Genomic DNA, 72,089 nt, shown 5'->3' with positions numbered 1-72,089 from the left:
GATGTGGGTTCATGGTGAGGATGTGAGTCCGCGTTGTGACTTGACTCGTGTTGAGATCTGGGTGCCGTCACGCCCCCTCGACTCTTTGTGATCCTCGCCTTCGTCTCCTGCTCCGCATGCAGAGACCCGGACTGTGCGAGAGACGCTGCGAGTTCTGTGCACCCTGCTCTGCAAGTTGCCACCATGGAGGTACGTGTGGCTCCTCCACTCGTGTGGTGAAGTATGGATGGACGTGTGCTCTCCACTTTGCGTGTGGCTACCAGTCACCTATCCATATACCTGAGTGTGCATCTGCTTGCCTGCCTGAGTGTGTGTGCATCTATCAGAGTATCTCCCCCGAGATCCTATCTACCTGCCTGTCTACACGTGAATAATCTACAGTACTTTTATCTATCCACTACTGGATGAAGGCCTCCTTCCCTGAGACCCTGCTACCACCCCTCACGATCCTGCGATGGAATAATCCACCAGGCACCGATTTTGTCGCTTCATCTTTCTGCTGTCCTCTCAGACATGTTCCGATACTTGGCTGCAGCTCCGTTATTGTTCTTGATCATCGGCCATCGTTGTTGCTCCTGGCCGTGGCATGTCCTGGCCCAGCCCCTCTTCTCTTAACAGTTTGAAGGATGCCATTCACCTGCGTGTGTCCTCTAAATCCACACGTGTCTCATTGTAAATCCAAGTGTGACATCAGATATCGGCCAAATATCCCAACACTGAGAACTTACAACATCTTGGCAGGACCCTCCTGATTGCGGAGCCCAGGATCTCAGAGATCCTGGCTCAGTGCTCGCCTCCTGCGCTTTCCCCAACATCTTGCTAAAGCTTACGTGGTGGACCTTTGTCTTTGTGTGCGTGTAGATGAGCCGAGCTGGAGAGGCGAGGAGTAAGGGCGAATCTTGCACCACGTGGAGTGCGCTGTCCCCAGAGGGCACCGCCTCCGCCTGCAGCAAATCACCGCAAGGTAAGAACGGTAATGAGGGACGTCACAGAGGGCCATGGTGAATGCTGTAACATCACGATGGCCATGTTGTATGGTGGATGTCACAGTGGCCATGATGCAGTGGAGATTTCATAGCGGCCATGATGCATGGGTGATATCCAGGTGGCCAAGTTGCATGGGGGACGTCATGCTGGCCGTGTTGCATTGGGGACTTAATGGTAACCATGTTGCATGGGAGACGGCATCATGGTGGCCATGTTGCATGGGGATAATTATGTGTGCTCTGGCCTCAGCACATCACACGCTTTCAGATGCGCTTCCGATATTAGGAAGCCACTGTAGCTGTTCACTTTTAAATCATGTAGATTGAAAACTACTTTCTTTAGAACGTCTTTTCATGTGTAGTTTATTGTCCTTCCCCCGAGTATCCATTTGCCACCATTGGCTACGTACGGTGCAAAAGAAGTTCAACATACATACAGACATAACGGTATTGGCCAAAACATCCCAATCCTGAAATATTTTCCTACAAATTGCTCAAATTTGGGATCACACAGCTGTTGTTGTTATTCTCATGTCTGCAGAAATCATGGCTCTCTTTGGCCCTCACTTGACCAACCGTGAGAAGCTGGAACTCGCAGCCATGCAGGAAGTGTGGTACTTTGCACTCTACAACAAATCTGAGGGATGCAACAATGGTGGATACGACGACTACAAACGAAATTACATTCTGGTGAGGCTCGCCACGAAACGCCAACTGTGGGGGCAGTCACAGGGTCCATCAGTAGTGGGGTTTGCGGCTTCTTGTTATTGCACCTGAAGTACCAACCAGGGCTATCACACACACACACCAATGCACTTCAGAATCAGAATTTGTATTTCCGAGTATAGCCCATTGTGCCAAGAAGCTCTTTTTTTAAGGGTGACTGAGCCAGCAGACATCAGAATATTCCAAAATGACAGATTTTAATTAAACTTAATAATTACAGAAAATATTTTAGAAAATTACATTCTCACTTAAATCTTGACTTAAAGCTTTCATGACTAGCAGGAATTCGTATTATTTGGGTCTTTCAGTAAAGTCACGTAGATAGGTTCAAAGAAAATAACAAGAAACAAAAACTATGACGTTTCGATCACAGGAAAAGGGGGGTTAGCTTCCAAAGGCAAACTGTTTATGAGGGTTTAAAATGGGCGTAGCCCAAATGTCAGCAGCCAATATTAATTCAAGTGGTGGGCAGCCAACTCGGTAGGATCTGAAACACGGAATGGACCGATTCCTCGGCCGTGGCTGATCATTGTTTTAATGCGGTGGGCTCACACAAAATGTATTTCTCCAATACGAAGGTATTTTGCAAGCCCACTGGCTATCAACAAAGATTCGTTCATGAAGCCATCCATATACAGTATATAGACACAGACACAATTTCAACCGAGATGGATACAAACTGAGCAATCATTGGAATGATGTTATCAACCAGTTTAAGTCATAACTGGCTATGATCTTCCCATCCTACCACCTTCTGATGTTAGTTGTGCTTTATGCCCATTTCGAACTTGCGCTTTCACAGGATTCACAGGAACACAGCCACTTCGCGCGCCAACCCCTCGGTTGCGGCTCTGCAATCTTCAATTAACATGCTCATCTCTAATTAACATGCTAATCTCTCATTGACATGCTAATTTTCACCTGGCAGCCCTTTGATTTGTTTTAGTTTTTGTTATTTTCTTTGAATCTATCTACGTAACTTTACCAAAAGACCCAAATAATATACATTCTCACTTCTTAAACTTTGTGATTTGAATTATATTCACTTTAAATTATTGTACCTTTTGTGCAGTTCCAGCATGAGCACCTCCACTACCGCTATGAGGTGCTGAAGAAGATTGGAAAAGGAGGTCAAGGCCAGGTGATCCAGTGCCTTGATCACAAAAGGAACAACCTGGTGGCCATTAAGATCCTGGTGTCACCATCGAGGTAAGACTTCAGAGCCGCCCCGTCACGAGCCCGATGTTGTTGTTAAGTTCGTTGCCACGGGCAGCCGTGCGATGCAGTGGTGACACTTGTGCATCAAAGTGAGAAGGGGGGCCTGGGTTCGACTCCTGATTCGGGTGCCCTCCTGTATGGAGTTTGCATGTTCTACCCCTGTTCTGCATCAGTTCCTTCTGGGTTCTCAGATTTTTCCTCCCTAAAGCTTAAAATACACACACACAGTGTAAACTAATATTGGGGATAAAACATCCCATTGCTGAAGGATTACCTGCACATTATGGTAATTCCTCATTTAATGCTGTACATACATTCCTGAAAAGTTCCGCGTTCAGCAAAAAAGTATTGAGCGAAAATAATTTCCCCATATATAATGTAATAATAATGTTTGGCGAGATACAATGCACTCATACACCTTGAGATGACGAGACCAATAACTGAGGGTATACCGTCATGTTACTTTATCATTGCGAGTAATGTATCATTGCAGCTCAAGAAAGTAGTTCGTTGTCGACTACTCACAAATCGTGTTATAACGGGCGGGTTCCGTGCTTTAACAGGCATGTTCCACGTTTTAACAAGTGTGTTTTGTTTTAAAACGAAAAGCGTTCCGTTATGCAATGGGCGCGTTCGTGTTATTACGGGCACATTCTGCGTTGTGCGAAAAGTGTGCCCTAATGGAAGAGCCACATTGAAGCGAATATGCGTTGTGTTAACATGCGTTTGCATTTAGATTTCTCAAATGACCAATCCGATTTGAATGGCTCTTCACTTCCAAATCCTATCGGGTGCCCTACATCGGCTCCTGCTCCCTCTGTGGTAGCTCCTCACCAATGATTGTCGAGTGTACTACTGGAACTCATGGTGCTGTTAGACCTGGTGAATTCATATTTAATTAATTTATTCTGACTAGAATTTGGTTCTGGATATCCCTTAAGCAAATATAGGATCTTCATTTGTGGACTTCCTCTGTGCAGCTCCAAGGAAGAAACATACCAGAAGATGGAACTCCAGATAGCTCTGGAACTTCAAGGCAAGGGCAGTGATGAAGATTTCAACGTCATCAAAGTCCTGAATAAATTTTATTTCAGAGGACACCACTGTATTGTCCTGGAGCTGTTGAAGTATGTACTGCATGCCGCCCCCCCGCCTCCGCCAATAATGTGGTTAACTTACTTAACAAACTTTCGTTAGTTTTTTAGAAGCGACCTGACCTTAACAAAGTAACATTTATATTCTTGGTTCTTTCGGTAAAGTCACGTAGAAGGGAAACAATACAATAATATAAATATAAAACAATAAAATTCTCACGACGTTAAAAATAACCGCCACTTTTTTAAAATTTTCTTGTTGTGGTTTTCACACCTGATGATTGCTTGTGTTGCCGTCGAAACGTCGTGAGAATTTTATTGTTTTATATTTTTATTATTTTATTGTTTCCCTTCTACGTGACTTTACCGAAAGAACCAAGAATATGAATCCCTGCAATCACGAAAGCTTTAAATCAAAATTTTAAAAGTAGCATGTAGTTTCTAAATGTGGAGGGGAAAACCAGTGGACCCACAGAAAAATCCACATGCCCACGGGGAGAACATGCAAACTCCAAATGTACAGGCGTCACGGTGGGGATCAAACCTACAACCTCCTCTATACCAGGCGGGGGAGATGTCATCTCGCCACCGCGGCAAGCTGTTAATTTTGAGATTCCCACGCCACCCATGCATTGCAATACTGTGGAGCTGCCATGTGTCATGGGTGCATTGGAGGCCACTTCTCTTTTCTCCATTAGCCCTGCCACTTTTACCAAGCCACGCCTCCACTCAATCAGCAGGGTGGCTGGATGGCAGTGGTGATGCTTGTGTCTCTCGGCGAGAATCCGAGCTTCTTTTCTGTATGGAGTTTTTATCTTCTTCCAATAGATAGCCCTCCACCACCCGGCAACAAAGCCAATGATATAAAGTTGTCAAGTTGGCATATATGCCAATTTATTTGGTCTATTGGCAAACTGACGACCTCAACTCACACGGAACTATAACTCTTAATATTGGTCATGAACGTGCACATGAACGTACAATATTAACATGATTATCGTTATCAGAATCAGTGCAGCATTGTAGGGGATGGCACTGATGCTGTGTTTTTGTTGCTGCTTCTGCCTCTCTCGCAGGGAGAGCCTTCATGAAGTGATTAGAAAAGCGGGGCTCCGGCGGTTGGACATGGCGATGGTGAAAACCTACACCAGGGGCATCCTCAAGTTCTTGTGCCACATCAATTCCAGGAAAATCGTTCACGCGGACATCAAGCCAGTGAGTGGACACAGCGTTCAGCTTTCACTTTGGTGCAGAGGTGTATCTTTATTGGGGACTCGTTCCACAGAGAAAACCGGCCATGTTTTCACAAGGTTGATACGTTAGCTCTGTCCTTCTCACTGGAAGGAGGCAGGGTCATGCTACCTCTGGTGGAGATGATCTGGTATGAATTAAACTATAGTGTAGAGTCGTGTCGCTCTTGGGGACTCACCAGAGACAAAACCGGCAACGTTAATCAGCGTTGCCCCAAACCCTGGGAGACACAAAACGGAGTCAAAAAGAATAATTTTCAAGATGTGCGAAACTTACATTTTGGCCTGACAACTGCTCGTTATCGAATTCCCATCTGCAAATTGAAAACGTCCAAAGACAAAGGTGCAGTGGAAAGCATCACGGAATCCTTGCACTCTCTTGTGAGTGGCTTTTAGTCTGTAACTCGTTAATGGGCACTCATCCGGCTGTGAGCTCCATGCAGCTCTCCTGTTGGAGCAACGGCAATCGGTTGTAAATAGAGCCACCCCCTTTACTTTGATGGTGCCTGAGAGTGCTTTGAACGTGACACGCCTCTACTCACATCTCCAATTTTGACGCACTTGAAAGGGGCACACCGCCCAGTGACAGCTGTCAGAAAACAGCGAATATTGCACTTGACTGACGCTAGTCGACAGCGCTATGCCTCATCTAGTTCTCCTGTTTAGTGCGTGTCATGGTATGTGATTGATCCACTGCTGGCTGAATGATATCGGCATAACCTCTGAGTTTGAATTCATTCTACCCCTCCTCCAGCGAAATGTTCTCGTCAAAGACACCGTGACTGGCACCGTGAGGATCACGGACTTTGGCATGAGCTTTTTCGTGGAAAGTCAACGTGAGTGACCTCACCTGGGTGTGTGAGTGTCTGCGTGTGTGTGTCTGTATGGCTGTCTTTATGCATGGGTGTCTCTGCGTCCGGGTGAGTGTCTATATGTTAGTGTTTGTCTGAGTGTGTCTGTGTGTGAGTATCTGAGTGTCTGTACATGTGACTGTTTATGTGTATAATGATGATGCTGTTTAAGACACAGTGTGTACACACGCACCAATGTTTGTTGTTCTTGTGATTATTGTACAGCTAAGAATGTTGGTGGGACCCTAGGATACTTGGCTCCGGAGCTGTTGCTGGGTTATAGCTTGACATGTGCAGTGGATATGTGGGCGCTGGGCTGCACGGTGGCGGAGTTGGCGACGGGCAGGAAATTATTCCGGTCCAACAGCCACGAAGATCACCTCCCGCGCTGCATAGAGGTATTTCCCACACGGCGTCTGTCTGCTCGTGATCCCCCTCTCTTTCCGTGGAGTCGTGGGCTATGGGGGTGGCAGGAGGGGGGGTGGTCACTTGGTGATCTGTGAATAACGGCCGTCATATGTTGTGTGTACACGTGTGTGTCTTGTATGTGTAGGGGAGCGGTAGTGTAGCGGTCAGCCTGCTGTGCTAGAAACAGAGTTCGATTCCAGCTCATGGCCAACACCAGTGACGATTGTCTGAACTGTCCTGGGCCTCCTCTAGTTTGAGTCAGCCTCAACTGAGTACCTCGTGGAGTGTGTGAAGTACCTGGGTCAATGTGGCCCGCCACTCCTGTCTCTGTGCGCCACAGTGCTGGCCCTCAACAAACGCTGCTGCTTTTGCTACTCGATCTAACAGCACTTGCCCCTACAGTTTACGGGTGACCTTTGTCTTCATGTCAACCATGTGCAGATTCTGGGGATGCCTCCAAGGTACTTGGTGAATGCAGCACCCGACAGAATGCAGTTCTTTGGTGAGTTGAAGCGTGGGGTGAGTGACAGACCGGATTCAGTTTTAGGGAGTAGCCTCAGGCTGTTGTTATTTTGTTTTGGAGGGGGCGTTTTTGTATTTTTAATTCCTTGGGTGTGTGGGTGGGTAAATGGGTGTGTGGGCAAGTGGGTGGGTATGTGGGTAAGTAGGCGAGTAGATTGGTGGGTAATTGCGCGAATGGATGGGTGAGTGTGTGAGTGAGTGGGTCAGCGGGTCAGTGAGAGGGTGGGTGAGTGGGTGGGTAGATGAGTGGGTGAGCAATTGGGTAGGTGGAAGAGTATGCGTGGGTAGGTGGATGAGTGGGTTGATGGATCGGTCAGTAAGTGAGTAGGTGGGCGACGTGCTCGTTGGTGACTTCGTCTCTCCCGCTGTGCATGGCTCCTGCAGACCATCGGGGGAAGATGTTCTGCCCAGGCATGAAAAGGGTGCCTGGGAGCTTCCCACTGCACGAGGTGCTCAACAGCGACGACCCGGAGTTTGTCAAATTCATCAGCTGCTGTCTGCGGTAAGAACCACCCACCACTCCCCCCCCCCGCTCCCCACGAGGATCCCCCCCTCCAATTGATTGACGACCGCTCTGCACCGATCACCAGGAAGATGTGGAGCTGAGTGGACCTGCCAATAAGCGGTGCCACTGGCCCTCTGTGAAGTTAGCCCTCTGTGGAGGAGTGGGAGGTCTTTGCAAGCCACTGCTGGGTATCAGAGGGCTCCCACTGCTACTGCGGCTTCCGCTGCTGCTGTGCGTTCCTGGACCTCGTGGGAAAAGGAAGGAACATCAAAGCTCTCAGCATGCCTCTCTCACCACGTGGCCGCATGTGTCCCCCATGCATCTCTCAACAGATGGGATCCAAATCGTCGCATGACGCCAGCGCAGGCGCTGGCTCATAGCTGGCTCCGAACCGCAGCCACCAGCACCACCACGGCCAGCAAAGCCACCACCACCGCTGCTGCTCCTGGCAGTGTGAAGCGCTCTGGAGCTGCTAAGCGACGGTAAGCCACTATCTGCTAGTCCAGTGGTCAAGGCAGTCTATAGGAGGGTGCGGGGCCTGGGGCAAGTTACACCGTGTGGGCTTTCGAATCGCAGAGAAATCCTCCTCTTTCGGTCTTAAATAGAGGGATGAATGTAATGTCATCACTTGTGAGCCAATCCGGAGCGAGAGCCTATGTGTTAAACGGAAATATCATGTCTGACACCGTGACATCGTAGCGCAGGGCCCCCCAAAGTTCAGGGCCCGGGGTCGTCACCCCCATACACCGTACCCAGGGGACGGCTCTGGTCCTGTGTGTGTTTAATATCGATTTCTCTTCATTCTACTTTTACGCTTATTTAGCCAGCAATAGCCTCACTCAGTCTCAAGACTTTTTCAGGAGGGTCCTGCCAAGTTGTTTGCTGTACAGAACAAATCTACTGCTACTGCTGCTGTACGATCCCAATTGAGTGATTTGGAGGTGCAATTTACAACACTGGCAGAGATGTCCATCCAACACTGGTTGCACGGCGTGTTTCTGAGGGTTCAGTTGCCAAACCCAGAGGAATGGAAGTGAAATTTTAATGTGCAATTTTATTGAAGGATTGTCTTGGTGTGGTGTGAGGCTGTTTTTGTTGCTGTTGAAAAACGACAGGATTTTATTGACTTATGACATTTGTATTTATAGACTTTATTATTATTTTTAGTGACTCTTATAGACTTTGTACTCCTTTTGTTTTGTTTGTTGTTGTAACCTGCTGACTCTGTGCCATGATGGGACATCTGTGAAAGAAGAGCTTCATAGCTCATCAGACTCCTCTTCATCCAGTCTAAATAAAGATTCTGATTCTGGAAACCCATGCGGGGGGGGCAGTGTAGGGGGGTTGGTAGAACACACTCCACATTCCACACAGAGAATCAAACCCAGGTCCTCTCTGGCTGTGAGTTCCAGCCATAAAGAACGTGTAGATTCCATAATTGGTTTCTGGGTGAGGACAGATAATGAAGCGGCAATTTCTTTGCCATGTTGCCCTGCATCCACTGAGACACCGCCAGACTAATGCCCATTTTGTAACCAGACTCACGGTGGGCAAAGCTATGCTGCATTATTGCGGCACTGTTAATTATCTGGGTTAATCTTCTGTGGCACAGAGTTAGTCCACCCATGGACGATGGGGGGGAGAAGGGGGGGGGGGGGGACTGATCTCTGCTGGAGCAGGAAGTTGGAACGGTGTCGTACGCATCTCTTCACAGAGTGGAGCCGGCACAGCGCCCATCCTGCTGGCTCGCCCAGACCTCTAAAGCGAAGTTGAAGGTTGTGGAGGAAGAATGGACCCTGGTGGAGGAGCTGGTGGTGCAAGAGGAAGAGGAGACACTGGTGGAGGAACTGGTGGTACAGGAGGAGACCCTGGTGGAGGAGTTGGTGGTACAGGAGGAGACACTGGTGGAGGAGTTGGTGGTACAGGAGGAGACCCTGGTGGAGGAGTTGGTGGTACTTGAGGAGACTCTGGTGGAGGAGTTGGTGGTACAGGAGGAGACCCTTGTGGAGGAGTTGGTAGTACTTGAGGAGACCCTGGTGGAGGAGTTGGTGGTACAGGAGGAGACCCTAGTGGAGGACCTGGAGGTACTGGAGGAGACTCTGGTGGAGGAGTTGGTGGTACAGGAGGAGACCCTAGTGGAGGAGTTGGTGGTACTTGAGGAGACCCTTGTGGAGGAGTTGGTAGTACAGGAGGAGATCCTGGTGGAGGAGTTGGTGGTACAAGAGGAGAAGAGGAAGCAAGGGAGCCTGGCCCGCATAGGGAGAGCCATCCGCTCACTCCTCCGACGCGTGCTGCTTTGTGGTGGCCGGTCCACTTCACAGTATGCGTGGTGTGAACCATGACCACGTTCACCACACTCACCACACACACCCTGCACTCACCCACCCTGTGATACCCTCCACCCACCACCCACACCCTGCACCCACCACACACACCCTGCACCCACCCAGTCTTTGATACCCCGCATCCACCACATGCCACACACACCCTGCACCCACCACACACACCCTGCACCCACCACACACACCCTGCACCCACCACACACACCCTGCATCCTCCACACACACTCTGCACCCACCACACACACCCTGCACCCACCACACACACCCTGCACCCACCCACAGCGTGATATCGACTACTCAACATACTCCACACAGAGGGTTAGTGGTTTAAGAGGGTTAGTGGTTTAAGAGGGTTAGGGGTTTAAGAGGGTTAGCGGTTTAGGGGTATAGGGGTTTAGAGGGTTATGGGTTTAGAGGGTTGGAAGTTTAGATGGTTAGACATTTATTGGACTAAGAGTTTAGGGGTTTACAGGTTTAAAGGATGATGGGTTTAAGGGTTTAGAGGGAGGGGTTAAAAGGGTAAGGGGTTTAGAGGGTTAGGGTTTTAAGGGTAAAGAGGTTTTAGGGATTTAGAGGGTGAGCGTTTTCAAGCGTAAGGGGTTTAGAGGGTTAGGTGTTTAGATGGTTATTGTTTTCGGGGTTTCGGGATTTAAAGGGTTTGGGGTTCAGAGGGATAGGGTTTTAGAAGGTTAGGGTTTAGAATATTATGGGTTAAGAGAGTTAGGGATTTAGATAGTTAGGTGTTTAGAGGTTTAGAGGCTTTATGGGTTTTGATATGTAGAGGTTTAGGGGGTTAGAAGTTTAGTAGTTTATAAGGTTATAGGTTTTAGAGTTTTGGGGGTTTTTAGGGGTTTAGACGGTTAGGGGGTTAGAGGTTTAAGGTTTTATGGTATAGGTGCTTAGTGAGGGTTTTAGAGGGTTAGGGGTTCATTGGGTTAGGGTTTAGAAGTTTATGAGTTTAGAGAGTTAGGTGTTTAAGAAGTTTAGAGAGTTTATGGGTTTCGATTGTTAGATATTTATTGGTTTGGAGGGTTTGACATTTAGAAGGTTATAAGTTTAGGGGTTTAGATGTTTGGGGGATTAGAAGATTTGGGTTTTCAAAGTTTAGGGGTTTTGAGAATTAGAGTTTTATAGGGTGATGAGGTTTAGGGGTTGAAAGGGTTAGGGGTGTAGAGGATTTAAGACCTAGACTTTCACAACTAATATTATTCATAATAAAGGTTGTTTGGGTTAGTCTCCAACACACCAGTGTGCTAAAGGAGAAACTAATTGGCAGGTTTTGTTAATGTGATAAACTTTGTCTGTTTAGAAATAAAATAAAACAAATCACAACGTTTCGATCGCAACACAAGCGGTTGTCATCAGGCAGAGGAGTCAGCCTCTAAAGGCAAACTGTTTATAAGGGTTTGGGGATAGACGTAGCCCAAGTGTATCAACAGCACTAGGAGCATGGACGGTGCACGAGCGCCAATGCAGCAACAATGCCAATGCAGCAACAATGCCAATGCAGCAACAATGCCAATGTAGCAACAATGCCAATGCAGCAACAATGCCAATGTAGCACCAATGCCAATGTAGTGGGTGAGAGAGCTTCCGTGGCAAGAGGTTAGATAGGTAAGAAAGAGGAGAGGAGCAAGGGGGGAGAGAGGGAGGGGGGGAGTGGGGTAGGGGGATGGGGGGGCTGCGTGAGCGCTAAGGGGAGAGAGGACGTGAAGCTGGGGGGGAAGTGGGCGGGGCTGCAAGTGGGAGGCTGGGAACGTTGGGGATGCAGGCTGAAATTAACTCGGAAAAATAGACTAGTACCCGGCAGATATGATGGAACAACCATAAACAGTTAAGGTTTTACTTGGTTAATAACATCCTTCCAATGATTGCTCAAGTTGTATCCATCTTCTTGGTTGAAGTTATGTCTATGTTTATATATCTGGATGGCTTCATGAACAAACCTATGATAGCCCGAAGGTTTGCAGAGTACCTTGGTCTCGGAAAAAACAATATCATGCGAGCTCACAGCGTTATAGCCACGGCAGAGGAATTGGTTCTGCCGTGTTTCAGATCTGCCTTGTGTTCGCGAACACGGTCCGAGACGTGTCGTTTCATTTCCCCAATGTAATTGCTACCGCAGGTACAACTCAGTTTGTAGACTCCAGAAGGGATTAGATCACGGATTTTGTGTACTGTATTGAATCGGACCTGGATCTTGTGTTTGTTTACGATTTTGGACATCTTTTTGGTAACACCTTCTATGTATGGTAATGTAATGGTTTTGATTGGCTTCTCAGGGGGTTGTTTCTCCAATGGTTGGAGAAACAGCTTTGCGAATAATGCGGTCCGAGAAACCATTCATCTTGAGGGCCTGGTGTACGTGTTCCAGTTCACTTGCTCGATGGTGTTGGTCGGAAATGCAGTGGGTCCTATGGTGTAGTGTTTTGATGAGGGAATTCTTCTGTGGCGGATGGTGGTGGGAATTAGGTTTCAGATAGGAATCTGTATGGGTGGCTTTCCTGTAGACAGAGTATCCCAACGAGCCGGTCAGGTCTCTTCTCAAACAAAACATCCTGGAATGGTAGCTTACCATCCTTCTCCACTTCCATGGTGAATTTGATGGATGGGTGTATGTAATTTATGTGGTTGAGAAATTGGGTCAATGCTGGCAAGCCATGTGCCCAAATGGCGAAAGTGTCATCTACATATCTCTTCCACAAGGAAGGATCTAGGGTGGATGTCTGGATGCCATCTGTTTCACATTTCTCCATGAAAACATTCACTATCACTGGTGATGAGGGGGAACCAATGGGGGTACCTTCATTTTGTTTGTAGAAAGTACCATTCCAGGTTAAGTAAGTGTTGGTAAGGCAGTGCCTAACCAGAGTAGGTACATCAAGATTCAGTCCATGTTGGACTAAATCTTCAATTATTGCTAAGGTTTCAGGTACAGGAACCGTGGTGAACAGAGAAACTACATCAAAGCTGACTAGCAAATCATCTGGGGACAGTGAAATTCTCTTGATTAGAGAGGCCAAGTGAGCTGAGTTACGTACTGCTGAGGTAGTCTTGCCCGTGAATGGAAGCAAGTTATCAGACAGAAAACGGGCCAGTTTGTAGGTAGGTGAGTTGATAGTGGAAACAATTGGCCGAAGTGGAGTACCTTCTTAATCCGTGATCTAATCTCATCTGGAGTCTACAAACTGATTTGTGCCTGCGGTAGCAGCTACATTGAGGAAACAAAACGACATGTCTCGGACCGTGTTCGCGAACACAAGGGACATCTGAAACACGGCAGAAGCAGTACCTCTGCCGTGGCTGACCATTATTATAATGCTGTGGGCTCGCATGATATTGTTTTTTTCCGATACCAAGGTACTCTGCAAACCTTTGGGCTACCATCAAAGGTTTGTTCATGAAGCCATCCAGATTTATAAACAGACATAACTTCAACCGAGAAGATGGATACAAATTGAGCAATCATTGGAAGGATGTTATTAACCAAGTAAAACCTTAACTGTTGATGGTTGTTCCATCACATCTGCCGGGTACTAGTCTATTTATCAGAGTTAATTTCCCTCCGCATCCCCAGCGTTCCCAGCCTTCCACTTGCAGCCCCGCCCACTTCCCCCCCAGCTTCACGTCCTCTCTCCCCTTAGCGCTCACGCAGCCCCCCCCCCATCCCCCTACCCCACTCCCCCCCTCCCTCTCTCTGACCTCCTTGCTTCTTACCTATCTAACCTCTTGCCACGGCAGCTCTCTCACCCACTGCATTGGCATTGTTACTGCATTCGCATTGTTGCTACATTGGCATTGTTTCTGCATTGGCATTGTTGCTGCATTGGCATTGTTGCTGCATTGGCACTCGTGCACCGCCCATGCTCCTGGTGCTGTTGATACACTTGGGATATGCCCATCCCAAACCCTGATAAACAGTTTGCCTTTAGAGGCTGACTCCTTTGCCTGATGATGACAGCTTGTGTTGTGATCGAAACGTCATAATTTATTTTATTTCTAACTACTTGACTTTACCGAAAAAAACCAAAGAGTATGGATTCCTGCAGTCACGAAAGCTTCAAATCAAGATTTACTAATTGGCTGTCGCATGGTGGCGGGTTTAACGACACATTTATATTTACACAATCTAACCCAACAAACCGTTATTATGGTATGAGAGGGTTAGGGCTGTAAAGTGTTATGGTTTTATTGGTTTAGGGGTTTAGAGGGTGAGTGGTTTAGAGCAGCGGTCCCCAACCTTTTTGGCACCAGGGACTGGTTTCGTGGAAGACAATTTTTTCATGGACCAGAGGTGGGGGGGTTCATCATTGGGTCTTTCCCCTGTTTCAAAGAAACTCTCCAGCGATGTTTGTTTTTTACTTATTTTCGGCTAGGGTTAGCTTGTGGGCTTACCAAAACTGCGCAGTGCGGGAAAGAGGCGCGGACGGAAGTGGTAAATAAAATGGGCAGGCCACGCGCGGATTAAAATAAGTGTCGGATTCTGACTTTTCATAAGGAGTGCGCAACCTAGATCCCTCGCATGCGCAGTTTACAGTAGGGTTCGCGCTCCTATGATAATGTAATGCCACCGCTGATCTGACAGGAGGCGGAGCTCAGACAGTAATGCGAGCGATGAGGAGCGGCTCGCCCACCGCTCACCTCCTGCTGTGCGGCCCGGTTCCTAAAATGCCAGGGGTTTTGAGGGTTTAGAGGGTTGGTTTTTAAAGGTTTAAAAGGTTAGGGGTTGAAAGAGTTAGAGGTTTAAAGCGTTCGGGGTTTAGTGGGTTAGAGTTTCAAGGGTAAAGGGGTTTAGAGGGTTAGTGTTTTAGATGGTGAGCGGTTTATATGGTTAGGGTTTTAGTAAGTTAGGTGTTTAGAGGTGTAGAGGGTTTATGGATTTAGATTTTTAGTGGTTTAGAGGGTTAGGACTTTAGTCGTTTATAAGGTTATGGGTTTAGGAGTTTAGAGATTTCGGGGTGTTTAGGGAACTAGGGATTAGAAGGTTATGGGTTTGAGAATTTTCCAGGGTCTAAAGGATTAGAGGGCCAGGGATGAGAGGGTTTAACACCTACACTCAACAATATTATCTGTAATAAAGGTTTTTTTTGGGTTAGTCTCCCAACACACCGGTGTCCTAAAGTAGAAACAAATCGGCATTTTTTAGTTACGTGATAAAATTTATGAATTGGCTGTCGTGTTGTGGCGGGTGTAACGACACATTTATATGAACTTACCCCAAAAACCCTTTATTATGGGATTAGAGAGTTACATGTTGAGAGGGTTAGTATTTAGGGTTATAGAGGTTTAGAGAGTTAGGGGTTAAAAGGTTAGGTGTTTAAGAGGATTGGGGTTTAGATGGTTTGGGATTTAGAAGGTTAGGGATTGAGGGTTTTAGAAAGTTACGGTTTTGAGGATGAGAAGGTTAAGGGTAGAGTTTTAGGGTTTAGAAGGTTACAGGTTTCGAGGGTTATAGGTTTAGAGGGTTAGGTGTTTAGAGGTTTAGCGGGTTTATGGGTTTCGATTCTTAGAGGTTTAGAGGGTTAGTAATTAAGGAGTTTAGGTTTCTTTGAGTCTAAGGGGTCTGTGATAAGATAAAAAAAATTGTTTAGTTTCATTTGTATATTTGTAGATAATTTGTATACCTCTCCTGTCGTGTTTTGTATTCTATTTTTGTTGTCACATTTTGACCCCCCTGACTGGACATCTGTGAAAAATATCTTTATTGCTCGTTAGATTCCTGCAGTACAAATACATATTTTTTATTCTTATTGGCCTCGAGTCTATGGATTTCGGTATAAGTTTTTGGGTCTCTTTGAATGGATAGATCTCTGTGAGGCTATGGGTCTGTGTGTGAGTCTATAAGGTCGCTGTGTGAGTCTATAAGGTCGCTGTGAGTCTATAAGGTCGCTGTGTGAGTCTATGTGTGTGTGTATTGCAGTGTGTGGATGTCTGTTGGAATCTATGGGTCTCTGAGTATGGATGCTTTTGTGAGTCTTACATGTGTAATGAGCGATTTCCGCGACATGTCGTGTAGAGGGTATTTCTTTTATTCATATACGTTCACAACACCGTATCTCTTACTCTGAATACAACACTGGATGTTAGCATCTCTACGGGCTACACACACACATGGCCGATCACTCGGCGTGGTTCCACCATCCGCGCTCGGCCAGGCCGCTGGCTGGTGGCGTGCCGGGGAGGGTGATGGAAGACGCAGGAGATGTTCCACGTGGTCGGACGACAAAGAGAGATGACGGCGAGCAGCGACACAGTCCGGACCCAAGAGTCCTTCTCCGCCCCCGCTTATATCACCGCAAGCGCGGCTGGGCTCCGCCACTGGCCACGCCCTATCGTGAAACCTTCGAGTGGGTTCCCGGAGCATCCCGGCCAGCCCCACCCATTACCTTTGGCCCAGATGCCTCTCCCTTTCGGATTGGATGTTGTTTCAGCGGTGCCCGTACCCGTGCTTCCCTTTTTGTAACCAGCAGGTGTCATCATGTCATTGGACATGCACAAATTGAACTTAAAAAGGGCATTGAGGGGTGCGGAATCAGAATTGAATATTAACTTCCTGTAATGTTTTATAATAATATATTTACTCCAGGAAAGCCACACTGAGTCATAGTAAGGTCCTGAATTGAGTTTTCTTTTTAAGATATTTCGACCAATGAATGACGAGCGCTTACACAAGTGGGGGGAAACCGGAGCACCCAGAGAAACTCCACGGTTACGAGGGGGAAACACTGTAAACCGTGGAGGGGATCGTCGTGGCGGGAGCTGGGCGATTGACAGCCGCAGTCGATCGCGTGGTGGAAACCGCGCGATGAACAGTCTCCTGGGGTCATTACACATGGATGAGTGAGTTTCTTAGTGAGTGACAGAGTGAATTTGTGAGTGAGTCCGTGAGTGAGTGGGTGAGTGAGTAGTGAGTAAGTTTATAAGTGAGTGGGTGACCGAGTTTGTATATGAGTGAGTGGGTGAGGGAGTAGAGTGAATGAGTGGGTAGGTGAATGATTGAATAATTGAGTTTTTGAGTAAGAGGGTGGGTGGTTAACTGAGTTTGTGAGTGCATTTGTGAGTAAATCATTCTTTAATGATTGGCTGAGTTGCTGAATGATTGACGGAGGGAATAAATGGAAAAAAATATTGAGTGAGCGAGTGACTGCTTGAGCAAGTGGATGAGCGAGTTTGTGACTGAGAGGTTGAATTATTTTCTGAGTGAAGGAGCAGGTTATTGAGTGAGTGGGCGAGTAAAACGGTCCTTTTATGAGTAAGTGAGTGTCTGAGCGAGTTGGTAAGTGAGTTTCCGATTGAGTGGCTGAGAAAATGGGTGAGTAAGTGAGTACTTTAATGAGTGAGTGAGTTATTGGATGAGTGAGTGGGTGAATGGGTGGGTGAGTGAGAAGGTGAGTTTTTGAGTGAATGGGTCGGGGTTTGTAGGAGTTTCTGAGTGAGTGGATGAGTGAGTGAGTTGGCCAGTGAGTGGCAGAGTGAATGTATGAAGAAATAGGTCAGTGAGTGGGTGCGGATGAGTGAGGGAATTATTTGAGTCGGTGGTTTGGTGGTTGAGTTAGTTTCTGAATTAGTGGGTGAGTGAGCTTCTGAGCAAGAAGTGTGAGTGAGTGTCTGAAAGCGAGTGAGTCTGGGAGCGAGTGAGTCTGGGAGCGAATGAGACTGGGTGCGAGTGAGTCTGGGCACGTGTCGTTGAGCAAGTGGATGAGTGGGTAAATGTTTGGGTGAGCGAGCATTTGAGTGTGTGAGTGGGTGATTTTCTGAGATAGTCTATGAGTGAGTGAGTGGGTGAGTGAGTGGCTGAGTGGATGTGTGAGTCGGTGAGGAATCGAGTGAGCGAGTAAGCTTGTGAGGGAGTCGGTAAGTAAGTGGGTGGGTGCACAAGCAGTGAATAAGTGGGTGAGCGAGTGGATGCGTCTCTGTGTGAGTCTTTGGGTCTCTGTGTGAGTCTTTGGGTCTCTGTATGAGTTGATGGGTATCAGTGTGAGTCGATGTGTATGTCTATGGGTCTCTGTGTGAGTCTTTTCTCTGTGAGAGTCCATTGTCTGAGTCTGTTTGTGAGTCTATGTGTCTTTGTGTAAGTATATTGTCTCTGTGTTTCGATGGGTCTCGGTGTGAGGCTATATGTAAATATAGGGGTCTCCATGGTCCCAATGCCTCTGGGTCTTAGCGTGAGTGAGTTTGAGTGTGAGTCTATGTCTCTCTGTGTGAGACTTGTCAAGACTTTTGGGCGACCCTGTATAATAACCAATTGTCTTTTGACTTTTGGGCCACCCTGAACAATAAATCAATGTGTCCTGACTTTTAGGCCACCCTGTACAATAACCCTATGTGTCTTGGCTTTTGGGCCACACTGTACAACAATAACCCCGATGTGCCATGACGTTTTGGCCACCCTGGACAATCACTCAGTGTCCTGACTTTTGGGCCACCTTGTAAAAAAATTACCTTATGTGTCCTGACTTTTGGGCCACACTCTACAATAATAACCCAATGTGTCCTGACTTTTGGGCCACACCGTACAAAAAAATAATGCGGGAAGGAATCATCCTTAGGTAATAAAGAAGTTTAGACAGACTCAGCTTCTTAATCAGTCCGGAGCTCCGGACTTCAGGAAGCCTCCAGAGAAAGATGCTGAAGGAAAGCGCTGGCGAGTTCACGAAGGATCGCAGCTTCCCGGGTCCGCTTGCAGGCTCACCTTGTAGGGGAAGTGTGGCCACCGAATGGAGAACTTGGGAACTGGTGAGGAGAGGGCGAATTGTGGGAGCGGAGCGCAGGGAGGGGCATGGAGGTCAGACGATCCACGGGAGGAGGCGAGTCGCGTCCTAATGCCTACGGGATGGAGGAGAGCACCGGGCTCACTGAAACGGGGGCTTCCATACAAAAGAATCGACGAGAATAAAAAAAAAAACAAGGAAAGAATCGAGCATGTTGTGAGCATTGATAGACAGTGAAGTATCCAGAGGCGTGAGAAGGGAGGCTTGCTACAAGGGGTAGGAGCGGTCCCTTCATCGCTCCTTCTTCTCTCGTGATTAGACTGCTCTTTCTCTCCATCGCGCCGCTCAATGTTTACTTTCAGCCGGAACGGCTCCGGATCGCTGCACTGGGAATTATTTTGCCACGCCACATCAATCTCTCTTTATTTGGTCCTCATACTTTTGTATAAACCTGTTTATAGACTTATAAGATTATGAGGACGATAATGAAACATTATTATGGAAAGGCATACCTTACACTCTAGTGGTAGTGCCTTACGCCGATATTTCCCACTCCGAGCCAGCCTACAGTAGCATCCTGGGGGGAATGTAGAGCGAGGAATGTAAAGCCCTGCATCTACAAATGTGCAAAACGTCTCGAGGCTGTGAAATGGAGAATTGGGGGTGTGCCTGGCGCTGTTTAAAAGATACCACCCCGCCCCCATCAGAAACCTCTTCCCTGCAGCTGCCCCATGAGAGTGCTATGGTGAGCGAGTGGATGACTTGAGCACCTGCCAGCAAGGGGATCCAGAGAAGCGTCATAGCAATTGTAAGAAAGGAGGACATGCGAGTGTGCCAACACTTGTTTCGTACAGTACAGGAACATGGTGCAATACGTGCGTTTGGGAAGCGGTGATGCAGTGCTACGCGCATCACGCTACAAACCCGGCGACCCGAGTTCGATTCCCACCCACGGCACGCATCAGTGGCGAGCGACATCTGGACTGACCGGCACCCACGCTTTGCTAACTCGCACTCACCAGCGTGTGCTGAGAACGACTGGAATGGATTTTATTTTTGACCAATGTTGCAATATCATGTATTCGGGGAGTGGCGGTGCAGTGATTGGCGGTCTCAAGCTGCATTTCCAAGAGGGTCCTGAGGGCAAGGGCAGGAGCGGAATTGGTTGTCGTGTGTGGCAGCAAACTGGAGTGCCCGAACAAAGCCTACGTATATGGAGGGGATTACACTCAAGGAACTAATTTTATTTTTGTTCATCACGGACAGTCCCAAAGACCCAAGCACACAAAACAGCCAGCAAAAAACATGACCATTAAATGTGTCACCGATAAAAAGGTAATAAGTGTCTTGAATCAAGCACAGTTATAGGAATATTGGAAAGTACAGGGGGTACATTTTACGTGTGTCTGCGCGTATATTGTGTCATGTCGGATGTGAGGAAATTCCCCCTCAGCCTTTGCAGTCTGTCACGAGAATGATAAAATGCACCACGTGACACCCAAGTGTTCACCAAAAGCTGGTAACGAGACAACGACACGCACAAATCTGCAGCCTTCTCTCTCAAGTGATATAATTTTGCCGAGTTAATTCCGAGCCGACGTTGCTCCCCCATTGGTTGTGTAAACACGGCGGCGTCTCCCAAGAACTTGTAAACAACCCGCCGAGCCCTCCCAGCCACAGTCCTGTTACGAACGAGCCAGGCGGCACGCGGCTCGTCGACGCGAGCCTTCGATTGATAACGGGGCGCAGGAGCTCACTCAGCAGACTCCCTGGCGGCATCGCGGCGATGACTACAGCCTCAAGCTAAACAAGCGCAGAACCTGCAGATCGCTGTGACATGGAAAGCGCGGCTCATCATAAAGACGAAACCGTGGGAGCGCAGCGTGCGCTGTGCACATTTTACTCGGAGTAGCCCTCGTTTACAGGATAACATAACTACGTGTAATGCACGTACAGGAGAACATACGTCCGTGTCACTCGACCACTTCGAGCATGCCGATTAAGGAATTCCCCTCCTCAAGGTGTGTATTAATTTGTAAAAATGTCAGGATAGTTTTTCAACTGGTCTTGTGCATGATTGGTTTTAGTCAAATCCATTGGTGCTAAACTAGTTTTGCGCGGAGGGAGCCACGTGGTCCCCGACCCCGCCTGCAGATGGGCCACTGCCGGTAAGTGTGGCCCATCTACGGCACTACACAATTACCGTTACAAAAACACGTCCAAAGATTAATATCGTCAGTTTAACCTTTGAAAATAATCACAAAACCTTGCTATCCTAGTCTACTACTGTTTGTATGTACATGAATCTGTATTGCTGTGTATGTCCACTCGTGTGTTTATTTACACTCGTTTATGTGGATATGTACATGCGTGAATGTGTGTATAGGTATGTACAATCATTTGTTCGCACATTTGTTCGTGTAGTAGAACGCAATCCCTGTGTACGTACACTGCAGTGTATGTACACTCGTGTGTATGCGCACTCTTGTATGCATGTGCACCCGTGTGTGTATGTATGAAGCGGTGTGTATGTACATTCGTGTATGTTTTTACAGCGCTGTGTATGTCCACTCGTGTATGGGTGTACATGGGAGTGTATATGTGTACTCGTGTATGATTGTGAATTGGAACAAACAAATTATTTTTTATTGTGTCCTACAAAGAATTGAGGGGCAACGTGGTAATGAATGCGCCACCACGACAGGGAACTACAGGGATGAGACTCCCCGCTCGTGGTGCTAAATTAATGAAAACAGCGCCACTGAGCGGACAGAGCCCCGCCCCTACAGCTCGTGAGTGTGACGTAGTGAGTGTGACGTAATGAGTGTGACGTGGTGAGTGTGACCAGCGGACTGCCACGATGCTACCAGGTCAGGGTAAACTTGTGTGATGGAGATGCTTCACCTGAAACTCGCCTCCACACGTGTTCACTATGAACATTGTAGCAATAACGGACGATCAGTCATCTTTAACATAGCAGGTCTTTATTGTTCTGCAAGTATATTAACGTTATAACTCGTAGAAACACATGCACACTCGTGTGTGAATGCACACCGCTTTATAGACAGTCGTGTTTGGATGCACTCTCGTGTGTGTATGTCTACTCGTCCGTGTTTTTTTTAAGGAAGGATATGGTAGCAATAACGTACGATTAGTCATCGTTAAAAACAATTAAGGTCTTTATTAATATGCAAAAAAATTCACGTTAATACTCTATCGAAATATTTATTAATACGCATGCTCAAACAGGAAAGAACTAGGCAAATTATTTCCCAATAGGAATTGAACAGTTAAAACATAATCTCAAAATCAAAGACGTAAACGTCGATTTCCCCAATTGACATCCTTTTCGACTGAAGCCATTCGTCTAGAAGTCCAAGCCATCAAACACAGGAACAACGAACGTGCAATCCACGCACACTCTGAAACCTATTATTTGAAGTGATTTAATTCATTACACAATGATGAAAATTAAAGAACATGTTTAAAATATTGAGCAAAGTTGTAATCACAGACTTTCTCCAACTTTTGCTCAACAGGAATTGAACCACCTCACAACCACTGCGTATCACACCACATCAACAAGTAATCCGATAGGACTACAAATCACCACCTTAACGTGACGAAGTCTAGAATAAACTTCAACACTCACAAGACGGAATTCAACACAAACACCACCACAAAATGAATAACAGGAATGGACAAATCCTAAAACAAGACGGCCTTATTAATTGATCTAACATGCACATTCCAGGACTTTAACAGAAGTACTCAATACTTTGATTATCCAGCCACTCCAGCAGCCATTTCTCAGTATCAACCTGCATGGGGTCGAAAGAGGAATTGTCGTCAGGGCTCATTACATCCAGCCATCTCGCAGGATCCAACCGCATGGGGTCGAAAGAGGAATTGTCATCAGGGCTCATCACATCCACTACATCCACGCACCTCTCCGGATCCACCCGTATAGGGTCGAAAGATGATTTTGTTCCAGGACTCATTGCAGCACTTTGTATTTCACCTTTTGATTTCACTTCGCTATCATTGCGGATCTTCTCATGCTTGTTTCGGGGTGATGACCGTGAAAACGTCCTCTCCAACGGAGAACAATTCAACGGTTTCTCGCCCGTGTGAGTTTTCTGGTGACGATGAAGATGTGGTTTATGTGCAAATGCCTTCCCACACACAGCAATTGAACGGCTGCTTACGCGTGTGTGCGTGGCACTGTGGAGAGTTTATCTTTTCCATTGTTGATAATTAAAGGCAAACTCTAAGCAAATTCTAAATAACGTCTAACCGAGACAGAGTAACGTCTCGTAAGTCGAACTACACGCGATTACCAGATTATCCACTAACAAAGAAACTTACCTGTTGATGCACGGCGTATCGATATCCCTGATGAGATCGACACGACCTCTCCCGAAGCAAAGTCGCCAACAAGTCGCCACGCAATCGTGCTCAACACGCTGGGTCTCGCAGGAGAAGGGTAGTCTGCAGGGCGAGGAGTCGAGCGTCTATCCTCAGGAAAATTCCTCTCCAAATGATCTTGATGTGTAATTTTAAGCCCCTTATAACTCCCCTCTAGCATCCAAATTCTTTGTTCTCAACGTGGCCTATCATGGCCTTGGCATTCAATTGTTAATTTTTACATTTACAATCCGCATTCCTAGCAACATAGCTTCGCTAATTTGGCCATTGTCCTTCAACTATAATAAGTATGCACATCTCACTGAATAATTCTGTACTTCGTGTTAATTTGCTAATATTCACGCCCGCAATGTTCTGTAAACTTCTGCAGGTTTAGAGGATTTGATAGCGACATACAGTCTGAAGGATCAAAATGATGTCGAGTTCAATTTGGACTAAGAAGTGCAAGTTTATGCTGTGCTGACCGTGTTTTATAAATATATTTAAGGACACTCTTGTTCAGCAGGGTGCTTCGAGAAAACGAGGGTGGTTATGCTTCCAATTTCTGTCATAAACTTTGAATAATCATCTGCATGGTTTAGCTTGTAAGCATGGTTTATAATAACGTAACGCCAAAAAAACCAATCACCTTTAAGTCTGTAACATACGACATTCGGTGTGTGTGTATACACCAGTGTATGTATTCAATATTTAGCACGTTTAATATGTTGGACGTGTTTTCATGGTAATTACATTCAATATTGAGGGGTTTACCAGCCCCTTGCACCCGTCCAGAGGCCTCGTGGGCCGCTGTGGTGGGGGAAATTGCTCACATCCACCACAGCGTTACCGTCCGGCACCGTCAATGAAGGAAGAGGGTTGTTTTTGCAAAACTTTACTCGTGGCAGGGGAATGACAAACAACAGGGAGTGCCTCCTTCTGAGAAACAAAAAACGAATGAAGGGGGTGTGGGAGCGTGGCGTAAGGTGTAGAAAGCCGTAAGTCACAGGTATTATTAGAATTGAGACAATGACACCAGCACACAATGGTGGGGTCGTTTGGAATGATGTTGCAATGATGAAAGATGGAGTTCTCCACTTGGCATTTCATGAACTTTACATTCCATTGTTATTTTTTGAATTTACAATATGCATATCTAGCAACAGAGCTTCGCTAATCTGGCCATTGAGCTTAAGCCTGAATACGTATGTTCATCTCACCGCATTATTCGCGTTCATTTGCTAATATTCACCCTGCAATGTGCTGCAAACTGCTGCCAATTCAAAGGCGTTACCAGGGACATGCAGTATTCAAATTGTGATTTGGAATTTGAGGTGCAAGTTTATACCGTGCTGACCTTGTTTTATAAATATATTTATGGACACTCGTGTTGATAATTGTTTGTCAGAACAACCAAGGTGATTTGTCCACGAATTTTTTTTACAATTGCTGTAATACACTTTTAATGATCATCGAAATGGTATGGCTTGTAAGAGTGTATTTACACTGCTGTGTATGTACACTTGACTTTGACTCGTGTGTGTGTGTGTGTACAGGTGTTTGTTGTAAGCAGGAACAGGTTCGCAGATTTGCTGAGCATTTCTGTGAGGTCCTGGGGGAGGGAAAATCCCTCAGCCAGGAAAACATCGTGGCACAAAGTGAGGATGACCCTGCTGAGGCTGCGGTGCCTCAAATATTGGAAGAAGTCACCCCCTGTGAGTGGCTGGCTGAGGTGCCATCTGCTGAGGAAGTATTGAAGGCGATCCGGAGTCTGAGACCAGGAAAGGCAGCGGGCAGAGATGATCTCCCAAGCGAAATGCTGAGGGAGGGTGGCGTTTGTGCACAGACTGCCCTATATGACATCATAACAACAGTCTGGACGACTGGACGGGTTCCGCAGGATTGGAAGGATGCCCTGGTGGTCCCCCTTTTTAAGAAGGGGGACCGCACAGACTGTAACAACTACAGGGGCATCTCACTCCTCAGTGTGCCGGGAAAGGTCCTGGCAAGGATTATTCAGCATCGCCTTGCCAGGCACGCTGAGGAGAGGCTTGCGGAGCCCCAATGCGGTTTCAGGAAAGGGCGGTCCTGCACAGATGCCATATTTTCTGTCCGTCTGCTACAGCAGAGGTGTAGGGAATTCCAACAAGACCTACATCTCTGCTTTATTGACCTGGTCAAGGCCTATGATACCATCAGTAGGCCTGGGCTCTGGGTCGTTCTTCGTGCTTTTGGAGTACCTGACCCTCTGCTCACGATCATTAAGGACCTTCATGATGGTGAGCGGGCCCGGGTAAAACTACGTGGCCGGGAGTCAGAGCCATTCCCTGTACACCTTGGGGTGCGACAGGGATGTCCTCTGGCTCCCACATTATTTAACATCTATTTTGACCACGTAGTTCGTGAAGCCTTCAATAGCTGTACCGGGGGAATCTCCATATGGTACAGATATAATGGGAGGCTAATCGATGCCCGGGTGCGGTCAAGGGATGGCTCTCTATTGCTCAACCACGTTATGTATGCTGATGATTTGGTAATAGCTGCTCAGTCAGAGGAGGAGTTGGAGACGCTGCTGCTGAGACTGGAGCGTGCCACTAAGAGGTGGGGCCTTACCATCAGCCCACCAAAACTAAGCACCTGCCTGGGTATTTTGTACCATCGGACACTCCACCCCCACAACTCCCAATCGGTGATGGGGCAGTTGTGGAGAGAGTGGAGAGTTTCCCATACCTGGGCAGTGTGCTTATGACTGGCTCCAGTTTAACAGCAGAGGTCTCACTCCGAATCAGTCGAGCGGCAATATCTTTTCATCGGTTGCGTAACGCTGTGTGGAAGCTACCTGGTCTGTCGCTCCGCACTAAGCTTCAGGTCTTCTCGGCCACGGTCATTCCCTCCCTTCTCTACGCTTGCGAAACGTGGACCCCCCTAATGGAACATCTTCGCCGGTTAGAAACATTTAGGCTGGCCTGCCTACGATCCATCCTGGGTTTAACCAGACTGGATTGTGTGAGGAGCTCACAAATCCTTGAAAGATCTGGGCAGGGTCCCATCGGTGAGCTCCTCCGGCAGGCAAGGCTGCGATGGCTGGGTCATGTAGCCTGCATGCCCAGCCACCGCATGCCGAAACAGCTTTTGTTTGGCCGGATTGAGGGGGCTAAGCGGGCGCGGCACGGGCTAGAGAAGAGATGGAGTTTTGTGGTACAGGAGGACGTGGAGCTGAGTGGAGTTGCCGATGACTGGTAGCAGCGGTGTCAAGATCGGCCTCTGTGGAGGAGGCTCGTGAAGGATGCTACTGGGCAGTTGGAGGCAGTCGCCCTCCAACAACAACGGAGGGCGGAGGAGCGACGCTCACAACAACGAGCGGAACGCCGGGTGGCTAAAGCACAGCAGGTTGGCACAGTAGGGGGCACAGGTGGTGCATCAGCCAGTCATCTCAGTCAGTCGACCCGTGGCACCTGGGTCTGCCCAGTGACCTCCTGCCAGCGGGCGTTCGACACTTCACGTGGCCTCACGGTGCACATAGCCTGGCACAAGCGTCGTGGTGACGTCACCGCCACTTAGTGGCGAATGGCGGTTGTTGTTGTAAGCATTGTACAGTTAACGAACCATCAGAAAACTTTTAAAAATCTGATTTGTATTCATCTGCAAAAAAATATTAACGATAATATTGCTGTGCATGCACACTCGCGCGTGTGTACACTGCTGTGTATGTACACTCACGTGTGTATATATGTACTTCTGCGTGTATGTATAACAAACCATAATATAGGAAACACCACAAGACGAGCACTCGTCTGTGTATGTACACGTTTGTGTGCATATGTATGTAGGTACAATCGGTCGTGTTCGCAGTGGAACGCAATCCTTGTGTACATACACTGCTGTGTACACTGCTGTGCATGTACACTGCATTGTATCTCTGTATGTATGTACACCCCTGTATATGCACATTCGTAAGTGAATGCCCACCGCTGTATATATAGTCGTGTTTGGATACACACTCGTGTGCATGTCTACTCGTCCGTGTTTTTTTTAAGGAAGAATATGGTATCAATAATGTACGATCAGTCATCTTTAAAAAACAAATCAGGTCTTAATTCATCTGCAAGAATTTTAATGTTAAAACTCGCATCAAAATCTGTATTAATTAGCTTGGTCAAACAGTTAAGGAACTAGGAAAATTATTTCACTTTCAGGAATTCAACAGTTATAAAATATTCTCAAATCAAACACTTTAAAGTCGATTAATCATTTCCAATTGACGTCCTTTTCGATTTAAGCTATTCGTCAATAGGACCACAAAGGACTACAAAGCACCACCTTAACGTGACGAAGTCTAGAATAAACTTAAACACTCAAGAGACGGAACTCAACACAAAACACCACTACAAAATGAAAAACAAAAATGGGCCATTCCTAAAACAATACAGCACACATAGGCATAAGTATAATGACCACATTAGCTTAGGAGCGCTGATTAATATGCGGATTGTAAATTTACGAAATCAACAAGTGAATGCAACGTTCATGAAAGGCGACGTCTAGAACCGAAGATTTGCATCCCCAGGGGGGATTATGAGATATATTTTACAAATGCGCAGGATAATCTGACCCAGTACGTTGCGACAAAAGGCAAATAAATGGAAGTATGGACTTGAAAAAGACTTGACGCACATAAACAATATTATTTACTGAACCTGAGGCCAAGCTGAACAAGAGGCCAAATTTCTCAATCTCAGTAGTAATTGAATGCAGAATGCATTAGAATGGCGTGCATTTTTGTCATCGTCATGAAGTCCTTCAGTGTTCTTATGTTTAACCTGTGAAAATAATCACAAAACGCTGTTATCCTATTACACTGCTGTGCGTATGGACATGCGTAGTGTAGTGTACTGGTAGGGTAGTGGTAGTGTAGTGGTAGTGTAGTGGTAGCTTAGTGGTAGTGTAGTGGTAGTGTAGTGGTAGCTTAGTGGTAGTGTAGTGGTTAGCGCGCTGCTCAATTCTCTTTGGTTCTATTCGGTAAAGTCACGTAGGTAAAAAATTAAAACAACAAAAATCACGGCCTTCATCAGGTGAAGGGACCAACCTGTCCAGCGGACAGCGTTGGAGTGAAGAAAGCCAAGCGCTGGTCGCCTCCCTTTAAGCTGTGAGGGGGCAAACAGCAAACGCCCTGACAAAGAAAATTAGCATGAAACGCACCACTGACAAAGCTTGGAATTAGCACAAGATGATAATACACCACCCTGGGAGTTTGGAATAGCACTACTAGAATAAATATACTGTACCATTGAAATTTAGATTTGAAGCTTTCGTGCCTGCAAGGCTCCATACTCATTGGTTCTATTAGGTAACGTCACGTAGGTAAAAAATAAAACAAAAATCACGACCTTGGAAGTTTGGAGTGCCACTATTTGAAATAAATATACTGTACCATTGAAATTAGTTTAATGTTTGGTTCAATTTAGAACATCGTTCCAATGGTTGCTTAATTTGAAACCATCTTCTCGGTTGAAATTGTGTCTGTGTTTGTAAATCTGAATTGCCTCGTGAACAAATCTCTGATGATAACCTGTCGGTTTGCAAAGGACCTTGGTATCGGAGAAAATTATATCGTGATCACCCACAGCGTTGAAACAATTATCAGCTACGGCAGAATTCGTTCTGCCGTAGCAGAATTCGTTCTGCCGTGTTTCAAATCTGATTTGTGCTCGCGAATTCGGTCAGAGACATGTTGTTTCGTCTCCCCGATATAGCAATCACCACAAGTGCAGCTCAATTTGTAAACCCCGGAGTACTGTAAATCAAGAATGACATCCTTCACGGATGGGATCAGGTCACGGATTTTGTGTACTGTATTGAACCGGACCAGGATCTTGTGTTTGTTTAGAATTTTGGAGATCTTTTTAGTAACGCCTGCTATATATGGTAGTGTGATGGTTTTGACCGGAGTATCAAGTGGTTGTTTCTGTATGGAGGGAGAAACAGATTGGCGGAGGGAGAAACAGATTGGCGGATGGTATGGTCAGAGTATCCGTTTCTCTTGAGGGCCAGATGTACGTGTTTAAATTCACTGGCCAGGTGGTGTTGGTCCGAAATACAATGAGCCCTGTGGTATAACGTTTTGATGAGAGAATTCTTTTGAGTCGGGTGGTGGGAATCAGGTTTCAAGTAGGAATCTGTGTGGGTGGGTTTCCTGTAGACAGAATGTCCCAATGAGCAATCAGGTCTCCTCTCAAACAGAACATCCAAGAATGGCAACTTGCCATCTTTCTCCACTTCCATGGTGAATTTGATGGCGGGACGTCTGGAATTGATGTGGTGTAGGAAGAGGTTCAAAGCTGGGAGGCCATGTGGCCAAATGACGAAAGTGTCGTCTACATATCTCTTCCACAGGGAAGGTCTGAGGGTGGAAGTCTGGATGGCGTCTGATTCAAATTTCTCCATGAAAACATTGGCTATCACTGGTGATAAGGGAGAACCCATGGGGGTGCCCATGGATTCTCCCTTATGTAGACACCGTGATATTTTGGCAGACTTCTTACGACTGTTTCCAGGCCAGCTGCCAAGTTGCCTTGGAATGCACAGAGACAGCTACCACTGGGAGGGGTGTCCAATTTCAAATGCGTTGAGATGCGAAATGTGAGTGGCTCATCGCGCTCAATGCACTCTGAGATGCCTTTGACGTCAAGGGAGGCGGCTTTGTCGACCTCAAATCACTGTCGGATATTTTATCGAAATCTTTGGATGGGTTGAAGCAGCCAAAAGGTCGCACACTCATCGCTCACCGCTTACAGTTCAGATCTTGCTTCCCGCCCTGGTTATTACTGCCGCTGCATTAACCACAAAGATACACACCCATTCCGTCACAGTGGATGTTCAGGATCTCCACCGATGTAATTTTAAATGCTTAGGCCACTATGTCCAAGGGGAGAATGACACATAAAATATCACTAAAAATGAATCAGCTAAATTTACACAGCAACGCCACCCACTACTGTGAAACTACAACAGTCTGTGTGAGACACAGCTGCACCTATCTCAAGGATAGCCTTGCCCCATGAGAATGACAGCACCAATACTAAGCACACTCACTGGCCATGTCGTTACTGCTGTTTATATTAAGCTCGAATGAATCCACCACACATTCCACCCACGGATGGGGAGATGGCGATGTCTGCCGTAGCAGGAAGGTGAAACGGTGTCGTGTTTGTCTCTTCACTGATCTAAGCCAGCGCAGCCCTCCTCCTCACTCGTCCAGGCATTTGAATTGAAGTCAGAGGTTGTGGAGGAGTCGAAAGAAGAGGTGGAGATGATGGAGGATGAGGTAGAGACGGAGGAGGAGAAATCGGAGGAAGAGAAGGCAAAGGAGGACGAGATTGTGATGGTGACAATGGAGAACACGGAGGGAGAGGATAAAGACAATACGGAGACGGAAGGCAAGGAGACAACAAAGGATGAACAGATGGTCGTGGTGGAGGAGATGGAGACGACGGACAAAGCGGAAACAATGGTGGTGGTGGAGGAAGAGAAGAGGGTGGAGGAGATGGTGGTGCTGGAGGGTGAGGAAAAGATGAAGGAGGAAGAGATGGTGCTAGTGGAGGAGGAGAAGGTGTAGAAGACAGAGGTGGCGCAGGAAGAGGATGAGGAGGTAGAGGAGAAGACGGTAGTGGAGGATGAAGAAGAGGGGATGGAGGAGGATGAGACAGAGGAGGAGAAGATGGAGGAGGTGCAGGTGGAGATGCACGAAAACAAGAGGAAGCGAGGGGGCCTCGCTCGCGTGACGACAGCGTTCACCTCACTCCTCCGCCATGTGCTGCTTTGTGGTGGCAGGTCCACCGCCCAGTAGGCGTGGTGGCGGTGGTCGTGGATCGGTGCCAACAATGACCGCTATCACCATACGACCCACCCACCCCGTGACACACGCCACACACACACCCCACGGTTCCCCAGAGAGACTGTGCCACTGCGACCACAGCTGGGGAATGAAGATGAGCAGAAGATGCCAGGACTACAGGGGAGAATGACTGCTACCAGGACACCTCACATCACACATACACACAGGACTATTCCATAAGCATAGCCGGCCCCACACTGGGCCCCTTCCATGCTGGTTTTCATCCAGGCAGTCCTCATGGGATGACCTTGCCATGGTTTCCAGGACGTGGAAGGGGCAGCTGACCCAGTGTGAGAGAGCTGGAGGGGTCTGGTGCAGACAATGAACAAAACCTGCACGTGCCAAGTCTCAAGGCCACCCTGTTAAGAATTAGGATCAATATATTTGTTGTTGGTGTTACTATAAACTTTGTGAAATCAACCCAGGAGGACACAACGTAACGTTGCATTGCTTGCGAGTGCTGCCTGGGTTGGTTAAATGTGCCTTGGCTCGTGTGTGCGCTGTCCCGGCTATGTTTGCGGCGGTACAAGGACAAATAGATAATAAGAGACGTTTTACGAAATGGTTCTTCTTCAGAGTACATACAAGCGGTGGTGGGAAAACATTCAGGTGATTCGCCTTCTTCCCCACAAATAATCCCATTCTCTGCCCCACAGCTACACTACCCCACCACTCCATTGGCCCTCTGCCCACTGCCCCTCTGCTCCACCATCTGCCACAGCAGTTGAAACAAATGATTGAGTATCTTAAATCCACCTGCCTCTGTGCACCAACCAGTGAAAATGGGTGCGCAACAATCAAGCGGCAAGTTGCGTTTGGTGGATTAAAGAGAAAGCAAATGCAGGACTGTGCCACTGCTCCACAATCCCAATTGCTTTGGCAAAATATTCAAAGAATGCTGCTGCTCACTAAACAGGTTGCTGCTTATGTCTTTAACGTGGGGGGTGTTTAGAGGCGGCCCATGGACCTAGTGGTCAAAGCACTGAATTGGCACCACGGAGTACCTGGGTTTGAATCCAGGCAGCAGCCTGTGATCAAAGCAGATTCTCAAGTCTAGCGAGTTAATGGTCTCAGCCCGGTCATCATTCACTGCACAACACAAACTATCACATGGCTGCAATGTGGTTCTCCATGTACTTAGGATAAATTCCAGCTGTAAGAAGTAACAACATTGTTGTGACCAACGTTGCTCTTAAATAAAGAACAGGTGGGAAAGTCCTACCCTTTACGATGTGGACCAGACAGCACTTGAAGGGTAGATGCTCTGTTATATTAGTTTCAGTGGGCCATTCTCTAGCACAAGGCTAGCATCATCATCACCACCCATCAACATTGCCAGCCATCTAAAACACACTCACACACTCACCATGATACTCACACACTCACCCTCAAAAACACACCCCTACCATCCTACTCTCACACACGTCATGAAAGTCACACATGCACCATTACTCACACACAAGCCTACAAACCCACAATGACAACAGCCGTAATTCGCCAATACATGACGGTGATGTAATCACAACAACCCAGGTGCCATGGGTTGATTGCTGAGCCAGGCTAGGTGCAGGAGGTTATGGAACAGAGCCAGGTCCCATGGGTTGACTGCTGTGCCAGGCTAGGTGCAAGAGGAGGTCATGGGACAGATACTGATGCTATGGGTTGACTGCTGTGCGACAATCCCACTTGGGCGACAGCCAAGGCCAAAGGTCAGAGTGCAGCCAGAAAACTCCTGAACCTGCACCACCTAGAGAGAAGGGGACATGGCGACATGGGGAGAGAGAGGAGGGAGACACGTAAGAGAGAGGGGAGGGAGACACGGGGAGAGAGAGGAGGGAGACACGGGGAGAGAGAGGAGGGAGACACGGGGAGAGAGAAGAGGGAGACACGGGGAGAGAGAGGAGACACGGGGAGAGAGAGGAGGGAGACACGGGGAGAGAGAGGAGGGAGACACGGGGAGAGAGAGGAGACACGGGGAGAGAGAGGAGGGAGACACGGGGAGAGAGAGGAGGGAGACACGGGGAGAGAGAGGAGGGAGACACGGGGAGAGAGAGGAGGGAGAAACGGGGAGAGAGAGGAGGGAGACACGGGGAGAGAGAGGAGGGAGAAATGGGGAGAGAGGGGAGGGGGACACGGGGAGAGAGGGGAGGGAGACACGGGGAGAGAGAGGAGGGAGACATGGGGAGAGAGAGGAGGGAAACACGTAAGAGAGATGGGAGGGAGACACGGGGAGAGAGAGGATGGAGACACGGGGAGAGAGAGGGGAGGGAGACACGGGGAGAGAGAGGATGGAGACACGGGGAGAGAGAGGATGGAGACACGGGGAGAGAGAGGAAGGATACATGGGGAGAGAGGAGGGAGACACGGGGAGAGAGAGGAGGGAGACACGGGGAGAGAGGGGAGGGAGACACGGGGAGAGAGGGGAGGGAGACACGGGGAGAGAGAGGAGGGAGACACGGGGGGAGTAAGACAAAGGAGGCACCTGTGGGCCAGATGCCTCCTTTGTCTCCCCCCCCACCACCGCCACTGCTGATGTGTCCACACTGCGCTTGGTTCACACCTTCTTCTGGCTGAGTCGACGTAGAGGAGGCCCAGCCAACGAGCCACCACTTCAGAAGCTTGCGAGCCACCGACGGTGACCGTGAGAGGGAATCCAAATCAGCCTCTCGCCACCCACAATGCACAGCACCGCCTCCACTCGCCCCGGCCTCAGCGGAAGTAGCAGTGGGCGGAGGCTAGGGGGGTGTGGTGGGTGGGGGGTGAGGGGGGTGTGGGGGTGAGGGGGGACATGGGGGGTGGCACAGGGGGAGTTATGGGGTTGAGGCGTTATGCATAATAAAGGTGTATTTGGGTTAGTCTCCAACACACCGATGTGCCAAAGTAGAAACTAATTGGCACTTTATTAATTGGCTGTGGCGGGTGGTGATGGGTTTTAAGACATTTATATTTACACGATCTTACCGCAAAAAAAAAACATGGGATTGGAGAGTTGGGGGTTTAGAGAGTTATGGGTTTAGTGGTATAAATGTTTGAGGGTTAGGGGTTTTTTAGGGTTTGGGTTGTAGGGGTTTAAACGGTTAGGAGATTAGAGTGTTAGGTGTTTAGAGGGTTTGGGTTTTAGGGTTTTTAGAGGGTTAGAGGTTTAGAAGGTTGGGGTTTAGAAGGTTAGGTGTTTAGAGGGTTAGGGGTTAGTTAGATTTTGAGATGGTTGGGGTTAGATGGGTTCGGATTTAGGCTAGGGATTAGGGTTGTAGAATGTTAAGGTTTCGAGGTTTACAGGGTTAAGGGTTCTGAAGGTTACGCTTTAGAAGGATATAGGTTTCGAGGGTTAGGGTTTTAGAGGGTTTGGTTTTTAAGGGTTTAGAAAGTTAGGGGCTCAAAGAGTTAGGGGTTTGGGTTCAGAGGGTTAGGGGGTTAGAGGCATAGGGGTTTAGAGGGTGAGGAGTTTAGAGGGTGAGGGGTTTAAGGGTTAAGGGGATTAGAAAGTTAGGGTGTTAAGGGTGAAGGGGATTAGAGGGTTATGGTTTTCGAGTATAGGGGTTTAGAGGGTTATAGGTTTAGAGGGTTAGGGGTATAGAGGCTTAGGTGTTTATAGAGTTAGGGTTTTAGGAATCTATGGGTCTATGATTAACACGAACCCTATGGGAGACCCAACGATTAACACTGAACCCTATGTGAGCCCCAGTGATTAACACTGAACTCTATGGGAGACACAGTGATTAAAACTGAACTCTATGGGAGCCCTAGTGATTAACACTCAACCCTATGGTAGACCCAGTAAATAACAATGAACCCTATGGGAGACCCAGTAACACTCAACCCTATGGAATGCCCAGTGAGTAACACTGAACCCTATGGGAGACCCAGTGAGTAACACTCAACCATATGGGAGACCCAGTGATTGATACTGAACCCTATGGGAGACCCAGTAATTAACACTGAATTATATGGGAGACCCAGTGAGTAACACTGAACCCGATGGGAGACCCAGTGATTAATACTGAACCCTATGGGAGCCCCAGTAATTAACACTGAACCCTATGGGAGACCCAGTGAGTAACACTGAACCCTATTGGTGCCCCAGTGATTAACACCAAACCTTATGGGAGACCCAGTGATTAACACTCAACCCTATGGGAGACCCAGTGAGTAACACTGAACTCTATGGGAGATCCAGTGAGTAACACGAACCCTATGGGAGACCCATTGATTAACATGCAACCCTATGGGAGACCCAGTGAGCAACACTGAACCCTATGGGAGATCCAGTGATTAACACTTAACCCTATTGGAGCCCCAATGAGTAACACTGAACTCTAAGGAAGTCCCAGTGATTAACACTGAACTTTATGGGAGACCCAATGATTAACACCGAACTCTATGGAAGCCCCAGTGAGTAACACTGAACTCTAAAGCCACCCACTCCCGAGTGTGCTGATTCGGTCTCAATAGGTGCTCGCTAACAGCACATTCCCCAACAGTCTCTTCAGGCTAAAAGGGAATCTCAAACAGGGAATGTATTTGTCTTTGTGTGAGAGTGAGTCAGAGTAAGTTTGTGCGAGGGTGAGTTTGTGAGAGTGAGTGAGTTTGTGCGAGAGTGAGTTTGTGAAAGTGAGTTTGTGAGAGTGAGTGAGCTTGTGAGAGTGAGTGAGTTTGTGAGGGTGAGTGAGTTTGTGAGAGTGAGTGAGCTTGTGAGGGTAAGTGAGCTTGTGAGAGTGAGTTTTTGAGAGCGAGTGAGCTTGTGAGAGAGAGTGAGCTTGTGAGAGTAAGTGAGCTTATGAGAGCGAGTGAGTTTGTGAGAACGAGTGAGTTTGTGAGAGCGAGTGAGCTTATGAGAGCGAGTGAGTTTGTGAGAGTGAGTGAGCATGTGGGAGTGAGTGAGTTTGTGAGAGTGAGTGAGCTTGTGAGAGTGAGTTTGTGAGTGTAAGCCTGTGAGTGTGAGTGAGCTTGTGAGTGACCATGTGGGAGTGAGTGAGTTTGTGAGAGAGAGCTTGTGAGAGTGAGTGAGCTTGTGAGAGTGTGATTGAGATTGTGAGAGTGAGTGAGTTTGTGAGAGTGAGTGAGCTTGTGAGAGTGAGCTTGTGAGAGTGAGTGTGTAGTATAGCGATTAGTGTGCTGCGCTACGAACTTGGCGACCCAGGTTTGATTCCCTCTAATGGTCAACACTGGTGACGATTATCTGAACCAGGTATCCCGTAGGTCAACACAGCCTCAAATGAGTGTCTGGTGAGGTGTGTGCACATCACCAGGCACTCATTTGAGGCTGTGTTGACCTACGGCCAACTTCATCTCCCTAGTGGTGATGTGCACACACCTCACCACAAGGGAGACGAAGTTGGCCGTGCCTGTTGCTGGCCACCCACCCCCTCGTGTTCCATGCTGGCTTTCATAGGTGCTTGCTAACAGCATTTGCCCCAACGGTCTGTTATGGCTATACGGGGGATCTTTATCTTTGTGGGTGTTTTTGTGTGTGCGTTTGTGGGTGGGTGAATTATTGAGTAGATGAGTGGGTGACCAAGTGAGAATTGGTGGATGAGAGAGTCTGTGAGTGAGTGAATCTGTGAGTGGTTGAGCGAGTGGATGAGTGAGTATGTGAGTGAGTAGGTGAGGGACAGGGTTAGTGAGTGTGTACATTTGTGTGTGAGTGGGTGTGTAGGTGAGAGAGTGGATTATTTGATAAATGAGTGGGTGGGTGAGTGCATTTCTGAGTGAATTAGTGAGTGAGTGGGTCAGTGAGTGGCTAATTGAGTGGGTGAGTGAGTTTCTGAGTGATTGGGTGGATGGGCGAGTAGGTGGGTGAGTAGGTGAGTGAGTGGATACGTGATTGAGTGAATGAATAAGTTAATCATTGGTGAAGTAGCTGAATGAGGAAGTGACGGAAAGAAATAAATGTGAAAAAGTGGGTGAGTGAGTGACTAATTGAGCAAGTAGATGAGCACGTTAGTGAGTGAGTAAGTGAATGAGCAGGTTATTGATTGAGTGGATGAGTGAGTGGGTGAGTGACTGATGGAGTGAGTGAGTGATGAAATCATTGGGAGGGTGAGTGGGTGAGTGATATTCTGAGTTCGTGGTTAAGGGAGTGGGTGCTTGAATGAGTGGAAGAGTGGATAGGTAAGTGGGTGAGTGAGTGTGTGGGTGAGTAGGTGAATGAGTTTCTGATTGAGTGGCTGAGAAAGTGGGCGAGTGGGTGATTTATTTAATGAATGGATGAGTGGGTGAATGAGTGGTGAGTGAGTAGCCGAGTGAGTTTCTGAGTGGGTTAGTGGGTGAGTGAGTGGAGGATGAGTGAGCGAGTGAGTCTCCGAGTGAATGGGTGAGTGATTGAATTAGATAATAATTGACCGAGTTGCTGATTGAGTGAGTTACTGAAGGAATGAGTGGGGAAACGAGTGAATTGGTGAGGGAGTGGGTGAGTCAATAAGAAAGTGAGCGAGAGAGTAGATGAGTGAGTTTTTCAGCGAGTGGGTCGGTGGTTGTCGGAGTTTCTAAGTGAGTGGATGAGTGATTTTCTGAGTGCATGAGTGAGCGAGTTAGTGAGTAAGCATTGGTCAGTGAGTGGCTGATTGAGTAAATGAGTAGATAGGTTAGTGAGTGAGTGCGGATGAGTAAAGGAGTTTTTGAGTAGGTGGTTTGGTGGTTGAGTGAGTTTCTGAATAGGTTAGTGGGTGAGTGAGCTTCTTCCTGCTTCTGTGAGCGAGTGAGTCTGAGTGACTCTGTGAGTGAATGGTTGAGCGAATGTGTGAGTGAGTCAGTGGGTGAATGATTGGGTGAGTGAGTTTCTGAGTCAGTCTGTGAGTGAGTGGATGAGCGAGTGGGTGAGCGAGTGGGTGAGCGAGTGGGTGAGAGATTGGATGAGCGAATGGATGAGTGAATGGATGAGTGAGTGGATGAGCAAGTGAGTTTACGAGTTAGAAAGTTGTTGAATGAGTGGGTGAGCGAGTGGGGGAGTAAATGGGTGAGTGGAGGAGTGACATTCTGAGTTGGTGGTTGAGGGAGTGGTTGTTAAGTGAATGGAAGAGTGGATGAGTGAGTGGGTGAGTGAGTGGGTGAGTGAGTGTGTGGGTGGGTGCTTGATTGAGAATGTGAGTTGTTGATCGATTGTGTGGGTGAGTGCGTAGGTGAGTGAGTTTCTGAATGAGTGGCTGATAGACTGGGCGGGCAGGTGAGTGAGTGGGTGAGAGTCTCCAAGTGAGTGGGTGAGTGAGTGGGTTGTTGAATGAGTGAGTAGTTGAGTGAGTAGATGAGTGAATGGGTGAAATGATTGAGTGGATGAGTTAATGGTTGCGAGTGAGTCGGTGGGTGGAGGAATGAGTTTCGGAGTGAGTGGATGAGTGAGTGAGTCTGCAAGTGAGCGAGTTGGTCAGTGAGTGGCTGAGCGAGTGAATGAGTAAGTAGGTCAGTGAGTGGGTGCGGATAAGTGAGGTAGTTTTTAAGTAAGTGGGTCGGTGGTTGAGTGAGTTTCTGAATAAGTTAGTGGATGAGAGCTTCTGAGTGAGTCTGTGAGCGATTGAGTCTGTGAGTGAGTCTATCAGAGAGGGAGTCTGTGAGTGAGTAAGTAAGTGGGTGAATCTGTGCGCACATGGGGAAGTGGGCGAGTGAGTGCACGAGTGGGTGAATTATTTTGTGAGTCAGTTTCTGAGCGTGTGAGTGGGTGAGTTTATGAGTGATTCTGTGAGTGGATGCACAAGTGGGTGAGCAAGTGGGTGGGTAAATGGGTGAGCGAGTTCTTGAGTGAGTGGCTGAGTGAGTAGGTGAGGGATTGGGTGAGCGAGTAAGCCTGTGAGTCGTTGAATGGATGGGTGCACGAGTGGATGAGTCTGTGTGAGTCTATGGGTCTTTGTGCAAGTATATTGTCGGTGTTTCGACGGGTCTTTGTTTGAGTTAATTGGTTTCTGTGTAAGTCTATGGGTCTGTGTGAGTCTATGGATCTATGTGTGAGTCTTTGGGTCTCTGTGTGGTGCACATAGCCTGGCATGTGAGTAGGGGGCGTACCCCTGTGCGTATGTGTGGCGGGGACACCGTACCCCTGTGCGTATGTGGGTGGGGTACCGTAACCCTGTGTGTATGTGGGTGGGATACCGTAACCCTGTGCGAGGGGATCTTTCCACCCTGGGGCAGAGGGAGGATCATGAAGGTGGACCCAGAAGCGCTCGGCTTGGGAGACGAACCTTCCTCCTCCTGCTTCTTATTGTTGTGCTGGGGGGTAGGGGGTGTGGAGAGGGAGGAAGGGAGGAGGAAGAGAGGAAACTAAACTATTTATATTTTACCAGGTGAGGCCCACCGAGCTACACAGCTCTTCTTCAGAATAGAAAAGGCCAAAAATTATCGGTCAACGAAGTGGCTTATCATCACGTCGACATTATAGAAACCTAACACTCTGAACGCGACCACAGGGAGAGAGAGACATGCAAACTTAAATATATAGCAGGTGTGAGGGTAGGGATCGACCCACGACCTCCTGTATAACAGGCGAGGTAGTTACGGGAGAAAGGAGAGGGATAGAGAGGCAGGGAAAGAGAGGGAGGTAGAGGGGGTAGGGGAGAGTGGGGGGAGAGAGGAAGAGGAAGGAAGAGTGGGTAGTGGGTAAAGGGAGGGGGGGCAAATAAGTCAAACTCACAGTATTGCTTGCACTCACCATGATACAATCACCATCAAACTCACACTGTCACATACCATCACTCACATCCTCACCACGATTCTCACACACCCACACACACTTACCCTCATAAACACACCATTACTATCCAACTCGCACACACGACATGATAGTCACACACTCAATCACCATTACTTACACAAAAGCCCACCAACTCACAACAATGGCCACCATTCGCCACTACGTGGCGGTAATATCACAACAAACCAGGTGCCATGGGTTGACTGCTGTACCAGGCTAGATGCAGGAGGAGTACACGGGACAGACCCAGGTGCCATGGGTTGACTGCTGTACCAGGCTAGGTGCAGGAGGAGGTCACAGGACAGATCCCGGTGCCACAGGTTGACTGCTGTTCCAGGCTAGGCGCAGGAGGAGGTCACGGGACAGATCCTGATGCTATGGGTTGACTGCTGTGCGACAAATCCACTCGAGTGACAGCCAAGGTCAAAGGTTGGAGTGCAGCCAGTAAACTCCTGACCCCTGAACCTGGACCACCCAGAAATAAGAGCGGGATGGAGACACAGGGAGAGAGAGGAGGGAGACACGGGGAGAGAAAGCAGAGGTAGGAGGCGAGTGCGTGGAGGAAGCGAGAGCTCCTCTAGAGATGCAGGAGGTAAAGATGGTCCAGAATCAACGACGACTGCAAGGTATGCTGGGAGGCAAGGTCATGTGACCAACGCGGCACAGGGGCGGCAGTGCTGGCTGGAGCCATCGCTGTTGGAGTCGCATGGGCAGAGGACCCAGAACGCATCCTTCATCCCAGCACCTACAGCAACCACAATCACCACCACAACTATAACCAAAACAACCATAAAATAACCACAACTAAAACCACACCTCCAATTAGCACGGTTGGCTGGGTAGGGTGTGATAGAAGTTCAAAATATATACAACTACCATAACAACCATCATAACCACCTACACCACAACTATGACCATTACAACCACCACCTACACAATTATAACAAATATAACCACAAACACCACAACCGCACATATAACCACAACCTACACAACCACAATTATAACCACAACCAAAACCACCACAACCAGAGCCACAATTACCATAACAAACCAACATAACCACCTACACCACAACTGTAACCTCAACCACCACTACAACCACCTATACAACCAAAACTAAAGCCACAATTATAATCACAACCACCACAATCATAACCACAACAACCACCACAACCACCACCACGACCGCCACCACGACCACCACCACCACGACCACCACCACGACCACCACCACGACCACCACCACGACCACCACCACGACCACCACCACGACCACCACCATAACCAAACAAAAATATTGACGCAGATACTACACAACCACTGCATGAAGGGTCTCTATCCCTCTGTGGATGGGTGAGTTGATGAGTGGGTGGGTGAGTTGATGAGTGGGTGGGTAGGTGAGTGAGTGGCTGAGTGAGTGGGTGGGTGGCTGAGTGAGTGGGTGGCTGAGTGAGTGGGTGAGTGAGTGGGTGAGTGGGTGGCTGAGTGAGTGGGTGGGTGAGTGGGTGGCTGAGTGAGTGGGTGGCTGAGTGAGTGGGTGACTGAGTGAGTGGGTGAGTGAGTGGGTGGCTGAGTGAGTGGGTGACTGAGTGAGTGGGTGGGTGAGTGGGTGGCTGAGTGGGTGGGTGAGTGAGTAGCTGAGTGGGTGGCTGAGTGAGTGAGTGGCTGAGTGTGAAATGGACTCGAACCTGCACCTCTGCATTGCAAGTCCAGTGAGCTCACGGCCCGCGTGTGGAGGGGTAAAGTGTGGCTACGCCCAGCGTGGAAGAGGAGACCAAATACTCCACATCGCGGCCTCAAGTGGAGGCCATTTCTGCCACGACAACAAATCCGTCCCTCCAGAGATACAAAAAAACTAAATTTAACTCATCCCATCAGCCGCAATCTGGCAGTGCCTCTCCTCATCATCATCATCAGCAGCAGGGCCGTGAACTCAGCAGGCGCCTAGCGCGTGACGGCTGTGGGCCAGGCGCCTCCTCTGCCTCCCCCTCCCCCGCACCACCGCCACTGCTGCTGTGTCCACACCGTGCAAGCTTCTCGCCTTCTTCGGGCTGAGTCGACGTAGAGGTGGCCCAGCCACCGAGCCGCCGCTTCAGAAGCTCGCGAGCCACCGACGGTGGCCGTGAGCGGGAATCCAAATCGGCCGCTCGCCACCCACAATGCACAGCGCCGCCTCCACTCGCCCCGGCCTCAGCGGAAGAAGCAGCGGGGGGAGGGGCGGGGAGAGGGGCGGGGCGAAGGTGGTAAAGGGGTAGGGTGAGGAGGTGTGGCCAAAGGGGGGAGGAGCTCCGGTGGGGGGAGGCGCTCAGGGCTGGTTACGTCATGGTGGGCGTGGTCACATGGAACCGCCCCCTCGTCTCGCGCCACGCGCTTCCCCCTGGCAGTTTGTCCGTTGGAGAGGCGGGGAGAGACTCTGGCGAAGGTGAGGAGCGGTGTGGTGGTGTGAGTCTGTGTGTGTGTGAGTCTGTGTGTGTGTGAGTCTGTGTGTGTGTGAGTATGTGTGTGTGTGAGTCTGTGTGTGTGTGAGTCTGTGTGTGTGTGTGAGTCTGTGTGTGTGTAGTGGTTAACGCGCCGCGCTATGAACCCGGTGACTCCGAGTTGGATTTCCGCTCAAGGCCAACACCGGTGACAATTATGTGAACCGATCCTGGGCCTCCCCTAGGTCGACTCAGCCTCAAATGAGTACCTGGTGTGGTGTGTAAACGTCGCCACTAGGGAGACAAAGGCGGCCGGGCGTTGTGTTGGCCACCCACGCCCTCGTGTGCCGTTCTGGCCTTCATAGGTACTGCTGGCTATCAGCACTTGCCCCAACAGTCTATTTCATCTATAAGGGGGATCTTTATCTTTGTTGCTAGTGGTGTTGTTGGTGGTGTTGATGGTGGTGGTGTTGATGGTGGTTGTGTTGGTGGGGTTGTTGGTGGTGTTGGTAGTCGAGTTGGTGGTGTTGTTGATGGTGGTGTTGTTGGTGTTGATGGTGGTGGTGTTGGTGGTGGTGTTGGTGGTGGAGGTGGTGTTGTTGGTGGTTTTGATGGTGGTGGTGTTGTTGGTGGTGGTTTTGGTGGTCGTGGTGGTGTTCGTGGTGTTGGTGGTATTGATTGTGGTGTTGTTGGTGGTTGTGTTGGTGGTGTTGATGGTGGTGGTGTTGGTGGTTTTGGTGATCGTATTGCTGGTGTTGTTGATGGTGGTGTTGATGGGGGTGGTGTTGATGGAGGTGGTGTTGATTGGGGTGGTGTTGTTGATGGGGGTGTTGTTGATGGGGGTGGTGTTGGTATTGTTGGTGGTGTTAGTGATGTTTTTGGTGATGGTGTTGATGGTGGTAATATTCTTGTTGGTGGTGGTGCTGGTGTTGTTGGTGGTGGTGTTGTTCGTGGTGTTAGTGGTGGTTCCTACGATCCGTCATGGCTTTAAACAGGCTGGATTGTGTGAGGGGCTCACAAATCCTTGAAAGATCTGGACACTTTCCCACCAGTAAGCTCCTCCGGCAGGCAAGGCTGCGTTGGCTGGGTCTTGTAGCCCGAATATTCAAGCAGTTTTTTTGGCCGCATAAAGGCGGCTAAACGGGCATGACATGGGCTGTCGAAAATATGCACTGATGCTGTCTGGGAGGATGTGGAGCTGAGTGGACTTGCAGAAGTGTGGTATCAGCGGTGTAAATAGCATCCTTCACGAGGAAGCTCGTGAAGGATGCTACTGGGCAGTTGGAGGCAGTCGCCCTCCAACAACAACTGAGGGCAGAGGAGTGACGCTCACAACGAGTGGCGGATAAAATTCAGCAAGTTGGCACAGTTTGCGATACAGCTGGTGTATCTACCAGTCATCTCAGCCAACCTTTGGAACCTGGGTCTATCCCGTGACGTCTTGACAGCCTTCGGCACTTGACGTGGCCTAAAAGTGCACCTGGCCCGGCACAGGCGCCGTGGTGACATTACCGCTACTTTGTGGTGAATGTCGGTTGTTGTTATTTTTGTGTTTCGTGTTGTGAGTAAGTGGTGATGATGTGAGTCTGCGTTGATGATGTGCGTTCATGGTGAGGATGTGAGTCCTCGTGTTGAGATCTGGGTGCCGTCACGCCCCCTCGACTATTTGTGATCCTCGCCTTCGTCTCCTGCTCCGCATGCAGAGACCCGGACTGTGCGAGAGACGCTGCGAGTTCTGTGCACCCTGCTCTGCAAGTTGCCACCATGGAGGTACGTGTGGCTCCTCCACTCGTGTGGTGAAGTATGGATGGACGTGTGCTCTCCACTTTGCGTGTGGCTACCAGTCACCTATCCATATACCTGAGTGTGCATCTGCTTGCCTGCCTGAGTGTGTGTGCATCTATCAGAGTATCTCCCCCGAGATCCTGTCTGTGTACCTGCCTGTCTACACGTGAATAATCTACAGTACTTTTATCTATCCACTACTGGATGAAGGCCTCCTTCCCTGAGACCCTGCTACCACCCCTCATGATCCTGGGATTGAATAATCCACTAAGCGCCGATTTTGTCGCTCCATCTTTCCGGCAGCGGTCCTCTCAGAATTGCTCCGATACTTGGCTGCAGCTCCGTTATTGTTCTTGACCATCGGCCATCGTTGTTCCTCCTGGCCGTGGCATTTCCTGGTCCAGGCCCACTTCTCTTAACAGTTTGAAGGATGCCATTCACCTGCGTGTGTCCTCTAAATCCACACGCGTCTCATTGTAAATGCAAGTGTGACATCAGATATCGGCCAAATATCCCAACGCTGAGAACTGACAACATCTTGGCAGGACCCTCCTGATTGTGTAGCCCAGGATCTCAGAGATCCTGGCTCAGTGCTCGCCTCCTGCGCTTTCCCCAACATCTTGCTAAAGCTTATGTGGTGGACCTTTGTCTTTGTGTGCGTGTAGATGAGCCGAGCTGGAGAGGCGAGGAGTAAGGGCGAATCTTGCACCACGTGGAGTGCGCTGTCCCCAGAGGGCACCGCCTCCGCCTGCAGCAAATCACCGCAAGGTAAGAACGGTAATGAGGGACGTCACAGAGGGCCATGGTGAATGCTGTAACATCACGATGGCCATGTTGTATGGTGGATGTCACAGTGGCCATGATGCAGTGGAGCTTTCATAGCGACCATGATGCATGGGTGATATCCAGGTGGCCAACGTACGGTGCAAAAGAAGTTTAGCATACATACAGACATACCTGGTATTGGCCAAAATATCCCAATCCTGAAATATTTTCCTACAAATTGCTCAAATTTGGGATCACACAGCTGTTGTTGTTCTTCTCATGTCTGCAGAAATCATGGCTCTCTTTGGCCCTCACTTGACCAACCGTGAGAAGCTGGAACTCGCAGCCATGCAGGAAGTGTGGTACTTTGCACTCTACAACAAATCTGAGGGATTCAACAATGGTGGATACGACGACTACGAACGAAATTACATTCTGGTGAGGCTTGTCACAAAACACCAACTGTGGGGGCGGTCACAGGGCCCATCGGTAGCGGGGTTTGCGGCTTCTTGTTATTGCACCTGAAGTACCAACCAGGGCTATTACACACACACACACACCAATGTACTTCAGAATCAGAATTTTTAATCCCGAGTAAAGCCCATTGAGCTAAGAAGCTCTTTTTTCAAGGGTGACTGAGCCAGCGGACATTAGAATATTCCACAATGACAGGTAAAAAAAAAACGTAATAATTACAGAGAATACTTTTGAAAATTACATTCTCACTTAAATCTTGAATTAAAGCTTTTGTGACTGCAGGAATTCATATTCTTTGGGTCTTTCGGTAAAGTCACATATATAGGTTCAAAGAAAAGAACAAAAAACAAAAACTATGACGTTTCGATCGCAACACAAGTGGTCGTCTTCAGGAAAAGGGGGGTTAGCTTCCCAAGGCAAACTGTTTATAAGGGTTTGAATTGGGCGTAGCCCAAATGTCAGCAGCCAATATTAATGCAAGTGGTGGGCAGCCAACCCGACAGTTTCAGATCTGCCTTATGTTCGGGAACAGAAGGCAGATCCGAAACTCGTTAGGATCTGAAACACGGTAGGACCATACCTCAGCCGTGGCTGATCATTGTTTTAACGCGGTGGGCTCACACGAAATGTATTTCTCTAAGACGAAGGTACTTTGCAAGCCTACTGGCTATCAACAAAGATTTGTTCATAAAGCCATCCATATATATAGACACAGACACAATTTCCACCGAGAAGATGGGTACAAACTGTGCAATCATTAGAAGGACGTTATCAACCAGTTTAAGTCATAACTGGCTATGATGTTCCCATCCTACCACCTTCCGATGTTAGTTGTGCTTCATGCCCATTTCAAACTTGCGCTTTCACAGGATTCTCACGAACACAGCCACTTCGCGCGCCGACCCCTCGGTTGCTGCTCTGCAATCTTCCATTAACATTCTAATCTCTAATTAGCATACTCATGACTCATTAACATGCTAATCTCTCATTAACATACTAATCTCTCATTAACATGCTAATCTCTCAATAACATGCTAATTTTCACCTGGCAGCCCTTTGATTGTTTTTTGGTTATTTTCTTTGAACCTATCGACGTGCCTTTACCGAAAGACCCAAAGAATATACATCCTCACTTCTTAAACTTTGTGATTGGAATTATTTTCACTTTAAATGATTGTACCTTTTGTGCAGTTCCGGCATGAACACCTCCACTACCGCTATGAGGTGCTGAAGAAGATTGGAGAAGGAGGTCAAGGCCAGGTGATCCAGTGCCTTGATCACAAAAGGAACATCCTGGTGGCCATCAAGATCCTGGTGTCACCATCAAGGTAAGACTTCAGAGCCGCGCCGTCACGAGGCCGATGTTGTTAAGTCCGTTGCCACGGGCAGCCGTGCGATGCGGTGGTGACACCTGTGCATCAAAGTGAGAAGGGGGGCCTGGGTTCGACTCCTGATTCGGGTGCCCTCCTGTATGGAGTTTACATGTTATACCCCTGTTCTGCATCAGTTCCTTCTGGGTTCTCAAATTTTTACTCCATGAAGCTTAAAATACACACACAGTGTAAACTAATATTGGGGCAAAGCATCCCATTGCTGAAGGATTACCTGCACATTACGGTAATTCCTCATTTAATGCTGTAGATAAATTCCTGAAAAGTTCCGCGTTCAGCAAAAAAGTATTGAGCGAAAATAATTTACCCATAAATAATGTAATAATAATGTTTGGCGAGATACAATGCACTCATACACCTTGAGATGACGAGACCAATAACTGAGGGTATACCGTCATGTTACTTTATCATTGCGAGTAATTTATCATTGCAGCTCAAGAAAGTAGTTCGTTGTTGACTACTCACAAATAGTGTTATAACGGGCGGGTTCCGTGCTTTAACAGGCATGTTCCACGTTTTAACAAGTGTGTTTTGTTTTAAATCGAAAAGCGTTCCGTTATGCAATGGACGCGTTCGTGTTATTACGGGCACATTCCGCGTTGTGCGAAAAGTGTGCCCTAATAGAAGAGCCACATTGAAGCTAAGATGCGTTGTGTTAACATGCTTTTTCATTTATATTTCTCAAATGACCAATCCGATTTGAATGGCTCTTCACTTCCAAATCTTATCGGGTGCACTACATCGGCTCCTGCTCCCTCTGTGGTAGCTCCTCACCAATGATAGTTGAGTGTACTACTGGAACTCATGGTGCTGTTAGACCTGGTGAATTCATATTTAATTAATTTATTCTGGCTAGAATTTGGCTCTGGATATCCCTTAAGCAAATATAGGATCTTCATTTGTGGACTTCCTCTGTGCAGCTCCAAGCAAGAAACATACCAGAAGATGGAACTCCAGATAGCTCTGGAACTTCAGGGCGAGGGCAGTGATGAAGATTTCAACATCATCAAAGTCCTGAATACATTTTATTTCAGAGGACACCACTGTATCGTCCTGGAGCTGTTGAAGTATGTACTGCATGCCCCCTCCCCCCGCCTCCGCCAATAATGTGGTTAACTAACTTAACAAACTTTCGTTATTTTTTAGAAGCGACCTGGCCACAAATAAAAACTTAACAAAGTAACATGTATATTCTTGATTCTTTCGGTAAAGTCACGTAGAAGGGAAACAATAAAATAATAGAAATATAAAACAATACAATTCTCACGACGTTAAAAATAACCGCCACTTTTTTCAAATTTTCTTGTTGTGGTTTTCACACCTGATGATGATTGCTTGTGTTGCAGTCGAAACGTCGTGGGAATTTGATTGTTTTTTATTTTTATAATTTTATTGTTTCCCTTCTACGTGACTTTACCGAAAGAACCAAGAATATGAATCCCTGCAGTCACGAAAGCTTTAAATCGAAATTTAAAAAGTAACATGTAGTTTCTAAATGTGGAGGGGAAAACCAGTGGACCCACAGAAAAATCCACGTGCCCACAGGGAGAACATGCAAACTCCAAATGTACAGGCGTCACGGTGGGGATCAAACCTACGACCTCCTCCATACCAGGCGGGGGAGATGTCATCTCGCCACCGCGGCAAGCTGTTAATTTTGAGATTCCCACGCCACCCATGCATTGCAATACTGTGGAGCTGCCATGTGTCATGGGTGCATTGGAGGCCACTTCTCTTTTCTCCAATAGCCCTGCCACTTTTACCAAGCCACGCCTCCACTCAATCAGCAGGGTGGCTGGATAGCAGTGGTGATGCTTGTGTCTCTCGGCGAGAATCCGAGCTTCTTTTCTGTGTGGAGTTTTTATCTTCTCCCAATACATAACCCTCCACCACCCGGCAACAAAGCCAATGAAATAAAGTTGTCAAGTTGGCATATATGCCAATTTATTTGGTTTATTGACAAACTGACGACCTCAACCCACACGGAACTATAACTCTTAATATTGGTCATGAACGTGCACATGAACGTACAAGATTAACATGATTATCGTTATCAGAATCAGTGCAGCATTGTAGGGGATGGCACTGATGCTGTTTTTGTTGCTGCTTCTGCCTCTCTCGCAGGGAGAGCCTTCATGAAGTGAATAGAAAAGCGGGGCTCCGGCGGTTGGACATGGCGATGGTGAAAACCTACACTAGGGGCATCCTCAAGTTCTTGTGCCACATAAATTCCAGGAAAATCGTCCACGCAGACATCAAGCCAGTGAGTGGACACAGCGTTCAGCTTTCACTTTGGTGCAGAGGTGTATCTTCATTGGGGACTCGTTCCACAGAGAAAACCGGCCATGTTGGTCACAAGGTTGATACGTTAGCTCTGCCCTTCTCACTGGAAGGAGGCAGGGTCATGCTACCTCTGGTGAAGATGATCTGGTATGAATTAAACTATAGTGTAGAGTCGTGTCGCTCTTGGGGACTCACCAGAGACAAAACCGGCAACGTTGATCAGCGTTGCCCCAAACCCTGGGAGACACGAAACGGAGTCAAAAAGAACGTACATTTTGGCCTGACAACTGCTCGTTATCGAATTCCATTCTACAAATTGAAAACGTCCAAAGACAAAGGTGCAGTGGAAACCATCACGGAATCCTTGCACTCTCTTGTGAGTGGCTTTTTGTCTGTAACTCGTTAACGGGCACTCATCCAGCTGTGAGCTCCATGCAGCTCTCCTGTTGGAACAACGGCAATCGGTTGTCAATAGAGCCACCCCCTTTACTTTGATGGTGCCTGAGAGTGCTTTGAACATGACACGCCTCTACTCACATCTCCAATTTTGACGTACTTGAAAGGGGCACCACCCAGTGACAGCTGTCAGAAAACAGCGAATATTGCACTTGACTGACGCTAGTCGACAGCGCTATGCCTCATCTAGTTCCCCTGTTTAGTGCGTGTTGTGGTATGTGATTGATCCACTGCTGGATGAATGATATCGGCGTAACCTCTGAGTTTGAATTCATTCTACCCCTCCAGGAAAATGTTCTCGTCAAAGACACCGTGACTGGCACCGTGAGGATCACGGACTTTGGCACGAGCTTTTTTGTGGAAAGTCAACGTGAGTGACCTCACCTGGGTGTGTGAGTGTCTGCGTGTGGGTGTCTGTATGGCTGTCTTTACGCATGGGTGTCTCTGCGTCCGGGTGAGTGTCTATATGTTAGCGTTTGTCTGAGTGTGTCTGTGTGTGAGTATCTGAGTGTCTGTACATGTGACTGTTTATGTGTATAATGATGATGCTGTTTAAGACACAGTGTGTACACACGCACCAATGTTTGTTGTTCTTGTGATTATTGTACAGCTATGAATGTTGGTGGGACCCTAGAATACTTGGCTCCGGAGCTGTTGCTGGGTTATAGCTTGACATGCGGAGTGGATATGTGGGCGTTGGGCTGCACGGTGGCGGAGTTGGCGACGGGCAGGGAATTATTCCGGTCCAACAGCCACGAAGATCACCTCCCGCGCTGCATAGAGGTATTTCCCACACGGCGTCTGTCCGCTCGTGATCCCCCTCTCTTTCCGTGAAGTCATGGGCTATGGGGGTGGCAGGAGGGGGGGTGGCCACTTGGTGATCTGTGAATAACGGCCGTCATATGTTGCGTGTACACGTGTGTGTCTTGTATGTGTAAGGGAGCAGTAGTATAGCGGTCAGCCTGCTGTGCTAGAAACTGAGTTCGATTCCAGCTCATGGCCAACACCAGTGACGATTGTCTGAACAGTCCTGGGCCTCCTCTAGTTTGAGTCAGCCTCAACTGAGTACCTCGTGGAATGTGTGAAGTACCTGGGTCAATGTGGCCCGCCACTCCTGTCTCTGTGCGCCACAGTGCTGGCCCTCAACAAACGCTGCTGCTTTTGCTACTCGATCTAACAGCACTTGCCCCTACAGTTTACGGGTGACCTTTGTCTTCATGTCAACCATGTGCAGATTCTGGGGATGCCTCCAAGATACTTTGTGAATGCAGCACCCGACAGAACGGACTTCTTTGGTGAGTTGAAGCGTGGGGTGAGTGACAGACCGGATTCAGTTTTAGGGAGTAGCCTCAGGCTGTTGTTATTTTGTTTTGGAGGGGGCGTTTTTGTATTTTTAATTCCTTGGGTGTGTGGGTGGGTAAATGGGTGTGTGGGCAAGTGGGTGGGTATGTGGGTAAGTAGGCGAGTAGGTTGGTGGGTAATTGCGCGAATGGATGGGTGAGTGTGTGAGTGAGTGGGTCAGCGGGTCAGTGAGAGGGTGGGTGAGTGGGTGGGTAGATGAGTGGGTGAGCAATTGGGTAGGTGGAAGAGTATGCGTGGGTAGGTGGATGAGTGGGTTGATGGATTGGTCAGTAAGTGAGTAGGTGGGCGACGTGGTGGTTGGTGACTTCGTCTCTCCCGCTGTGCATGGCTCCTGCAGACCATCGGGGGAAGATGTTCTGCCCAGGCAAAAAAAGGGTGCCGGGGAGCTTCCCACTGCACAAGGTGCTCAACAGCGACGACCCGGAGTTTGTCGAATTCATCAGCTCCTGTCTGCGGTAAGAACCACCCACCACTCCCCCCCTCCCCTCCCCACGAGGATTCCCCCCTCCAATTTATCAGCGACCGCTCTGCACCGATCACCAGGAAGATGTGGAGCTGAGTGGACCTGCCAATAAGCGGTGTCACTGGCCCTCTGTGAAGTTACCCCTCTGTGGAGGAGTGGGAGGTCTGTGCAAGCCACTGCTGGGCATCAGAGGGCTCCACTGCTACTGCAGCTTCCGCTGCTGCTGTGCGTTCCTAGACCTCGTGGGAAAAGGAAGGAACATCAAAGCTCTCAGCATGCCTCTCTCACCACGTGGCCGCGTGTGTCCCCCGTGCATCTCTCAACAGATGGGATCCGAATTGCCGTATGACGCCAACGCAGGCGTTGGCTCATAGCTGGCTCCGGACCGCAGCCACCAGCACCACCACGGCCAGCAAAGCCACCACCACCACCGCTGCTGCTCCTGGCAGTGTGAAGCGCCCTGGAACTGCTAAGCGACGGTAAGCCACTATCTGCTAGTCCAGTGGTCAAGGCAGTCTATACGAGGGTGCGGGGCCTGGGGCAAGTTACACCGTGTGGCCTTTCGAATCCCGGAGAAATCACCCTCTTTTGGTCTTAAATAGAGGGATGAATGTAATGTCACCACTTGTGAGCCAATCCGGAGCGAGAGCCTATGTGTTAAACGGAAGTATTACGTCTTGCACCGTGACATCGAAGCGCAGGGCCCCCCAAAGCTCAGGGCCCCCCAAAGCTCAGGGCCCGGGGTGGTCACCCCCATACACCGTACCTGGGGGACGACTGTGCTCCTGTGTGTGTTTAATATCGATTTCTCTTTATTCTACTTTTACGCTTATTTAGCCAGCAATAGCCTCACTCAGTCTCAAGACTCTTTTTCAGGAGGGTCCTGCCAAGTTCTTTGCTGTACAGAACAAATCTACTGCTACTGCTGCTGTACGATCCCAATTGAGTGATTTGGAGGTGCAATTTACAACACTGGCGGAGATGTCCATCCAACACTGGTTGCACGGCGTGTTTCTGAGGGTTCCGTTGCCAAACCCAGAGGAATGGAAGTGAAATTTTAATGTGCAATTTTATTGAAGGATTGTGTTGTCTTGGTGTGGTGTGAGGCTGTTTTTGTTGTTGTTTCGCTGCCTTGCCCAAGCTTGCATTTAGTGTTGAAAAACTAACAGGATTTTATTTATTTATGCCATTTGTATTTATACGCCTAAATTTTTTTTTTAGTGACTCTTCTATACTTTGTACTCCTTTTGTTTTGTTTGTTGTTGTAACTTGCTGATCCTGTGCCTTGACTGGACATCTGTGAAAGAAGAGCTTAATAGCTCATCAGACTCCTCTTCATCCAGTCTAAATAAAGATTCTGATTCTGGAAACTCATGCAGGGGGCGGGGGCAGGGTAGGGGGGTTGGTAGAACACACTCCACATTCCACACGGAGAAAGTGGCCCACGTATGGGAATCAAACCCAGGTCCTCTCTGGCTGTGAGTTCCAGCCATAAAGAACGTGTAGATTCCATAATTGGTTTCTGGGTTAGGACAGATAATGAAGCGGCAATTTATTTGCCATGCTGCCCTGCATCCACTGAGACACCGCCAGACTAATGCCCATTTCATAACCAGACTCACGGTGGGCAAAGCTATGCTGCATTATAGCGGCACTGTTAATTATATGGGTTAATCTTCTGCGGCACACAGTCCACCCATGGACGATGGGGGGGGGGGCGGGGAGGAGGGGGGGGGGACTGATCTCTGCTGGAGCAGGAAGTTGGAACGGTGTCATGCGCATCTCTTCACAGAGTGGAGCCGGCACAGCGCCCATCCTCCTTGCTCGCCAAGGCCTCTAAAGAGAAGTTGAAGGTTGTGGAGGAAGAAGAGACCATGGTGGAGGAGCTGGTGCTGCTGGAGGAAGAGGAGACTCTGTTGGAGGAGTTGGTGGTACAGGAGGAGACTCTAGTGGAGGAGTTGGTGGTACAGCAGGAGACCCTGGTTTGGGATCTGGAGGCACCGGAGGAGACCCTGGTGGAGGTTCTGGAGGTACTTGAGGAGACCCTGGTGGAGGAGTTGGTGGTACAGGAGGAGATCATGGTGGAGGAGCTGGAGGTACAGGAGGAGACCCTGGTAGAGGAGTTGGTGGTACAGGAGGAGACCCTGGGGGAGGAGTTGGTGGTACAGCAGGAGACCCTGGTGGAGGAGCTGGATGTACAAGAGGAGACCCTGGTGGAGGAGTTGGTGGTACAGGAGGAGATCGTGGTGGAGGAGTTGGTGGTACAGGAGGAGACGCTGATAGAGGAGCTGGAGGTACTGGAGGAGACCCTTGTGGAGGAGTTTGTGGTACTTAAGGAGACCCTTGTGGAGGAGTTGGTGGTACAAGAGGAGAAGAAGAAGCAAGGGAGCCTGGCCCGCATAGGGAGAGCCATCCGCTCACTCTTCCGACGCGTGCTGCTTTGTGGTGGCCGGTCCACTGCACAGTAGGCGTGGTGTGAACCATGACCACGTTCACCACACTCACCACACACACCCTGCACTCACCCACCGTGTGATACCCTCCACCCACCACCCACACCCTGCACCCACCACACACAACCTGCACCCACCACACACACCCTGCACGCACCCAGTCTGTGATACCCCGCATCCACCACACACCACACACACCCTGCACCCACCACACACCACACACACCCTGCACCTACCACACACACCCTGCACCCACCACTCACACCCTGCACCCACCACACACAACCTGATCCCACCACACACACCCTGCACCCACCACACACAACCTGAACCCATCACACACACCCTGCACCCACCCACAGCGTGATACCGACTACTCAACATACTCCACACAGAGGGTTCGTGGTTTAAGAGGGTTAGTGGTTTAAGAGGGTTAGTGGTTTAAGAGGGTTAGTGGTTTAAGAGGGTTAGGGGTTTAAGAGGGTATAGGGGTTTAGAGGGTTATGGGTTTAGAGGGTTGGAAGTTTAGATGGTTAGACATTTATTGGACTAAGAGTTTAGGGGTTTACAGGTTTAAAGGATGATGGGTTTAAGGTTTTAGAGGGAGGGGTTTAAAGGGTAAGGGGTTTAGAGGGTTAGGGTTTTAAGGGTTTAGAGGTTTTAGAGATTTAGAGGGTGAGGGTTTTCAAGCATAAGGGGTTTAGAGGGTTATTGTTTTCGGGGTTTAGGGAATTAAAGGGTTCGGGGTTGAGAGGGTTAGGGTTTTATGGATTAGGGTTTTAGAAGGTTAAGGTTTAGAATATTATGGGTTAAGAGAGTTAGGGATTTAGATAGTTAGGTGTTTAGAGGTCTAGATGCTTTATGGGTTTCGATATGTAGAGGTTTAGTGGTTTAGAGGGTTAGAAGTTTAGTAGTTTATAAGGGTATAGGTTTTAGAGTTTGGGGGTTTTTTAGGGGTTTAGACGGTTAGGGGGTTAGAGGTTTAGGGTTTTATGGTATAGGTGCTTAGAGGGTGAGGGGTTTTGAGGGTTAGGGGTTCATTGGGTTAGGGTTTAGAAGTTTATGAGTTTAGAGAGTTAGGTGTTTAAGAAGTTTAGAGAGTTTATGGGTTTCGATTGTTAGATGTTTATTGGTTTGGAGGGTTTGGAGTTTAGAAGGTTATAAGTTTAGGGGTTTAGATGTTTGGGGGATTAGAAGATTTGGGTTTTCAAAGTTTAGGGGTTTTGAGGATTAGAGGTTTATAGGGTGATGAGGTTTAGGGGTTGAGAGGGTTAGGGGTGTAGAGGATTTAAGACCTCGACTTTCACAACTAATATTATCCATAATAAAGGTTTTTTGGGTTAGTCTCCAACACACCAGTGTGCTATAGGAGAAACTAATTGGAAGTTTTTGTTAATGTGATAAACTTTGTGTCTTTAGAAATAAAATAAAACAAATCACCACGTTTCGATCGCAACACAAGCAGTCGTCATCAGGCAGAGGAGTCAGCCTCTAAAGGCAAACTGTTTATAAGGGTTTGGGGATAGACGTAGCCCAAGTGTATCAACAGCACCAGGAGCATGGGTGGTGCACGAGCGCCAACGCAGCAACAATGCCAATGCAGCAACAATGGCAATGTAGCAACTGCCAATGCAGCAACAATGCCAATGTAGCAACAATGCCAATGCAGCAACAATGCGAATGCAGTGGGTGAGAGAGCTGCTGTGGCAAGAGGTTAGATAGGTAAGAAAGAGGAGAGGAGCAAGAGGGGAGAGAGGGAGGGGGGGAGTGGGGTAGGGGGATGGGGGGGTGGCGCTGCGTGAGTGCTAAGGGGAGAGAGGACGTGAAGCTGGGGGGGGGGAAGTGGGCGGGGCTGCAAGTGGGAGGCTGGGAACGTTGGGGATGCAGGCTGAAATTAACTCTGAAAAGTAGACTAGTACCCGGCAGATATGATGGAACAACCATAAACAGTTAAGGTTTTACCTGGTTAATAACATCCTTCCAATGATTGCTCAAATTGTATCCATCTTCTCCGTTGAATTTATGTCTATGTTTATATATCTGGATGGCTTCATGAACAAACCTTTGATAGTAGCCCGAAGGTTTGCAGAGTACCTTGGTCTCGGAAAAAACAATATCATGCGAGCTCACCGCGTTATAACAATTTTCAGCCACGGCAGAGGTATTGGTTCTGCCGTGTTTCAGATCTGCCTTGTGTTCGCGAACACGGTCAGAGACGTGTCGTTTCGTTTCCCCAATGTAACTGCTACCGCAGGTACAACTCAATTTGTAGACTCCAGATGGGATTAGATCACGGATTTTGTGTACTTTATTGAATCGGACCTGGATCTTGTGTTTGTTTAAGATTTTGGACATATTTTTGGTAACACCTGCTATGTTTGGTAACGTGATGGTTTTGATTGGCTTCTGAGGGGGTTGTTTCTCCAATGGTTGGAGAAACAGCTTTACGAATAATGCGGTCCGAGAAAACTTTCATCTTGAGGGCATGGTGTACGTGTTCCAGTTCACTTGCTCGGTGGTGTTGGTCGGAAATGCAGTGGGTCCTATGGTGCAGTGTTTTGATGAGGGAATTCTTCTGTGCCGGATGGTGGTGGGAATCAGGTTTCAGATAGGAATATGTGTGGGTGGCTTCCTGTAGACAGCGTGTCCCAACGAGCCGTCAGGTCTCTTCTCAAACAAAACATCCTGGAATGGTAGCTTACCATCCTTCTCTACTTCAATGGTGAATTTGATGGATGGGTGTATGTAATTGATGTGGTTGAGAAATTCGTTCAATGCTGGCAAGCCATGTGGGCAAATGGCGAAAGTGTCATCTACATATCTCTTCCACGAGGAAGGACGTAGGGTGAATGTCTGGATGGCATCTGTTTCACATTTCTCCATGAAAACATTCGCTATCACTGGTGATGAGGGGGTACCCATGGGGGTACCTTCATTTTGTTTGTAGAAAGTACCATTCCAGGTGAAGTACGTGTTGGTAAGGCAGTGCCTAAGCAGAGTAGGTACATCAAGATTCAGTCCATGTTGGACTAAATCTTCAATTATTGCTAAAGTGTCAGGTACAGGAACCTTGGTGAACAGAGAAACCACATGAAAGCTGACTAGCAAATCATCTGGGGACAGTGAAATTCCCTTGATTAGAGAGACCAAGTGAGCTGAGTTACGTACTGCTGAGGTAGTCTTGCCCGTGAATGGAAGCAAGGTATTAGACAGAAAACGGGCCAGTTTGTAGGTAGGTGAGTTGATAGTGGAAACGATTGGCCGAAGTGGAATACCTTCTTAATCCGTGATCTAATCCCATCTGGAGTCTACAAACTGATTTGTACCTGCGGTAGCAGCTACATTGAGGAAACAAAACGACATGTCTCGGACCGTGTTCGCGAACACAAGGCAGATCTGAAACACGGCAGAACCAATACCTCTGCCATGGCTGACCATTATTATAACACTGTGGGCTCGCATGATATTGTTTTTTCAGATACCAAGGTACTCTGCAAACCTTCGGGCTACCATCAAAGTTTTGTTCATGAAGCCATCCAGATTTATAAACATAGACATAACTTCAAAAGAGAAGATGGATACAAATTGAGCAATCATTGGAAGGATGTTATTAACCAAGTAAAACCTTAACTGTTGATGGTTGTTCCATCACATCTGTCGGGTACTAGTCTATTTATCAAAGTTAATTTCCCTCTGCATCCCCAGCGTTCCCAGCCTCCCACTTGCAGCCCCGCCCACTTCCCCCCCAGCTTCACGTCCTCTCTCCCCTTAGCGCTCACGCAGCGCCCCCCCCCATCCCCCTACCCCACTCCCCCCCTCCCTCTCTCTGACCTCCTTGCTCCTACCCCCCTTTCTTACCTATTTAACATCTTGCCACGGCAGCTCTCTCACCCACTGCATTGGCATTGTTACTGCATTCACATTGCTGCTACATTGGCATTGTTGCTACATTGGCATTGTTTCTGCATTGGCATTGTTGCTGCATTGGCACTCGTGCACCGCCCATGCTCCTGGTGTTGTTGATACACCTGGGATATGCCCTTCCCAAACCCTGATGAACAGTTTGCCTTTAGAGGCTGACTCCTTTGCCTGATGATGACCGCTTGTGTTGTGATCGAAACGTCATGATTTATTTTATTTCTAAGAGTATGGATTCCTGCAGTCACAAAAGCTTCAAATCAAGATTTACTAATTTGGCTGTCGGATGGTGGCGGGTTTAACGACATTTATATTTACACAATCTAACCCAACAAACCATTATTATGGTATGAGAGGGTTAGGGTTGTAAAGGGTTATGGTTTTATTGGTTTAGAGGTTTAGAGGGTGAGTGGTTTAGAGCAGCGGTCCCCAACCTTTTTGGCACCAGGGACCGGTTTCGTGGAAGACAATTTTTTCATGGACCAGAGGTGGGGGGGTTCATCATTGGGTCTTTCCCCTGTTTCAAAGAAACTCTCCAGCGATGTTTGTTATGGGTTTGAGGATTTTCAAGGGTCTAAAGGATTAGAGGGCCAGGGATGAGAGGGTTTAACACCTACACTTAACAATATTATCTGTAATAAAGGTTTTTTTTGGGGTTAGTCTCCCAACACACCGGTGTCCTAAAGTAGAAACAAATCGGCATTTTTTAGTTATGTGATAGAATTTATGAATTGGCTGTCGTGTGGTGGCTGGTGTAACGATACATTTACATTAACTTACCCCAAAAACCCTTTATAGGATTAGAGGGTTATGTGTTTAGAGGGTTTAGAGAGTTACATGTTGAGAGGGTTAGTATTTAGGGTTATAGAGGTTTAGAGAGTTAGGGGTTTAGAAGGTTAGGTGTTTAAGAGGATTGGGGTTTAGATGGTTTGGGATTTAGAAGGTTAGGGATTGAGGGTTTTAGAAAGTTACGGTTTTGAGGATGAGAAGGTTAAGGATAGAGTTTTAGGGTTTAGAAGGTTACGGGTTTAGAGGGTTATAGGTTTAGAGGGTTAGGTGTTTAGAGGTTTAGCGGGTTTATGGGTTTCGATTCTTATAGGTTTAGTAATTAAGGAGTTTAGGTTTCTTTGAGTCTAAGGGGTCTGTGATAAGATAAAAAATTGTTTAGTTTCATTTGTATGTTTGTAAATAATTTGTATATCTCTCCTGTCGTGTTTTGTATTCTATTTTTGTTGTTACATTTTGACCCGCCTGACTGGACATCTGTGAAAAATATCTTTATCGCTCGTTAGATTCCTGCAGTACATATAAATATTTTTAATTTGTATTCTTATTGGCCTCGAGTCTATGGATTTCGGTGTGAGTTTTTGGGTCTCTGAATGTATGGATCTCTGTGTGAGGCTATGGGTCTGTGTGCGAGTCTATAAGGTCGCTGTGTGAGTCTATGTGTGTGTATATTGCAGTGTGTGGATGTCTGTTGGAATCTATGGGCCTTTGAGTATGGATGCTTGTGTGAGTCTTACTTGTGTAATGAGCGATTTCCGCGACACGTTGTGCAGAGGGGATTTATTTTATTCATATACGGGCACAACACCGTATCTCTCACTCCGAATACAACACTGGATGTTAGCATCTCTATGGGCTACAAACACACGGCCGGTAACTCAGCGTGGTTCCACCATCCGTGCTCGGCCAAGCCGCTGGCTGGTGGCGTGCCGAGGAGGGTGATGGAAGCCGAGGTAGATCTTCCACGTGGTCGGACGACAGAGAGAGATGACGGCGAGCAGCGACGCAGTCCGGACCCAAGAGTCCTCCGCCCCCGCTTATATCACCGCAAGCGCGGCTAGGCTCCGCCACTGGCCACGCCCTATCGTGAAACCTTCGAGCGGGTTCCCGAAGCATCCCGGCCAGCCCCACCCATTACCTTTGGCCCAGATGCCTCTCCCTTTCGGATTGGATGTTGTTTCAGCGGTGCCTGTACCCGTGCTTCCCTTTTTGTAACCAGCAGGTGTCATCATGTCATTGGACATGCACAAATTGAACTTAAAAAGGGCATTGAGGGGTGCGGAATCAGAATTGAATATTAACTTCCTGTAATGTTTTATAATAATATATTTACTCCAGGAAAGCCACACTGAGTCATAGTAAGGTCCTGAATTGAGTTTTCATTTTAAGATATTTCGACCAATGAATGACGAGCGCTTACAAAAGTGGGGGGAAACCGAAGCACCCGGAGAAACTCCACGGTTACGAGGGGGAAACACTAAACCGTGGAGGGGATCGTCGTGGCGGAAGCTGCGCGATCAACAGCCGCAGTCGTTCGCGTGGTGGAAACCGCGCGATAAACGGTCTCCTGGGGTCGTTACACATGGATGAGTGAGTTTCTTAGTGAGTGACAGTGTGAATTTGTGAGTGAGTCCGTGAGTGAGTGAGTGGGTGAGTAGTGAGTGAGTAGTGAGTAAGTTTCTAAGTGAGTGGGTGACCGAGTTTGTATATGAGTGAGTGGGTGAGGAAGTGAGCGAGATGAGTGGGTAGGTGAATGATTGGAAAATTTAGTTTTTGAGTAAGAGGGTGGGTGGTTAACTGAGTTTGTGGGTGCGTTTGTGAGTACATCATTCTTTAATGATTGGGTGAGTTGCTGAATGATTGATGGAGGGAATAAATGGAAAAAATATTGAGTGAGCGATTGACTGCTTGAGCAAGTGGATGAGCGAGTTTGTGACTGAGAGGTTAAATTATTTTATGAGTGAAGGAGCAGGTTATTGAGTGAGTGGGCGAGTAAAACGGTCCTTTTATGAGTAAGTGAGTGTCTAAGCGAGTTGGTAAGTGAGTTTCCGATTGAGTGGCTGAGAAAATGGGTGAGTAAGTGAGTACTTTAATGAGTGAGGGAGTTATTGGATGAGTGAGTGGGTGAATGGGTGGGTGAGTGAGAAGGTGAGTTTTTGAGTGAATGGCTCGGGGTTTGTAGGAGTTTCTGAGTGAGTGGATGAGTGAGTGAGTTGGCCAGTGAGTGGCAGAGTGAATGTATGAAGAAATAGGTCAGTGAGTGGGTGCGGATGAGTGAGGGAATTATTTGAGTCGGTGGTTTGGTGGTTGAGTTAGTTTCTGAATTAGTGGGTGAGTGAGCTTCTGAGCAAGAACTGTGAGTCAGTGTCTGAAAGCGAGTGAGTCTGGGAGCGAGTGAGTCTGGGAGCGAATGAGACTGGGTGCGAGTGAGTCTGGGCACGTGTCGTTGAGCAAGTGGATGAGTGGGTAAATGTTTGGGTGAGCGAGCATTTGAGTGTGTGAGTGGGTGATTTTCTGAGATAGTCTATGAGTGAGTGAGTGGGTGAGTGAGTGAGTGGGTGAGTGAGTGAGTGGCTGAGTGGATGTGTGAGTCGGTGAGGGATCGAGTGAGCGAGTAAGCTTGTGAGGGAGTCGGTAAGTAAGTGGGTGGGTGCACAAGCAGTGAATAAGTGGGTGAGCGAGTGGATGCGTCTCTGTGCGAGTCTTTGGGTCTCTGTATGAGTTGATGGGTATCAGTGTGAGTCGATGTGTATGTCTATGGGTCTCTGTGTGAGTCTTTTCTCTGTGAGAGTCCATTGTCTGAGTCTCTTTGTGAGTCTATGTGTCTTTGTGCAAGTATATTGTCTCTGTGTTTCGATGGGTCTCGGTGTGAGGCTATATGTAAATCTATCGGTCTCCATGGTCCCAATGCCTCTGGGTCTCACACAGTCTCTCTGTGTGAGACTTGTCAAGACTTTTGGGCGACCCTGTATAAAAATCAATTTTCTTTTGACTTTTGGGCCACCCTGAACAATAAATCAATGTGTCCTAACTTTTAGGCCACCCTGTACAATAACCCTATGTGTCTTGGCTTTTGGGCCACACTGTACAACAATAACCCCGATGTGCCATGACGTTTTGGCCACCCTGGACAATCACTCAGTGTCCTGACTTTTGGGCCACCTTGTAAAAAAAATACCTTATGTTTCCTGACTTTTGGGCCACACTCTACAATAAAAACCCGATGTGTCCTGACTTTTGGGCCACACCGTACAAAAAATAATGCGGGAAGGAATCATCCTTAGGTAATAAAGGAGTTTAGACAGACTCAGCTTCTTAATCAGTCCGGAGCTCCGGACTTCAGGAAGCCTCCAGAGAAAGATGCTGAAGGAAAGTGCTGGCGAGTTCACGAAGGATCGCAGCTTCCCGGGTCCGCTTGCAGGCTCACCTTGTAGGGGAAGTGTGGCCACCGAATGGAGAACTTGGGAACTGGTGAGGATGACGGAGCATTGTGGGAGCGGAGAGCAGGGAGGGGCATGGAGGTCAGACGTTCCACGGGAGGAGGCGAGTCTCGTCCTAATGCCTACGGGATGGAGGAGAGCACCGGGCTCACTGAAACGGGGGCTTCCATACAAAAGAATCGACGAGAATAAAAAAAAACAAGGAAAGAATCGAGCATGTTGTGAGCATTGATAGACAGTGAAGTATCCAGAGGCGTGAGAAGGGAGGCTTGCTACAAGGGGTAGGAGCGGTCCCCTTCATCGCTCCTTCTTCTCTCGTGATTAGACTGCTCTTTCTCTCCATCGCGCCGCTCAATGTTTACTTTCAGCCGGAACGGCTCCGGATCGCTGCACCGGGAATTATTTTGCCACGCCACATCAATCTCTCTTAATTTGGTCCTCATAATTTTGTATAAACCTGTTTATAGACTTATAAGATTATGAGGACGATAATGAAACATTATTATGGAAAGGCATACCTTACACTCTAGTGGTAGTGCCTTACGCCGATATTTCCCACTCCGAGCCAGCCTACAGTAGCATCCTGGGGGGAATGTAGAGCGAGGAATGTAAAGCCCTGCATCTACAAATGTGCAAAACGTCTCGAGGCTGTGAAATGGAGATTTGGGGGTGTGCCTGGCGCTGTTTAAAAGATACCACCCCGCCCCCATCAGAAACCTCTTCCCTGCAGCTGTCCCATGAGAGTGCTATGGTGAGCGAGTGGATGACTTGAGCACCTGCCAGCAAGGGGATCCAGAGAAGCGTCATAGCAATTGTAAGAAAGGAGGACATGCGTGTGTGCCAACACTTGTTTGGCACAGTACAGGTACATGGTGCAATACGTGCGTTTGGGAAGCGGTGATGCAGTGCTACGCGCATCACGCTACAAACCCGTCGACCCGAGTTCGATTCCCACCCACGGCACGCATCAGTGGCGAGCGACATCTGGACTGACCGGCACCCACGCTTTCCTAACTCGCACTCACCAGCGTGGTGAAATATGGTTAAATGACCCCCCATTATGAAGGCGATGTACGGGAGGGGCCTTCATCCGTTGTTGTGCTGAGAATGACTGCAATGGATTTTATTTTTGACCAATGTTGCAATATCATGCATTCAGGGAGTGGCGGTGCAGTGATTGGTGGTCTCAAGCTGCATTTCCAAGAGGGTCCTGAGGGCGAGGGCAGGAGCTGAATTGGTCATCGTGTGTAGCAGCAAACTGGAGTGCCCGAACAAAGCCTACGTATATGGAGGGGATTACACTCAAGGAACTAATTTTATTTGTGTTCATCACGGACAGTCCCAAAGACCCAAACACACAAAACAGCCAGCAAAAATCATGACTATTAAATGTGTCACTGATAAAGAGGTAATAAGTGTCTTGAATCAAGCACGGTTATAGGAATATTGGAAAGTACAGGGGGTACATTTTACGTGTGTCTGTGCGTATATTGTGTCATGTCGGATGTGAGGAAATTCTTCTTCAGCCTTTGCAGTCTGTCACGAGAATGATAAAATGCACCACGTGACACCCAAGTGTTCACCAAAAGCTGGTAACGAGACAACGACACGCACAAATCTGCAGCCTTCTCTCTCAAGTGATATAATTTTGCCGAGTTCATTCCGAGCCGACGTTGCTCCCCCATTGGTTGTGTAAACACGGCGGCGTCTCCCAAGAACTTGTAAACAACCCGCCGAGCCCTCCCAGCCACAGTCCTGTTCCGAACGAGCCTGACGGCACGCGGCTCGTCGATGCGAGCCTTCGATTGATAACGGGGCGCAGGAGCTCACTCAGCAGACTCCCTGGCGGCATCGCGGCGATGACTACAGCCTCAAGCTAAACAAGCGCAGAACCTGCAGATCGCTGTGACATGGAAAGTGCGGCTCATCATAAAGACAAAACCGTGGGAGCGCAGCGTGCGCTGTGCACATTTTCCTCGGAGTAGCCCTCGTTTACAGGAGAACATAACTACGTGTAATGCACGTACAGGAGAACATACGTCCGTGTCACTCGACCACTTCGAGCATGCCGATTAAGGAATTCCCCTCCTCAAGGTGTGTATTAATTTGTAAAAATGTCAGGATAGTTTTTCAACTGGTCTTGTGCACGAGTGGGTTTAGTCAAATCCATTGGTGCTAAACTAGTTTTGCGTTGCCTTTGTATTGTATTGGCCTCGGTGTCTTATAGAGTCAGAGGGTGGGCAAGTCGGGTGTCGGGTTCATATATATTGTTGCGAAAGTGTTTTTGGGGTCATTGGATGGGGTGGCAAGTTATCAGTCTGTAATTTTTTTGGTCGGTGGGTCAGGATGATGCTTGTCGGGTGATTTACTTGTTGGGGGTACCCGTGGGCTGGCGGCTGGGCGGGGGTCGTCCGTCGGGTCGGTGGTTCGGCGGACGCGACGTCATCCGGCCATCCGTGCGAGCGTGGGTGGAGCAGCCCGTCGGCGAGACGGCTCTTCTCCTGCTCGTACCTCTGTACCAGCCGCCTGCCGGAGTTGACCAGAGCCTCGGCTCGCACCACCATCTCCTCCTCGTAGCGCTCGCTCGGGCTGTGGAGAGACACCAGTGCCGGCGTCACGAGCGTGGGTGCACCGGCAGTACCCCGAACCGAGCGGAGCCCGGACTCTACATGCACTTGGGCCGACCGGACCATGGCCCCGACTTTAATAAACAACACAAAACTAGCTTCGACCCTAACCGCACGATTGTTAATCACGCCACGCGATACGCACCTGATGAAAGCGCCGAGTTGCATGCGTGAGAAGTTATTATTTCCAATCGTTCAATATATTTGACATTTAAGCCCATGGTGGTGATGGTCAATGTGACACCGGTGCGGCAGGTTGGTTTGCAAGCCACCCCTACCACGCGAGACCGTGGCTAACAGAGCACACAAAACTGAACAAGTTATTACATTTAATCGTTAAACGGAGAATAATTGAGAAACAATACGAATGATAACAAGACCATACAAATGATCTGATCCGGAATCGAATAGTGGGCCTTGCAATGGGAGTAGTTGAGTTGCTGGGGAGGGAGTGCGGTGGAATGCCGGCCCCTTGTGAGCACCACAAGAAGCCGAGGGCAGAATAAAAGCGCGACACTGCCGTCGGTAGCGTCAGCGCAACGGGCTTCACGACCAAGACCGCACCTCATGGGCTGCTTCCACTCGCTCAAGAGGATGCCGAGCCTTTCTTGACAGTCTAATTGGGGACAGGGAAAACACAGGGGTTGTCAGACATTGCCACACTCGGAATGAGGAAAGTGAGAAGTGATGGGAGTGGAGTAGAGAGGGAGGGCATTTGTTACCAAAGAGGACGTCGCCGATACGTTCCACTTTCTGAGTGGGGTTTCCTTCTGGCTCCCCGTGTGCGACCGCGAGTCTGAGCTCGCCCTAATCCTGGGCCATGCGACCCGCGCTCTGCGGTGGCGATGTGTGGGCAGGGAGCCGCGTCACTCAAACGATCGCTCGGTCACCAACTCAAGAGGACAGAGATCCCTCCTATCGCCCCAAGAGGCCGCCGGGGCAAATGCTGCGAGCAAACATCTGTTAAGGCCGGAACGGCACATGAGGGGGTGATGTGGCCAGCACGGAGTGGCCAACTCTTGCCTCCAAAGTGCTGAATCACTGCCAGCCGATTCGGACGAATGGCCAAGTTAGGGAACAGCTGACGGGGAGCAGGTGGCCAAGGTGGGCTGATGAACAGTCAGCTGGATGAGTTATGAACATGCTGCAGGTTGGTGTGTAGAGACAAGGGTTAAAGGGTGACTAATGACAAAATGTTAAAGCTGCCTTCTGTTTACCCAGGAGAGCCTTACTGAGTCTCAAGACATTATCAGGAGGCTCCCGCTACATTGGAATGTTTGGCCAATTGGATTGAGTGGTGCGTGTGGGAGGAAATGGTACCAAGTAGAACGTCATGAATACGACGAGGATGCACCTCAATGATAAGGATAGATGGAATCAAGAATCCATCGATGCACGCCTTCGACTAGTCACCTTGTGGCCTAAGCCCACAACACCAGGTATTCCCAGGGAGTCTCCTATCTAAGCACTAAGCCCAGGCCTGCTTATTCTCCCAGAGCCAATGAGACTGTGTGGTGTATTCAAAGCCATTGGGTTGAAGGCAATTGACAGGCAGGCAGAGCGAGTGGTGGGCGCATGGGTGGCAGTAGAAGCGGCCGATGTAGACCGCTCTGAATGGATAGAGGTGGTCGAGCCAGATGATTGCGGAAGGAGTAGCGGAGTGGTGCATCGTGGCCGTGATCGGACATCGAGTGGTCAAGCGGGTATTGTGTGCAATGCACTAGAAACCAGTTCTGAACCGTCACAACGGTGGTGAGAGGCTGCCGAATTGGGAATTGAGGACGTTTGCCCAAGCTCCCAATCCGAGTTGGGCCACCTGTAAGAAGGGAGGGCGCGCACTCGAACTTGGGCCGGCCACGACCGTTTTACCAGCGGTCGAGATCCTCCCGCGAGCTCAGGGAGGCCGGCTCGGGGCGCTGGCGCTGCGATTCGGCCACGGCGAGGGTCTGGAAGTACGGGGACGTCCGCTGCGGGCAGCCGCCAGACGGGACGCCGGGTCGCTGCGCTACAACGACGACGACGGGGAGGACGATGAGGGCTACGGGTGCGAGCAGTGGCGGCAACAACTGTGACAGAAACAACTGACGCGGCATCGGCGCTCACGTAGCGGATAGCGCACCGCGCTACGGACCCGGCGAGCCGAGTTCGAGTCAAGTGCGCGGTTAAGAATGGCGACAGCAAACATCAGAACCGATCTCTCATTCCCTGTGCGCTCCTCGTGATCACCTGGCTTATAATAGTTGCACATTTACAAATTTACCAACTTACTTAGGTTCAGATGAATACGAGAACCTGGTGTGGCTTGGAGTGAACGTCAGCACGGGGGAGACGAAGGCAGCCGGCCATGGCGCTGGTCACACCACCTCCCTTGTGTTTAGTGCCGTCCTTGATAGGTGGGCACTTGACCTAATATTCTGTGTAGGCTACAAGACCTTTGTCTTTACGTGTGTACGTGTGCGAGTGTGCAATTGTGTACAAGTGTGTAAATGTACAAGTGTGCACGTGTGGGTATGGCCTCAAGGTGCACATAGCCTGGCACAAGCGCCGTGGTGATGTCACCGCCACTTAGTGGCGAAGAGTGGTTGTTGTTGTGTTATCTACAATGAAGCATTTGTAGAGAGTGTAAAGTGGAGAGTTTTTCATATCTGAGCAGTGTGCTTATGACCAGCTCCGGTTTGACAGCAGAGGTCTCACTCTGAATCAGTTAGGCGGCATTATCTATTCATCGCCTGTTTAATGCTGTGTGTAAGCTTTAGGGGTTGAATGCTTTTTGCTATTCACAAAATAAAACAAAAGCAGTCATGCAAACATCGAATTTAACACAGCACAGCAAAACCAGTTGCACCATTAAATTCCGCTCCTCCAGGCGGGGAGAATTCAATCACATTTATTCGATGCGACATTTTGACCCCAAACCGAGAGGATTGTGGGATGTTTGTGTTTTTTTGGTAATAGCTCTGGAAGGAAACGTCGCAGACCCATCAAGGTGGTACTCGTACTGCTCGCCTTATCGAGAGGAATCCAAATATATGAATGGTTAAGCTATGGAATATGAAATGGACGAGCGACCAATAAAACAACATGTATTATGGGGTTGAATGCTTTTTGCTATTCACAAAATAAAACAAAAGCAGTCATGCAAACATCGAATTTAACACAGCACAGCAAAACCAGTTGCACCATTCAATTCCGCTCGTCCAGGCGGGGGGAATTCAATCACATTTATTCGATGCGACGTTTCTTATGGGATTTAATAAGCGACAACATTTTGACCCCAAACCGAGAGGATTGTGGGATGTTTGTGTTTTTTTGTTAATAGCTCTGGAAGGAAACGTCGCAGACCCATCAAGGTGGTACTCGTACTGCTCGCCTTATCGAGAGGAATCCAAATATATGAGTGGTTAAGCTATGGGATATGAAATGGACGAGCGACCAATAAAACAACATGTATTATGGGGTTGAATGCTTTTTGCTATTCACAAAATAAAACAAAAGCAGTCATGCAAACATCGAATTTAACACAGCACAGCAAACCAGTTGCACCATTCAATTCCGCTCGTCCAGGCGGGGAGAATTCAATCACATTTATTCGATGCGACGTTTCTTATGGGATTTAATAAGCGACAACATTTTGACCCCAAACCGAGAGGATTGTGGGATGTTTGTGTTTTTTTGGTAATAGCTCTGGAAGAAAACGTCGCAGACCCATCAAGCTGGTACTCGTACTGCTCGCCTTATCGAGAGGAATCCAAATATATGAGTGGTTAAGCTATGGGATATGAAATGGACGAGCGACCAATAAAACAACATGTATTATGGGGTTGAATGCTTTTTGCTATTCACAAAATAAAACAAAAGCAGTCATGAAAACATCGAATTTAACACAGCACAGCAAAACCAGTTGCACCATTCAATTCCGCTCGTCCAGGCGGGGAGAATTCAATCACATTTATTCGATGCGACGTTTCTTATGGGATTTAATAAGCGACAACATTTTGACCCCAAACCGAGAGGATTCTGGGATGTTTGTTGTTTTTTGGTAATAACTCTGGAAGGAAACGTTGCAGACCCATCAAGGTGGTACTCGTACTGCTCGCCTCATCGAGAGGAATCCAAATATATGAGTGGTTACGCTATCGGATATGAAATGGACGAGCGACCAATAAAACAACATGTATTTTGGGGTTGAATGCTTTTTGCTATTCACAAAATAAAACAAAAGCAGTCATGCAAACATCGAATTTAACACAGCACAGCAAAATCAGTTGCACCATTCAATTCCGCTCGTCCAGGCGGGGAGAATTCAATCACATTTAATCGATGCGACGTTTCTCATGGGATTTAATAAGCGACAACATTTTGACCCCAAACCGAGAGGATTCTGGGATGTTTGTGGTTTTTGGTAATAACTCTGGAAGGAAACGTCGCAGACCCATCAAGGTGGTACTCGTACTGCTCGCCTCATCGAGAGGAATCCAAATATATGAGTGATTACGCTATGGGATATGAAATGGACGAGCGACCAATAAAATAACATTTATTATGGGGTTGAATGCTTTTTGCTATTCACAAAATAAAACAAAAGCAGTCATGCTAACATCGAATTTAACACAGCACAGCGAAACCAGTTGCACCATTCAATTCCGCTCGTCCAGGCGGGGAGAATTCAATCACATTTATTCGATGCGACGTTTCTTATGGGATTTAATAAGCGACAACATTTTGACCCCAAACCGAGAGGATTCAGGGATGTTTGTGGTGTTTTGGTAATAACTCTGGAAGGAAACGTCGCAGACCCATCAAGGTGGTACTCGTACTGCTCGCCTCATCGAGAGGAATCCAAATATATGAGTGGTTACGCTATGGGATATGAAATGGACGAGCGACCAATAAAACAACATGTATTATGGGGTTGAATGCTTTTTGCTATTCACAAAATAAAACAAAAGCAGTCATGCAAACATCGAATTTAACACAGCACAGCAAAACCAGTTGCACCATTCAATTCCGCTCGTCCAGGCGGGGAGAATCCAATCACATTTATTCGATGCGACGTTTCTTATGGGATTTAATAAGCGACAACATTTTGACCCCAAACCGAGAGGATTCAGGGATGTTTGTGGTGTTTTGGTAATAACTCTGGAAGGAAACGTCGCAGACCCATCAAGGTGGTACTCGTACTGCTCGCCTCATCGAGAGGAATCCAAATATATGAGTGGTTACGCTATGGGATATGAAATGGACGAGCGACCAATAAAACAACATGTATTATGGGGTTGAATGCTTTTTGCTATTCACAAAATAAAACAAAAGCAGTCATGCAAACATCGAATTTAACACAGCACAGCAAAACCAGTTGCACCATTCAATTCCGCTCGTCCAGGCGGGGAGAATCCAATCACATTTATTCGATGCGACGTTTCTTATGGGATTTAATAAGCGACAACATTTTGACCCCAAACCGAGAGGATTCTGGGATGTTTGTGGTTTTTTGGTAACAACTCTGGAAGGAAACGTCGCAGACCCATCAAGGTGGTACTCGTACTGCTCGCCTCATCGAGAGGAATCCAAATATATGAGTGCTTACGCTATGGGATATGAAATGGACGAGCGACCAATAAAACAACATGTATTATGGGGTTGAATGCTTTTTGCTATTCACAAAATAAAACAAAAGCAGTCATGCTAACATCGAATTTAACACAGCACAGCAAAACCAGTTGCACCATTCAATTCCGCTCGTCCAGGCGGGGAGAATCCAATCACATTTATTCGATGCGACGTTTCTTATGGGATTTAATAAGCGACAACATTTTGACCCCAAACCGAGAGGATTCTGGGATGTTTGTGGTTTTTTGGTAACAACTCTGGAAGGAAACGTCGCAGACCCATCAAGGTGGTACTCGTACTGCTCGCCTCATCGAGAGGAATCCAAATATATGAGTGGTTACGCTATGGGATATGAAATGGACGAGCGACCAATAAAACAACATGTATTATGGGGTTGAATGCTTTTTGCTATTCACAAAATAAAACAAAAGCAGTCATGCAAACATCGAATTTAACACAGCACAGCAAAACCAGTTGCACCATTCAATTCCGCTCGTCCAGGCGGGGAGAATCCAATCACATTTATTCGATGCGACGTTTCTTATGGGATTTAATAAGCGACAACATTTTGACCCCAAACCGAGAGGATTCTGGGATGTTTGTGGTTTTTTGGTAACAACTCTGGAAGGAAACGTCGCAGACCCATCAAGGTGGTACTCGTACTGCTCGCCTCATCGAGAGGAATCCAAATATATGAGTGCTTACGCTATGGGATATGAAATGGACGAGCGACCAATAAAACAACATGTATTATGGTGTTGAATGCTTTTTGCTATTCACAAAATAAAACAAAAGCAGTCATGCTAACATCGAATTTAACACAGCACAGCAAAACCAGTTGCACCATTCAATTCCGCTCGTCCAGGCGGGGAGAATTCAATCACATTTATTCGATGCGACGTTTCTTATGGGATTTAATAAGCGACAACATTTTGACCCCAAACCGAGAGGATTCTGGGATGTTTGTGGTTTTTTGGTAACAACTCTGGAAGGAAACGTCGCAGACCCATCAAGGTGGTACTCGTACTGCTCGCCTCATCGAGAGGAATCCAAATATATGAGTGCTTACGCTATGGGATATGAAATGGACGAGCGACCAATAAAACAACATGTATTATGGTGTTGAATGCTTTTTGCTATTCACAAAATAAAACAAAAGCAGTCATGCTAACATCGAATTTAACACAGCACAGCAAAACCAGTTGCACCATTCAATTCCGCTCGTCCAGGCGGGGAGAATTCAATCACATTTATTCGATGCGACGTTTCTTATGGGATTTAATAAGCGACAACATTTTGACCCCAAACCGAGAGGATTCTGGGATGTTTGTGGTTTTTTGGTAACAACTCTGGAAGGAAACGTCGCAGACCCATCAAGGTGGTACTCGTACTGCTCGCCTCATCGAGAGGAATCCAAATATATGAGTGCTTACGCTATGGGATATGAAATGGACGAGCGACCAATAAAACAACATGTATTATGGGGTTGAATGCTTTTTGCTATTCACAAAATAAAACAAAAGCAGTCATGCTAACATCGAATTTAACACAGCACAGCAAAACCAGTTGCACCATTCAATTCCGCTCGTCCAGGCGGGGAGAATCCAATCACATTTATTCGATGCGACGTTTCTTATGGGATTTAATAAGCGACAACATTTTGACCCCAAACCGAGAGGATTCTGGGATGTTTGTGTTTTTTTGGTAACAACTCTGGAAGGAAACGTCGCAGACCCATCAAGGTGGTACTCGTACTGCTCGCCTCATCGAGAGGAATCCAAATATATGAGTGGTTACGCTATGGGATATGAAATGGACGAGCGACCAATAAAACAACATGTATTATGGGGTTGAATGCTTTTTGCTATTCACAAAATAAAACAAAAGCAGTCATGCAAACATCGAATTTAACACAGCACAGCAAAACCAGTTGCACCATTCAATTCCGCTCGTCCAGGCGGGGAGAATCCAATCACATTTATTCGATGCGACGTTTCTTATGGGATTTAATAAGCGACAACATTTTGACCCCAAACCGAGAGGATTCTGGGATGTTTGTGGTTTTTTGGTAACAACTCTGGAAGGAAACGTCGCAGACCCATCAAGGTGGTACTCGTACTGCTCGCCTCATCGAGAGGAATCCAAATATATGAGTGCTTACGCTATGGGATATGAAATGGACGAGCGACCAATAAAACAACATGTATTATGGTGTTGAATGCTTTTTGCTATTCACAAAATAAAACAAAAGCAGTCATGCTA

General features: G+C 48.1%; 1 long non-coding RNA gene across 1 annotated transcript; it reads right to left on the bottom strand.

Annotated features, from left to right (window-relative positions):
- Window positions 1-27,117: 27,117 nt before the first annotated feature.
- On the bottom strand, window positions 27,118-41,791 carry LOC142923139 (uncharacterized). Its single transcript, XR_012940544.1, has 5 exons — window positions 41,620-41,791; window positions 38,994-39,110; window positions 33,475-33,649; window positions 28,107-28,190; window positions 27,118-27,840 (listed from the first exon to the last, which is right to left on the bottom strand). It is a non-coding gene; the product is annotated as an uncharacterized LOC142923139 (long non-coding RNA).
- Between the last annotated feature and the right edge of the window lie 30,298 nt (window positions 41,792-72,089).

The sequence above is a fragment of the Petromyzon marinus genome, unplaced genomic scaffold (genome assembly GCF_048934315.1).
Source record: "Petromyzon marinus isolate PM22_M1 ecotype Great Lakes invasive population unplaced genomic scaffold, UKy_Petmar_22M1.pri1.0 PM_Scaffold_30, whole genome shotgun sequence".
Lineage (NCBI taxonomy): Eukaryota > Metazoa > Chordata > Hyperoartia > Petromyzontiformes > Petromyzontidae > Petromyzon > Petromyzon marinus.
Note: the sequence above shows the minus strand (reverse complement) of the source record. Positions and strands in the feature narration are given on the sequence as shown.